Source organism: Adiantum capillus-veneris, chromosome 25 (genome assembly GCF_014529385.1).
Source record: "Adiantum capillus-veneris isolate H3 chromosome 25, ASM1452938v2, whole genome shotgun sequence".
NCBI lineage: Eukaryota > Viridiplantae > Streptophyta > Polypodiopsida > Polypodiales > Pteridaceae > Adiantum > Adiantum capillus-veneris.
In genome coordinates, this window is record NC_140955.1 from 93,009,501 (window position 1) to 93,081,589 (window position 72,089).

The window sequence follows — 72,089 nt, forward strand, 5'->3', positions numbered from 1 at the left end:
ACGATTAGCGAATAAAAATAACTTTGCAAAGGCTCTGCTGATTAGAGAGAGAGAGAGAGAGTTTACACATAGCGATAAATTCAAAATATTTCATAATTTTTTTTGTTAAAATATACAACTATTTTTATGAAACTGTCTGAGAAAGAATTGTTTTAATGATGTTTGAAAGACTGTATAGAAGAAATTGTGCTCGAAATTGTGTGTATATATATATACATATACATATATACATACATATATACATATACATATACATATACATATATATATATATATATATATATATATATATATGTGTGTGTGTGTGTGTGTGTGTGTGTGTGTGTGTGTGTGTGTGTGTGTGTGTGTGTGTACACGTATGTATCTGTACGTGTATATATATATATGTGTGTGTGTGTGTGTGTGTGTGTGTGTGTGTGTACACGTATGTATCTGTACGTGTGTGTGTATATATATATATATATATATATATATGTATTCATGTGTGTGTGTGTGTGTGTGTGTGTGTGTGTGTGTGTGTGTGTGTGTGTGTAAGAATGCATATATCTTCGTGTATATGTGTGTGTGTGTGTGTGTGTGTGTGTGTGTGTGTGTGTGTGTGCATAGTGTCCTCACCCCCACCATCTGCAAGGCACATAACTTAGTGGACACTTCTATGGGCCACAACTGAAGATTGATGTGGAGACTCCTGTTAGGACTAGTCTGCAAAATAGAAGGCAAAGTATGACATACATAAAGCACCTCTACATATGCTTGCACAGGCGTCATGGATTGGACTCTGCATTCGAGCTGCTTGCCATAATTTGACCACTACACACATCACACTACTCATTGTCATTAAGCATTTGAATACAATATACTGCCTTCAAGCTAGATTTTGGCCACTACATTCTCTAAGGGTCACCTGTATGTGTGCTCCTTCTCCCTATACTGAAGTGTCAGGCCCTGTTGATTGTCTTGCCTAAACAAACATTTTGTACATCATAGCTTCCCTCTTAACAGTTTCACAAAATCAGGTCTTCCTTGAGTGGACATTCAATAGCTGTCAGCGATGTTAATAAAAAAGTGACCTGTCTACACACAACACGTAAACATCTGCAATTCAGCACTTTTAAAGAAACAGGCAGCATTTTCTCATTCTTAAACCACTCACGGTTGATTTTTGAGGGCATTGACCCATTTCTGGGTATTGAAGTGAACTACCTTTCAAAACATACACATACGTAGCCAAAAATATGTTAATTTTTGAAATTTGAAGGGCAAGGGTGCCTGTCAAAAAACAACCCTGATACCAATCACTCTCAAAGTAGGCTCTACATCCTGCGCAATCTTTGGAATAAGCCACTGAAAGGATAAAGAAAAAGAGAGACCATCTAAGTAAGCAATGTTGGCTTGTCTTTGTACAAAGTAAGCGGTCTCGACTCTCGACAATCTCTTGGCATATAAGTTAGCTTCTGCAACATAATTCATCCTGCAGAGTCTCACTTGGGAGTAAATCTCACAATCTCAAGTTTCCAAAGTGAAGTCTTGAAAACTCACAAAATCGCATGCTTCTCTTGAAAGCTTTGTGCTCTTTATCGACGATCCGGCAGGTTTGGTTTTGGTTATTGCACCAGAGACCGCCAATTGACAAGCCAGGGAAAACGCAGTCCCCTTGGCTTTCTACCAACTTTTCCCAGTTTCTACAGGTCGTTATATTCAATAGGGATCCGTAGACGCTCGGCTATAGACGATGGTCTCTTGTTCATGGCATCATCCATCATCTCTATGTCATTGAGACCTGCCATGAGCTTCTTATTATTATTCACACCTTGAGCTATGTGCTTTCCTTTTTTCACAGCCTCAGTCCAAGCATTTTGCACGTGGCTAAGGGTACGTGAGTTGTCAGGATCCACCTTGAATTGTATGTCATCCATTTGTGCACACCTAGAAGGCCATAAAATCACCCCTGTTCTTTTGACTTGTGCTTCCGGCGGAGCCATGCTCGGCCGAGTGGTGGCTCCTGTTCTTCTACGCTTTCCAGATGGTTGTCCATCCATCTCCATATCATCTACCTCAACCTTGCGCTTCTGTTTCCTCTCTTCTTTCTGCATGCCCAGACCAAAAGAAAAAAATGACAAAACGAAAATAATAATTAACTCCAGCATCACCGACTATTAAGAAGTGAAAAATTTACCTCAATAGTTCTTCCTGCTGCCATTATGACTTTGTAATCTTCTTCAAAGCGTGACTTTAAAATGTTCCACAGAACTCCTCCAGGTGTTCGTCGCCTCTTGCCGCTTGCAATCATCTGTCCTCCATTAGCTTCAATCGTCTCAACCTGCAAAGTCATAAATGAATTATGGAACTCCTCTTTTCTCGAATACACACTCATCATCTAACTTGTTGCTTAAATTGAAGAAGGCTCTAAGATTAATACCATTTTCAAGGTGCATTTCAGTCGATTTTTATTGTCCTTGACTTGGCTTGGAACACCAAGCTTGCACAACTCATCTTGATTCTAAGCAGCTCGCCCTCACCCTAATGCAAGTCTACAAGTCAATGGACCAAAGTCTGGTCCCCAATTTTGGGCCCCCCATTCTTGCACATTTCTAGGTCATCTTTTTGGTATAAAGGTGACCCTCTACCTATCATTCTCGCAATCATCCAGTTGGATAAGCACTCTCTTGAGCTAGAGTTATTGCTCTTGGGTCACTCTCACTCTTTCGCTCCCGCTAGATAGCCTGTGTCTCTTCTATCAGTGTTCCTCTCCTCAATCCATGGTATTAGAGCTTGGACATGTTTTGGACGCCTGCGGCTTCTTTGAGAGAGTCGTAGGGACTACTACTTGCATTATTAAAAAAAAATTGCAAGGTATCTTGTCTCTGCTTGAAAGGAACCTTGATGCCAAGTTAGTGATGCTTTTGCAGCTCTGCTACGTGACAAAGAATTTAAGGAAGCAAGTTACGACAGTGGGAGTACATGTGAGTTTGGCATATTGTATTGGATTGTCCCTACAGATTTGATCTTGATAGATGCCGAGGAGTGGTGGGCATATGCTTTGGTCTCAGGGAGTTTGCTTGAGTAGCTAGGTCCTGCAGGACCCTGTGCCTTCTTTGGCAAACATGATCCTCAGAGGAAGTGAAACTGTGACAGGAGGGTTGTAAGGTGCAGCGGAAGTGAATGTTGATATTGTTCAAGATGAGTGCTCCGAACTGTGCTGAAGGGTTCCTTTTTACTTACGGAAGAGAGAGCCTTCCGTCCTTTAGAGAGAGAGTGCAATGACCACGAACAAAGCGAATGATACTGTGAATGAAAGTGTTGAGACTGAGAGAAGAAAAAGAGAGAAGAATACGACACCAGTGGTTCTCAAACCCTCGTCCAAGGGCCCCCTCTCTATGGCAAGAGAGGTCTATGCTATAGATTGCACAAATCTTGTACAATGGTCTAGATGCAATGGACTTGTCGACGATGTTGACGACAATGATGACAACGATGAGGACGGGCTGAAAACTGAAAACACTAGGGTTGAAATGCTGAAATCTGCAAAAACGCTGACTTCCTGTTGATCTCCGACATTGTGTCGACGAGGATGGCGATGACGACTCCTCGACGACGATGCGCTAAAAACGCAAATGCTGAAATCTGAAAACAGCGGGCTGAAACTGAAAACACTGACTAACTCGACGGTACGGCGAGGATCTGCTGCAGGTAGGTGAGATCTACGAGGCTAGGGGCTGGATCTGCTGTGGCTAACTTCTGAAAACTAAAAACGCTGATGTGCTTGGCTGATCTGGCGCCGGAATCTGCAAACGCTAGGCTTAATTTGTAAAGTGAAAACGCAAGGCTGATCTATAGCAAACACGTTAGAGGATCTGCTCCCAAAAACGCTATCTGTTGTTGTAGGTTGAAAACGCTAGGCTGCCTTTTCTTGGTCTTGCTGAGAAGAGAACAGTGCAAGTTGCTAGAACTTATTCTGTCTCTTCTACTAAAAAATGCTAGCGCTAGGTTTCTTTTATAGTGCCTTAGCAATTTGCCCTACTCACTTTTCCAACAAAAGTCACTTATTAAATAATAAGTGAAAAATGTGTATTTTGGGAAAAAGAGTTCTATGCTCTATAAAATGCTCATGATGAGTATTGAATGTCATGTTGATGATCATGCTGTGTGCAACCAGAGGATATGCAATTAATCTAAGTGCCTGGACATGCACGGCCTGCACACAGGCTCACAAAGGTGCCAGAACACTTTCTAAGTTTGACCTGAACCCTAAACCTGACATAGCTTTTCCACATGCACATAGGGTTAGATGTGCACGTGACATCCCCTCCTTTTCAAAGTGAGGAACTGGTACCGAGCTGTATGGCGTCGAGGGAGTGCGCCAACAACTCCGAGAATCTTGAGAAAAACTTTTCACCGGCCCACTCTGATGCGTGGGTTGTGCAATACTTGAACTTCATGAAGGTTTGCAATGCTTGCTTCTTTGGGCCGCAACGAAAGCGACACAAAGTGATCTGTGGCGGCTTCAATGCTCCAACTGTGTCTATGGTCGTGGGTCCACTTTCGTCAAGAATCTCCAAGGAGGAAAATTCCTGAAACCATTTCCAACATAAAACCATAATCATACCCATTCCATGTAGAGTAACTGAAGAAATACTATTCTTGCTAAATGACTGTGCAAGCAATGCAGATGAACAAAGTGACAGAGTGCCAAACCGTTCACCAAACACACGCAAAAAGTGGGATCGAAACTTGACTTTTCGGCATAAACCTACCAACTGTGACAAATCACAATGGAAATGCCGATGCTTTATGGAAAATCTTGCTCGTGTTCTTTTTGAGACTTTTTCCTTTTCAAGAGTGATCCGCATACATCCGTGCTCATCCGTGAGTGACTCCTATGCATCGTACAATACGGCATGCCTGTGAAAAGGGAACGAATAAAGACAGTGACGAAAATACCAAAACCCGTCACGAATGAGAAACTCGAACAATGCGTGCTGACTAATCATGCGAACACACAATAATTCCTGAGTGGGTTCTTTGGACCTCGACTCGAGAGCCAAAATCAGTTTTGCGTGACTGATTGTGAAACCGGCCTGGCCTAATCAATCCAAAAAGGGCGGTAGACTTTAAACTTAAACCTTATTTGCTTTCACCCATTTAATTTCTCGTCCACTTTACCTGTACTTTCAAGACACAACAAAGGGGAGAGGGATACAGGCTGCTAGATTGCACCTATATGAGTAGACCGGCACCGGACTGGCCCCTAACTTAGGCGCCCCTTTCGGTATTTCTTTATTGTTTAAAAGAGGGAATAAACGATGTGGTTCCCTACAAGCTGCCCCGCACAAACTTGGCTGAATTTCAACAGTTCCGGCCCGATTGTGGTAGCATAACTGTACTAGGACCCTTCACAGTCAGTATTCCCACGCATTGACTGACTTTCCCAACGCATACGAGCACTTTGCAAAACCTGGCGAGAAACTGCAGCACGCTGAATTCTCTGTTTTCAGCCCCGAAAATGTGCCAGATCACCTGTACAGCGGTCCCCTCGCGTCCCCGAACCTCCTCGGGGTATTAGGGACCGTTTAGGGCCAAAACCCTAAACCTGCAAAAATACACAGCAGGCTGTAATTTACTGTTTCGGGCTCCGTTTCGTGTGCCGGTCGCATCCTTAGCAAGTCCTCGAGCTCCCGCACCTGTAGGGCTACTTGCCCTTTGAATCGGACAAGATTTCTGGCGTGAAACCTCTCCGAATTCATCTGTACCTGTGGGGGATTAGCCGCTAGCTAATCCAGTACCTGTGCAAGAGGCTCTTGCCTCGGCAATCGCGCATGAACGCACACAATTGTACATTGGTCAACTGAAAAGCCCACTAGAGGGGCATAACATACTGCCATAGGGGAGAGAGAGGGCAATGCGTAGCGTGCAGGGCATCACTCCTGGCACCGCACTGTACATAGGAGGGAAAGCAAGCACTCCATAGCTCTTAACCTGTGACAAAATCTGCAAATGAGCCCCTCCTCCCTTCAAATTCAGCGCCACTTCTTCATGTATGAGGAAAGTGCACAGAATGTGCCACTTGGCACATTTACAGCCTATTTCCTGTTTCGGGGTTGCCGCCTAAAAATCTCCCAACCGGTTGCCTAGTTGACTTCACGGTAGAGTAAGAAAATGTTTCCCTTGTCATTCCGGAGGTAATGACGCAAACACATTTTCGGGTCCCAAAATAGCAGTTCCCTAAATTTTAGGAGATGCTGCCATTGTATCTTTCTAGGTCATCTGACCCCCTTTGTACACTGTAGCCACACCCAGAACTGAAATGTAGCCTCTGTAGCAAAGGATTCCACTTTGGCTAGTCAATGACCCCACTTTGGCTAACCATAACCCTTGTCCAACCTTAGTGCTCTCTTGCCCTCAGGCCTCGACTCCCTCTGGACAGTTCCACACTAGCTATGCAATGCACGGCAGTTAGATTTCCCGAGGGTTGTTTCCAAATAGTGAAAGTAAATAAATAATAAGAAAGAAATCAACAAAAAGGATAGATAGTAGTCACACGCTGGTGACGTACCCCCCTCTTGAAATCTCAAACGTCCTCGTTTGCATCTATGTCGTACATGCTTCCAGTCAACACTGATGTATTCAACACCTGTCGACACATGTACGACACATACATGCTCATTGTCAACCCTGGGGTATTCAACACCTCGTCAAAAAATGTATTGCTTGAGTGTGAACCCTGTCCCAATGACATAGTGGTAGCTTCGAACTCTGCCATTGCTTTGAGTCACTAACTTTCCAATGACAAAATGGTAGGCACGCATTTTGCTACTGTCTTATAGTACACGTTGGGCCCAATTACACTTTCGAGCATACCCAAACAGACAGTTTAAGAATGCAGTTACACATGTCCCTTTAATAGAAGCAATTAGTGTATCCTTGACAAACTGACAAGAAATACTCACTTCTATAGCACTAACCAAACTTTTGGACATTCCATAAGAGCAATTGCCAAACTGACAATCTGTATAGCTCTAACATTCATGTAACAGGTATTTCATTTGAGCTCACTTTAAATACCATGTACATCATTTGTTTCAAAAGCCGTTGTCACACTGACAATCCATGTAGCTTTGAAACTCAAGGGGTCAAGGTAGGTTGCAAATCGAAGGCTTCCAGGTAAAGTGATAACACCGTTGGTGACTCTGCAAGTTCACCTTCTTCCATCCACTTAGCATCCATTGGTGGATAGTTTCTGAACTTTAGCAAGTAACGCCTAGCAACCTTGCCTTTCACTTTTCTTTCCTTATGTGCCAAAATCTGTTCCGGGACCAAGATCTCGTCCAGTTCCTCGACTTCCGCTGATCTTGAGCTGGCATATCCTCTGGCACATCACCCACATAGGGTCTGAGAAGACTCACATGAAACGCATTGTGAATCTTCCAACTGTCAGGCAATTTCAGCCTATATGCAACATCACTGATTATGTCGCACACTTGAAAAGGCCCATAGTAACGCATGCTGAGCTTTGGAAACAATCTTTCCTTGCCCTTCATCTTCTTTAACCTTGCCTTTTCAAAGCACAAAAGCACCCAATCACCAAGTGAATATACCACTTCACGACGGTGACGATCAGCTGCTTTCTTTTGCTTTGCCCGAGTCTTTTCTAAGGCCACTTTGACCTTCTTGTACATTTCATCCATGTCCTGAACATACTTACCTGCTTCAAATATCTTGTCCTTTGTATGCAGTATGGGAGGAACTTTCTTGCCACCTTCAACTATCTCAAAGGGTGCCTTGCCAGTTGATGAATGCACTGTATTATTGTATGCATACTCCACCAATGGCAAATACTGCTCCCACTTTCCTTTATGCTCTGACACATAGCACTTCAGCAGATCTAGGACAGTAGAATTTGCCTCTTCTGACTGCCCATCTGTTTGAGGATGAAATGACGAAGAGAATTTGAGCGTTGTGCCCATATTCTCAAACAACCCTCTCGAGAACAAACTTGTCATGCGTGGATCACGGTCGCTAACAATCGATTGTGGCATGCCATGATACTTGAAAATATTGCTCATAAACAAGCGTGACACTGACAGGAATAAAATGAGCCTGTTTGTTGAATCTGCAAATAATGGTCCAAATACCATCGTTTCCTGTCTACGTTCTCGGAAGATCAAAGATAAAATCCATAGCAATACTTTCCCATGGTTTATCTGGATAGGTAGTGGTTGCAATAACCCTGGTGCCTTTTGCCTGTCAAACTTGACCTTCTGGCAAATTACGCATTCTCGCACAAAGGCATCCACATCTCTTCTCAATGTAGGCCAATAGAAGAATGTCTCAACCGCTTTAACTATAGCATCGATACCACGATGCCTTGCATGCGGTGGGACATGACTCTTCCATAACTTTGCGTCGCAATGGCTTTGTGACACACAATCTGCCATGCATCATCATGAACCTGTTTTTAAGAAGATAGTGTTCATGACGTTGTCCATCCATTAGCTGCTCGAAGACCCTTGCAAAATCTTCATCATTTGCATATTGTTCTCTCATATCATCAAGTTCATGATGATAAGGAATTGACACAGCTAAAATTTGTGGCTTCCTTGACAAGGCATCAGCCACAACGTTCTTCTTGCCTTCCACATGCACAATCTGAAAATGGAACATGGACAAAATATTTGCCCATCGCATATGCTTCTCAGATAACTTTGTCTGTGTCAAGAAGTATCGCAAGGTCTGATGGTCCGTTTGGACAACGAAATCTGCACCTAGCAGGTAGTGTTTCCAACTTAAAAGCGCATGAATCACAGCCAGTAACTCTTTCTCATAAACCTGCAGGGTTATCTCTAGCCCTTGCAAAATTATGCTCTCATAGGCTACTACCCTGCCATCTTGCATTAGCACTGCACCAATGCTACTACCACACGCGTCACACTGGACCACAAATGACTTCTTAAGATCTGGCAACACAATGACTGGATATGAAGTCATCTTTTCCTTTAAGAGATTAAAAGTTGAAATCTCTTTCTGTGTCCATCTAAAGGTGACTGCCTTCTTTTGAAGAGCATGTAAAGGTGAAGCAACCTCAGCGAAATTTCAGATAAACCTTCTGTAATAGGAGCATAGTCCCAAGAAACTTCGGACATCGTGCACTGTCTTCAAATCTGGCCATGACTTGATCGCTTCAACTTTTGCAAGATCCATTCTGACACCATCCTTTGAGACAATGTGTCCCAGAAAGTGGATCTCTTCCAGAGAAAACTCACTTTTCTTTGCATTGATGAGCAACCTATGACACCGAGATCAAAGAAGATAAGCATTGTTTGATCCCTGACCTTTCCCCATGCTCTGCAAAGCTCACTTGCATCTGAATTTGGCTTGTCGCCCACCATATCTGGCACTAGACCAGCCATTGGCTTCTTTCCTTTCTTGTCCTCCTTGTCTTCAGAATCAGCTGGCCTTTTCTTTGTAGGACAGTTGTAAGCAATGTGGCCACGCTGCTCACAGATAAAGCATTTGTTCTCTGACCTCAGGACCTTCTTTTGCTCTTCCGACTTGCGAGAAAAACGTCTTTTCCATTTCTTCGCTGGTCTCTTTTCTGATTCAGCCGAAGCTTTGCCTTTCCTTGCGTTGGCTGGCTCCTGAGTCCCTTTTGGAGCCTCATTGGGAACGTGCTTCTTTGCTGAATTTTTCTTGGCTGATCCTTGCTTGACGCCAGTATTGAATTCACAATCTTCTCCCTTGAGCAAACCATTGCCAGTGTTTGCTACCTCGATGAGCTGCGTCAAAGTAGTGACTTTGGTCTTCGTGCAGACTTGCAGTACTTTCTCAATCCTTTGGGTAGGCCACAACAGTATTTTTCAATCTGTTCTGTCAATGGCACAAACCTATAGGAAGTTACTGGAAGTAGAGCTTTCCAAAACTTCCGATTGTAATCATCCAGATTCTTGCAAGTAGCAGCATTAAGCTGGTGCCATTCTGTCATGACATCTGCTTCAAAGTCATCATATAACCATGCTGCAGCAAAAATTTGCTTGAAGTAAATCCATGTGGACGGAGCTTGCCCTTGAAGCAATAAAGTTGTCCACCATTGTCCCGCATTCCCTGTCAAGAAAGTGGCTGCCTTCCGGACCTTTGAAGCCTCTGTAAAGTTTCCCCCTGCATAGGCCTTGTCAAATTGCTGGAGGAATGAGAGAGCCTTCTTCCTGTCATCTAACCCTGTAAAGGTCGTGAAAGTTACACCTTTGCCACCTTCTTTGTATGGAGTTGGCCTCTCCAGCGACGTCAAATTGTCATATGGAAGTGACTGAAACATGGGAAAACTGTTAGGGTTCATATGTGTTCCCTGACCGCAATTAAGTTGAACTGGAAATGCCATATTTGGCTGCTGATTTGTAATTCCAGCCATACCAAAATTTGCCTGTGGCATCCCAAATTGGCCTTGAGTGCTTTGAAACCCTGGTAGCATGCCCGTGACACCATACATGGGGTTAGGCATCATCGTTTGAGCACCCCCGAACACTGTTCCTGGCGTGTAAAACCGATTTCCAGGTGCATGACCAACCATGCTCTGGAATACCGATCCACCTCCAAAATATCCAGGGTGTACTGAAGGTGGTGGGAAGACCTGTTGCATAGCCTGTAGGTTGCTTCCCTGCCCATTAGAACCAGCTATAGGCTGCTGAAAAGTGGCTGGCTGAACTGGTACAGCTTGAAAAACTGGCATCTCAACCACCTGTTCTTGCACCTTAGGCACGGGTTGTGGAGACTGCATGTTCTCCGTCAAGTGTACAGGTGTTTCCATTGACTGTGCAGTATGAATCGCCTGTGTAGTATGAATCACTTGTGCTTGAGCCTTAATAAGCTTTTGAATGTGATCCAGTGACCCAACTTACTGAGACGGAACAGGAGGTTGCAGAAAGGCTAAAAACCTCGGGTTCTACATTACTTGTGTGAACATAGCCACACCAGTAGCCAACTGGGTCCTGAATATATCATCACCTGTCTGTGGTGGTCTTGAGGACTGTCTGTCATGTGTCTGTTGACCCTGTGAAGAGGAAATCTCTTCAGTCACATCATCTGGTCTGTTTTTATGATCCCGTGTGTCTTCAAGCCCAAACTGACCAAGGCTCACTTCTATAGGAAAAAGTGATTTAATCCCGTCGATGGAACCATGAAACCGGTCTCTTCAATCCAAAAAGGGCGGTAGACTTTAAACTTAAACCTTATTTGCTTTCACCCATTTAATTTGTCGTCCACTTTACCTGTACTTTCAAGACACAACAAAGGGGAGAGGGATACAGGCTGCTAGATTGCACCTGTATGAGTAGACCGACACCAGATTGGCCCCTAACTTATGCGCCCCTTTCGGTATTTCTTTATTGTTTAAAAGAGGAAATAAACGTTGTGGTTCCCTACAAGCTGCCCTGCACAAACTTGGCTGAATTTCAACTGTTCTCGCCCGATTTCGGTAGCATAATTGTACTAGGACCCTTCACAGTCAGTATTCCCACGCATTGACTGACTTTCCCGACGCATACGAGCACTTTGCAAACCTGGCGAGAATCTGCAGCACGCTGAATTCTCTGTTTTCAGCCCCGAAAATGCGTCAAATCACCTGTACAACGGTCCCCTTGCGTCCCTGAACCTCTTGGGGGTATTAGGGACCGTTTAGGGCCAAAACCCTAAACCTGCAAAAATACACAGCAGGCTGTAATTTACTGTTTCGGGCTCCGTTTCGCGTGCCGGTCGAATCCGTAGCAAGTCCTCGAGCTCCCGCACCTGTAGGGCTACTTGCCCTTTGAATCGGACGAGATTTCTAGCGTGAAACCTCTCCGAATTCACCTATACCTGCGGGGGATTAGCCGCTAGCTAATCCAGTACCTATGCAAGAAGGCTCTTGCCTCGGCAATCGCGCATGAACCCACACAACTGTACATTGGTCAAATGAAAAGCCCACTAGAGGGGCATAACATACTGCCATAGGGGAGAGAGAGGGCAGTGCATAGCGTGCAGGGCATCACTCCTTGCACCGCACTGTACATAGGAGGGAAAGCAAGCACTCCATAGCTCTTAACCTGTGACAAAATCTGAAAATGAGCCCCTCCTCCCTTCAAATTCAGTGCCACCTTCTCTTGCATGAGGAAAGTGCACCAGAATGTGCCACTTGGCGCATTTACAAGCATTTTCCCGTTTCGGGGTTGCGGTCTAAAAATCTCCCAACCGGTTGCCCAGTTGACTTCACGGCAGAGTAAGAAAATGTTCTCCTTGTCATTCCGGAGGTAATGACGCAAACACATTTTCAAGTCCCAAAATAGCAGTTCCCTAAATTTTAGGAGATGCTGCCATTGTATCTTTCTAGGTCATCCGACCCTCTTTGTACACAGCAACCACACCCAGAACTGAAATGTAGCCTCTGTAACAAAGGATTCCAGTTTGGCTAGTCAATGACCCCACTTGGCTAACCATAGTCCTTGTCCAACTTTAGTGCTCTCTTGCCCTCAGGCCTGGACTCCCTCTAGACAGTTCCACACTAGCTATGCAATGCAGGGCAGTTAGATTTCCCGAGGGGTGTTTCCAAAAAGTGAAAGTAAATAGATAATAAGAAAGAAATCAACAAAAAGGATAGATAGTAGTCACAAGCTGGTGACAGATTGTATCTGCAATGAGGTTATCTTCACTAGAAACACCATCATTCAAATCATCATCCTTGCGAACAATCACATCTCTATCATGCAAAAAATATATGTCGTGCATTGGAAAAGAAAGGACTGAGAGAGTCTCCTTCTCTTGTTTCTTTTCAAGCTCCGTCTACGCATAAAAAATGAGAGGGAAAGAATGAAGACCCTCCTCACCACGAATGATTATGGGAGAGTCACTTTTGGCATGTAGAGTGAGCGTATCGTCTGCCCAATCAATGAGAGGGTTATATTCACGAAACCACCGAATGCCCAAAATCATATCACATCCTAAGAGAGGACACACGACAAATTTTCTGTGGAAGGAAGCTTGTTGAACAGTGAATAACACATCAAGGTACTCTTGTGTAATGAGAGAGTCCCCCCGGCTAACCCCTAGGTGGGTTCTCTCTACAAGAGAGGCACCAATCACATCATGCATACTGTCTGAATCAAACAATATGACAAAACGCTGACCCGGAAGCAAGTGGACTGAAACCGGCCTGTACTTTCAAAAAGGGCGGTAGACTTTACTTCAAACCTTGATTTAGCTTTCACCCATTATTAGTCGTCTATTCTACCTGTACTTTCAAGACACAACACGGGGGAAAGGGATCCAAGCTGCTAGAATGCACCTGTATGAGAAGACCGACACCAGATTGGCCCCTAACTTAGGCGCCCCTTTCGGTATTTCTTTATTGTTTATAAGAGGGAATAAACGTTGTGGTTCCCTACAAGCTGCCCCGCACAAGCTTGGCTGAATCAACTGTTCGGGCCCGATTTCGGCAACATAACTGTACTAGGACCCTTCACAGTCAGTATTCCCACGCATTGAATGACCTTCCCGACGCATACGGGCACTTTGCAAAACCTGGCGAGAATCTGCAGCACGCTGAATTCTCTGTTTTCAGCCCCGAAAATGCGCCAGATCACCTTTACAACGGTCCCCTCGCGTCCCCAAACCTCTTGGGGGTATTAGGGTCCGTTTAGGGCCAAAACCCTAAACCTGCAAAAATACACAGCAGGCTGTAATTTACTGTTTCGGACTCCGTTTCGCATGCCGGTCGCATCCGTAGCAAGTCCTAGAGCTCCCGCACTTGTAGGGCTACTTGCCCTTTGAATCGGACAAGATTTCTGGCGTGAAACCTCTCCGAATTCACCTGTACCTGCGGGGGATTAGCCGCTAGCTAATCCAGTACCTGTGCAAGAGGCTCTTGCCTCGGCAATCGCGCATGAACGCACACAACTGTACATTGGTCAACTGAAAAGCCCACTAGAGGGGCATAACATACTGCCATAGGGGAGAGAGAGGGCAATGCGTAGCGTGCAGGGCATCACTCCTGGCACCGCACTGTACATAGGAGGGAAAGCAAGCACTCCATAGCTCTTAACCTGTGACAAAATCTGCAAATGAGCCCCTCCTCCCTTCAAATTCAGCGCCACTTCTTCATGCATGAGGAAAGTGCACAGAAATGTGCCACTTGGCACATTTACAGCCTATTTCCTGTTTCGGGGTTGCCGCCTAAAAATCTCCCAACCGGTTGCCTAGTTGACTTCACGGTAGAGTAAGAAAATGTTTCCCTTGTCATTCCGGAGGTAATGACGCAAACACATTTTCGGGTCCCAAAATAGCAGTTCCCTAAATTTTAGGAGATGCTGCCATTGTATCTTTCTAGGTCATCTGACCCCCTTTGTACACTGTAGCCACACCCAGAACTGAAATGTAGCCTCTGTAGCAAAGGATTCCACTTTGGCTAGTCAATGACCCCACTTTGGCTAACCATAACCCTTGTCCAACCTTAGTGCTCTCTTGCCCTCAGGCCTCGACTCCCTCTGGACAGTTCCACACTAGCTATGCAATGCACGGCAGTTAGATTTCCCGAGGGGTGTTTCCAAATAGTGAAAGTAAATAAATAATAAGAAAGAAATCAACAAAAAGGATAGATAGTAGTCACACGCTGGTGATGTACCCCCCTCTTGAAATCTCAAACGTCCTCGTTTGCATCTATGTCGTACATGCTTCCAGTCAACACTGATGTATTCAACACCTGTCGACACATGTACGACACATACATGCTCATTGTCAACCCTGGGGTATTCAACACCTCGTCAAAAAATGTATTGCTTGCGTGTGAACCCTGTCCCAATGACATAGTGGTAGCTTCGAACTCTGCCATTGCTTTGAGTCACTAACTTTCCAATGACAAAATGGTAGGCACGCATTTTGCTACTGTCTTATAGTACACGTTGGGCCCAATTACACTTTCGAGCATACCCAAACAGACAGTTTAAGAATGCAGTTACACATGTCCCTTTAATAGAAGCAATTAGTGTATCCTTGACAAACTGACAAGAAATACTCACTTCTATAGCACTAACCAAACTTTTGGACATTCCATAAGAGCAATTGCCAAACTGACAATCTGTATAGCTCTAACATTCATGTAACAGGTATTTCATTTGAGCTCACTTTAAATACCATGTACATCATTTGTTTCAAAAGCCGTTGTCACACTGACAATCCATGTAGCTTTGAAACTCAAGGGGTCAAGGTAGGTTGCAAATCGAAGGCTTCCAGGTAAAGTGATAACACCGTTGGTGACTCTGCAAGTTCACCTTCTTCCATCCACTTAGCATCCATTGGTGGATAGTTTCTGAACTTTAGCAAGTAACGCCTAGCAACCTTGCCTTTCACTTTTCTTTCCTTATGTGCCAAAATCTGTTCCGGGACCAAGATCTCGTCCAGTTCCTCGACTTCCGCTGATCTTGAGCTGGCATATCCTCTGGCACATCACCCACATAGGGTCTGAGAAGACTCACATGAAACGCATTGTGAATCTTCCAACTGTCAGGCAATTTCAGCCTATATGCAACATCACTGATTATGTCGCACACTTGAAAAGGCCCATAGTAACGCATGCTGAGCTTTGGAAACAATCTTTCCTTGCCCTTCATCTTCTTTAACCTTGCCTTTTCAAAGCACAAAAGCACCCAATCACCAAGTGAATATACCACTTCACGACGGTGACGATCAGCTGCTTTCTTTTGCTTTGCCCGAGTCTTTTCTAAGGCCACTTTGACCTTCTTGTACATTTCATCCATGTCCTGAACATACTTACCTGCTTCAAATATCTTGTCCTTTGTATGCAGTATGGGAGGAACTTTCTTGCCACCTTCAACTATCTCAAAGGGTGCCTTGCCAGTTGATGAATGCACTGTATTATTGTATGCATACTCCACCAATGGCAAATACTGCTCCCACTTTCCTTTATGCTCTGACACATAGCACTTCAGCAGATCTAGGACAGTAGAATTTGCCTCTTCTGACTGCCCATCTGTTTGAGGATGAAATGACGAAGAGAATTTGAGCGTTGTGTCCATATTCTCAAACAACCCTCTCGAGAACAAACTTGTCATGCGTGGATCACGGTCGCTAACAATCGATTGTGGCATGCCATGCTACTTGAAAATATTACTCATAAACAAGCGTGCCATCTGATCTAGCTTTATCTTCTTCCTGACAAGAATAAAATGAGCCTGTTTGTTGAATCTGCAAATAATGGTCCAAATACCATCGTTTCCTGTCTACGTTCTCGGAAGATCAAAGATAAAATCCATAGCAATACTTTCCCATGGTTTATCTGGATAGGTAGTGGTTGAAATAACCCTGGTGCCTTTTGCTTGTCAAACTTGACCTTCTGGCAAATTACGCATTCTCGCACAAAGGCATCCACATCTCTTCTCAATGTAGGCCAATAGAAGAATGTCTCAACCGCTTTAACTGTAGCATCGATACCACGATGCCTTGCATGCGGTGGGACATGACTCTCTTCCATAACTTTGCGTCGCAATGGCTTTGTGACACACAATCTGCCATGCATCATCATGAACCCATCTTTGAGAAGTTAGTGTTCATGACGTTGTCCATCCATTAGCTGCTCGAAGACCCTTGCAAAATCTTCATCATTTGCATATTGTTCTCTCATATCATCAAGTTCATGATGATAAGGAATTGACACAGCTGAAATTTATGGCTTCCTTGACAAGGCATCAGCCACAACGTTCTTCTTGCCTTCCACATGCACAATCTGAAAGTGGAACATGGACAAGATATTTGCCCATCACATATGCTTCTCAGATAACTTTGCCTGTGTCAAGAAGTATCGCAAGGTCTGATGGTCCGTTTGGACAACAAAGTCTGCATCTAGCAGGTAGTGTTTCCAACTTAAGAGCGCATGAATCACGGCCTGCAGTTCTTTTTCATAGACTTGCATAGTCTTTTCCGTCCCTTGCAGGATTCTACTCTCATAGGCTACTACCCTGCCATGTTGCATTAGCACTGCACCAATGCTACTACCACACGCGTCACACTGGACCACAAATGACTTCTTAAGATCTGGCAACACAATGACTGGATATGAAGTCATCTTTTCCTTTAAGAGATAAAAAGCTGAAATCTCTGTTTGTGTCCATCTAAAGGTGACTGCCTTCTTTTGAAGAGCATGTAAAGGGGAAGCAATCTCAGCAAAATTTCGGATAAACCTTCTGTAATAGGAGCATAGTCCCAAGAAACTTCGGACATCCTGCACCGTCTTCAAATCTGGCCATGACTTGATCGCTTCAACTTTTGCAGGATCCATTCTAACACCATCCTTTGAGACAATGTGTCCCAGAAAGTAGATCTCTTCCAGAAAAAACTCACTTTTCTTTGCATTGATGAGCAACCTATGACTGCGTAGCTCTTTGAACACAATGGCCAAGTGATGCCTATGCTCCTCTTCATTCTTTGAGTATACTATCATGTCATCAAAGAATGTACCAACAAACTGCTGGTGTGGACGAAAAATTATGTCCATCATCCTATTGAACGTAGCAGGAGCATTTGTGAGACCAAAGGGCATCACTAAAAATTCGTAAAGGCCAAACGTTGTTCTAAAAGCAATCTTGTGCACATCCTCTGATCTAATGCGGATCTGATGGTACCCACTCTTTAGATCTATCCTGCTAAACATAGCTGCTCCTTCTAATTTGTCCAGAATATCATCAATTCTAGGTATAGGGAACCTATTCTTGATGGTATTCTTGTTCAGTGCACGGTAGTCGATGCACATACGCCATGACCCATCCTTTTTCTGCACCCACAACACTGGAGAACAGAATGGGGATGAACTGGGCTGAATCAGCCCCTTTTCTAATAGCTCCTGTACTTGGCCCATTATCTCCTTCTGCTGAGCCGCACTAACCCTCTACGGAGGCTTATTTGGTGGGCTACTGCCTGGCACCAAATCTATCCCATGGTCCTCGGGTCTCTCTGGCGGTAATTGAGACGGTAATGAATCGGAAAAACAATCACTATACTGTTGTAAAAACATTGACCTTTCTCTATCTAGCACAGATAAATTTGATTCATCACAATCTGACACTTCACATGCAAAAACCAAGTCCGCAGAAAGATGCTTTTTCATTACAGAAGTAATAGCAGAAGCTGATACAATGGGAATAGACTCCCCTTTAAGCTTTACATCCAAAATGTGAGTCTTTCCCCTGCTTTGTACAGTGGCATGATGTAAAATTCTTCAGCATCTACATAGGACTGGATATGTAGGCGCAACTTTCCAATGATGGATGTCACACCCTTTGTATGGCCAGGACATGCCAAACCTGTTAAGTATGGAGCCTGATTTACTCTTGTAATTTTCTGTGGTAAAAGCGCAGATTTGTAAGGCCCCCATTATGAGGAGAAGTCATCGTGCGTGAAGGAAAATCACTCACCGGAAACCACAATTTTCACGGACAAGAATCAGGGGCAACTTTAGAGGCCTCGGGGGCGGAGGCCCCTGAGACTTTTTTTTTCGCCGGAATATTATGGCCGGACGGCGGCCAGAAAGTGGTCGGAAAACAACCGGTTGGTTGGTCGGTGCCGGTAGTCAATGGCCGGTGGTCGGAAGTCAATGGCCGGTGGCCGATGGCCGAATTCAAAAGCGGACTTGTCTTCTCAAGGGCGGCCACACATGGGCGGATTGGAGGGTCCGATTTGGACTTATTCGCACTAGGACGGCTACACATGGCTGTCTCTCATAAGAGAGGGCAACCCTTTTGGCCTATAAAAGGAGGCCATTTCTACACACATTTCATAGTGTGAAGTTGATGCAACAAGGTGAGTGTGAGGTGGTGAGAGTGAAGCAAGGCGGGAGCTCTATCAAGGGTTTAATCCGTTTGTAAACTACTTCTTTTGAAGTGCTAAAGCCATTGAGTGGCTGCTTTCCCGTGGACGTAGCCAACATTGGGTGAACCACGTATATCGTGTGTACTCTCTCTCTCTCTCTCTACTCTATAATCTCTTGTGTGTGAAATCTATCTCTCTCCATTAAGTAATCTATTCAAAAATCTATTTAGCTACGTCTTATTTCCTAACAATTGGTATCAGAGCAAGGTTTGCTCGTACCTAAATTATCTCAAGGAAAGGATTCCTTGAATTGAGTGGAAGTTATGGCGGAGGAAGGGAAGCTGAAGATTGAGAAGTTCAACGGCAAAAATTACCAACATTGGAAGATGCAGATTGAAGACTATCTCTACCAGAAGGACCTCTATTTGCCACTAGGCGGTCTTGCGAAGAAACCCGCAACAATGGCAGATGAAGCATGGATTGTCCTTGATCGAAAGGCACTGGGAACAATCCGGTTAAGCTTGGCGTCAACGGTGGCCTTCAATGTTTCGGAGATGAAGACCACGGAGGACTTGATGAAGTCACTTGACGACTTCTACGAGAAACCATCGGCATCCAATAAGGTATTTCTTATGAAGCGCTTGTTCAATCTAAAGATGGCAGAGAATGGTTCAGTTGCAGAATACCTAAATGACTTTAACACAAACATAAGTCAACTTCGATCAGTGAAAATCAATTTCGATGACGAAGTGCGAGCTCTCCTTATACTATCATCTCTACCGGATAGTTGGGACAGCCTTGTGATGGCTGTAAGTAATTCTATCTCTGGCACAAATACTCTTAAGTTTGATGATGTTGTGGGTGTTCTCCTAAGCGAGGAAATGCGAAGGAGAAGCACAGGAGAATCATCAAGTGTTGCACTATCAGTGGAAACAAGAGGAAGGCCTAAGGAGAGGTTCAAAACCAAAAGGGTCGTGATCGCTCAAGGCGGAGCAAGTCACGCACAAAGTCAGTTCTTGAATGTTGGAACTGCGGCAAGAAGGGCCACGTCAAGAAGGATTGCTGGTCCAAGAAGAAGAAGGAGACAGAGTCTCAAGATAACAAGCCAACATCGAAGGCCAATGTGGCAGGTAAAGTAGAGCAAGATGCTCTAATTCTCTCATTAGACAATGTGTCTAATTCCTAAATAGTAGATTCCGGGGCTTCATTCCATGAGACACCACACAAGCAACATTTCCAAGACTACACCAAAGGTAATTTTGGGTATGTATACTTGGGAGATAATGAAGCTTGTGAGATTGTCGGCAAAGGTACAGTTTCTGTCAAAACTGCTAACGGAAATGAATGGAAGCTTAAAGATGTTAGGCATGTTCCTTCTCTTCGCAAAAATTTGATCTCTACAAGACAATTGGACGATGAAGGTCACAACATTGCATTCGGAAACAAACGGTGGAAGATCTCAAAGGGATCTTTGGTGATTGCCAAGGGAGAAAAAGTCGGTACACTTTACTTGTGTACTGTTAGTACGCAACCTTCAGCTTGTGCAGCAACTACAAAAGTTGACAGTGCGGTGTGGCACTACCGACTTGGGCATATGAGTGCCAAAGGAATGCAAGTCCTTCAAACAAAGAAGCTTCTACCAGGTTTGAAAGAAGTGGACTTAGAGTTCTGCGAAGATTGTGTTTATGGTAAACAAAAGAGGGTAAAATTTCAAAAATCAAGAAATAAAAGAAAAAATAAAAAACTTGAGTTGGTTCATTCTGATGTTTGGGGTCCTGCAAGTACACCATCACTTGGTGGCTCATTGTACTATGTAACATTCATAGACGATGCGACTAGAAAAACATGGGTTTATGTCATGAAGAATAAATCCGATGTATTTTCCATATTTCAAAGGTGGAAAGCCTTTGTGGAGAATGAAACAGGTACCAAGGTTAAATGCCTCAGATCCGACAATGGAGACGAATATTGCAGCCAAGTTTTTGAAAGCTTTTGTGCTAGCAATGGCATTCGTAGGCAAAGGACAACCCCAAGGACACCTCAACAAAATGGGATTTCGGAAAGGATGAACAGGACAATCATGGAACGAGCACGAAGCATGCGGCTACATGTAGGCCTACCGCTTGAGCTTTGGGCGGAAGCTGTAAGTACGTCTGTGTACTTAATCAATCGGTCACCCTCAACGGCATTGGATGGGGGAGTTCCAGAAGAGGCATGGACAGGTAAACCGGTGAATTATGCATTTCTCAAAGTGTTTGGGTGTGAGGCTTTCATGCACATAGATAAAAGCCTAAGATCAAAGCTAGATGCAAAGTCCAAAAAGTGTTTCTTCATTGGCTATGGAGAAGGAGACTTTGGGTATCGCCTATGGAATCCTGAAGATGGTAAAATCTTAAGGAGTAGGCATGTAATTTTTAACGAACAAAATATGTACAAAGATTACTTGGAAAGAAAACAAACAAAAGAAACAGGTGATGAGTACATGGAGCTTGAGGACGGTGAAGACTCAAGGACTGCAAACGGTGACAATGTGCAACAACGTCAACCAAATGAGGAGCCTCAACCTATTCCCCGAAGATCTACAAGAGCAAGTAGACCTCCAAAAAGGTTTGTTCCTTCCTTCAACCATCTCTTGATCTCAGATTCTGGAGAGCCGGAATCATACGAAGAAGCTATGCAACATGAATCCAAAGAAAAATGGACGAAGAGCATGCAAGTGGAGATGGACTCACTACATCGCAACCAAACATGGGAGTTGGTTGAGTTGCCTAAAGGTAAGCGGGCACTTCAAAACAAATGGGTGTACAAGCTGAAGGAAGAAGAAGGTGGAAAGAAAAGGTACAAGTCTAGGCTTGTGGTAAAAGGTTTTTCTCAAAAGAAAGGTATTGACTTCAATGAAATATTTTCTCTTGATGTAAAAATGAACTCAATTAGGCTTGTCTTAAGCCTTGTGGCTGCTCATGATCTAAATCTCGAGCAAATGGATGTAAATACGGCATTCCCTCATGGTGACTTAGAGGAGGAAATCTACATGCTTCAACCAAAGGGTTATGAAGTAAAAGGTAAGGAGAAAATGGTTTGCAGATTAAAGAAGAGCTTGTATGGTTTAAACCAAGTATCAAGACAATGGTACTTGAAGTTTGATCGATGAATGTTGGATCATGGATTCACAAGATGCAACTCGGATCACTGCGTCTACACGAAGAATTTGGGAGATGGGAAATTCATTATCCTAATGTTATATGTTGATGACATGTTGATTGCAAGTGCTAACATGCAGGACATCAAAGACCTAAAAGAGGAGCTGTCCAAATCTTTTTCAATGAAAGATTTAGGTGCTGCAAAGAGGATACTTGGTATGAAAATATCAAGGGACAAGACGAAGACGACAATAAAGCTATCTCAAGAAGATTACATCAAGAAGGTACTAGAAAGGTTTGCAATGCAAAATGCAAAACCACTTTCTACACCTTTGGCTGGTCATTTTAAACTAACGAAGGATATGTGTCCAAAGACACAAGAGGAGATAGCCTATATGTCTAAAGTTCCATATGCTGCAGCGGTAGGTTCTCTAATGTATGCTATGGTCCGGACAAGGCCAGACATTGCACATGCAGTGGGAGTTGTGAGTAGGTTCATGGACAACCCAGGTAAAGAGCATTGGCAAGCTGTGAAATGGATACTTAGGTATCTAAAAGGGACAACAACAAATGCTTTGTATTTTGGAGAAACTGATATTTTTCTAGAAGGGTATGGTGATGCAGATATGACAAGTGACAAAGATACTCGAAGGAGCACTACTGGCTATGTGTTCACGGTTGGAGACACAGCAGTAAGCTAGGCTTCAAAGCTGTAGAAAGTGGTTTCACTTTCTACCACGGAAGCAGAGTATGTAGCAATGATGGAGGCAAGCAAAGAAATTCTGTGGCTTCACAGATTCTTAGAAGAGCTTGGATTCAAACAAGACAATTGTGTCTTGTACAGTGATAGCCAAAGCGCTATCCATCTTGCGCAGAACTCAGCCTTTCATTCAAGGACAAAGCACATTGAGGTGAGATATCACTTCATACACACTCTTTTGGAAGAGAGACAGCTAAAGCTAGGAAAGGTGCATACAAGTGAAGATCCTGCAGACATGTTTACAAAGGTGGTCAACAAGGAGAAGTTGAGCTTTTGCTCATCTTCAATCGGCATTCAAGGATAAGAAGCCAGAATGGAAAGCAATCACAGGTTTGGTTTGGAGATCAGTCTCCAAGTGGGAGATTGTTAAGTATGGAGCCTGATTTACCCTTGTAATTTTCTGTGGTAAAAGCGCACATTTGTAAGGCCCCCATTACGAGGAGAAGCCATCGTGCGTGAAGGAAAATCACTCACCGGAAACCAAAATTTTCACGGACAAGAATTAGGGGCAACTTTAGAGACCTCGGGGACGGAAGCCCTCGAGACTTTTTTTTCGCCGGAATATTATGGCCGGACGGCGGCCGGAAAGTGGTCGGAAAACAACCGGTCGGTTGGCCGGTGGCCGATAGTCAATGGCCGATGGCCGGTGGTCGGAAGTCAATGGCCGGTGGCCAGTGGCCGAATTCAAAAGAGGACTTGTCTTCTCAAGGGCGGCCACACATGGACGGATTGGAGGGTCCGATTTGGACTTATTCGCACAAGGACGGCTACACATGGCTATCTCTCATAAGAGAGGGCACCCCTTTTGGCCTATAAAAGGAGGCCATTTCTACACACATTTCATAGTGTGAAGTTGATGCAACAAGGTGAGTGTGAGGTAGTGAGAGTGAAGCAAGGCGGGAGCTCTATCAAGGGTTTAATCCCTTTGTAAACTACTTCTTCTTTTGAAGTGCTAAAGCCATTGAGTGGCTGCTTTCCCGTGGACGTAGCCCACATTGGGTGAACCACGTATATCGTGTGTACTCTCTCTCTCTCTCTCTCTACTCTATAATCTCTTGTGTGTGAAATCTATCTCTCTCCATTAAGTAATCTACTCAAAAATCTATTTAGCTACGTCTTATTTCCCAACAAAACGTGCCTCTGCTGTATACCCCATCTCTTCAGGTCTGATTCCCAACCATGCAGTAGCTTTTGAAAGTCGATGCCTAAATGATGCAGAGAAGAGGTATGACATTTATGAGAAAGAGCTTTTGGCTGTGGTTCATGCTTTGAAGAATTGGAAACATTATCTCCTAGGCAATGAATTCATTGTAAGAACTAATCACCAAAGCTTGAAGTATTTCAACACTCAAAAGCACTTACAGGAAAGGCATGCAAAGTGGGAAAACTTTTTGTCTATGTTTCATTTTCAAATCTTATATACTCCTGGCAAGCACAATGTGTTCGCAAACGGTCTTTCAAGAGTCCCCCGAATTTCAACCATCACAGTGGCTCATCGTGAAGCCTTTCATGGTATGAAAAATACCTATGACAGGGATGCGGATTTTCAAACAATATGGTTGAAGTTGCAAGAAGGAGAGCCTCATCCAAACTACTGCATCAAAGATGGATATCTCATGATGGATAATCGGCTATGCATCACTCTCCCTCTTCGTCAAAAAGTACTTACAGAAAGTCATGAACCACCTTATGCAGGACAAAGAGGACAAGTAGCCACTCTAAGTGCTTTAGAGCGCTTTTTCTATTGGCCACCACTTCGATACACAACTACATCGAAAAATGTCTGGTTTGTCAAAAATCAAAGTTTGAAAGACAAAAGGCTCGAGGATTATTACAACCTTTGCCAGTACCAGATGGTCCTTGGGAGTCTATCACTATGGATTTCATCATAGGAATTCCAAGGACATCACAAGGGAGTGACATATTTGGGTCATTATAGATAGATTCAATAAGCAAGCACGTTTCATTTCTTGCCATAAAACATTGAAGTCTTCACAAGCTGCACGACTTTTTATACAACAAATCTTTAGGTTGCATGGTGTGCCTTGAGAAATTATTTCTGATAGGGACTCCAAGTTTACCAGTAATTTCTGGTGTGCTTTATTTGAGAATTTGGGAACAAACTTAAACTTCTCCTCGTCATTTCATCCACAAACACATGGGCAAACTGAAGTCATGAATCTCACTGTACTTGATATATTGAAAGCTTATGTTAGTGAGCAGAAGTCACAGTGGGAGAAGTATTTACCTCTATTGGAGTTTGCCTATAACAACACCTGACACTCCTCTACAGGGAAGGCTCCTAATGAAATAAGCAAGGAAGAATAATACCTCCACCTATTATCCGTACCAAAGACAAGATTTTTGCCGCTGATGAGTTTGTTTCGAACTTGAAGACAGCTATGAATCAAGTCCGAGCCCAAGAACGACAAAAGAAGCAAGCAGATAAGCGACGAAGGCATTTGGTTTTCAAAGAAGGACAATATGTCTTGATAAGAACAGGTTAAAGCAAAGTTAAGGGAAAACAAGGTCTTTTCCGAAGCTGTCGAAAAGATACTTTGGACCCTTCAAGGTCATCAAGAAAATTAATGAAGCATGCTACAAGCTAGAACTCCCAAGTCATTGGAAGATACATAATTCGTTACATGTAAGGCTATTAAAGCCTTACATGGGACCAATACCAAAGGAGCCTATTACAGAGAATCCCCCAGAAGTTGAGGCACAGAGGAACTCATTCAACCCGAACAAATCCTCTTTCATAAGGATCGAACTACAAGAAGTGGCCTTCTAACACGGAAATTTCTATTGAAGTTTAAAGATTTACCCACAGCCGACGCCAAGTGGGTGGATGAAAATTTCATGCGGGCTTACCCGGAGATTCTTAAACAATATGAGGAAGCTTTTCAGCTGACGACAGCTGAATAAGAGCGGGTGGGCTATCACACCTCAATAGAAGAGAACTTGTATCCTTTTTCTATTAATCTTAAATTTTACAAGTGTGTTTTTCTTTTGTAAAACAAGATAGCTAGAACAGTGCACCGTAGTATGATCACCGATGAGTAGTCACAGGTTAAGGTGGACCCCCACAGTGGATTAGAACATAGATACTGTACACTCCCACCTAGATAACCCAATAGGGTGCCTGTGACTTGTAACTCGTGCATATAAGGATCATACTTGCACATAGAAAGGGTTGATGCCTTGGAGTGTGGGCTAGATCCGCTTGAAAAGACAGTTACAATCAACAAGATGCCATGATCATGAAGGTTGCTCATTATGCATATGTAGGTTGAATGCATTGAATGTTTTATCTCCTCATAGAGATGTTAAATCCATGTTTTGAAGCAAATACGTATTGTACTCAGAAAGAGCTTTCAACTGATACCAATATTAATGTGTGTTTTTATGTCACGTGACACATCCCAACCCTATGTGTCCGTGGACAAGCTACACCAAGCAGGGTTCAGTCAGTTCAGTCAAGTCTAGATTAGCAGTGACTTGGCACTTTTGTGAGTCTATTCGTAGACCGTGCATGCCCAGTCACTTAGCATAGATGCATATCGCTACACACAGCATGATCATCGGAATTCCCATCAGAATCCATTAGCATCAGTTAGGGGATTTTTCCAGTGCATTTAGCCTATTTTCCTATTTATTGGTTATTTTCACTTATTATTTTTAAGTGACTTTCCAACAAAAGTAGGTAGGGCAATTTTGCTAAGTTAATATATAAGCAAACCCAAGTTAGCACTTTCTGGCAGAAGAGGCAGCAGGAGCTTCCCGCTCAACAGGCAACTTCTCAGCACTACCCCCCGCAGCAGTAGACCATCGCCATACTTTCCCATTCCTTGGCGTTTTCCCTTCACAAAAGCCATCGCCATCAACCTCCCGTGTTGGCGATTTCAGCCTCACCCCACAGCCAGCCCTGGCATTTCTACTAATGCTAGAGCATCAGCCTTCTCAGCATTTCCTTCAGCATTCACTAACGCTAGGGGAGGACAGCAAAACATCAACATTTTGCTAGCGTTTTTGCAACAGGTCAGCGTTTTAGTTTTCAGCCTTCATCAACAACCGATCCACGCAGTTTTCAGCCTATGCACAGTAGCAGATCAGCCCCCAAGTTGGTTGCAGATGTTCCCCCATTTTCAGCCATAAAAACGCAGCCAAAACAGTCATTTTCAGCCACCGAAACAGTCCCAGAATTCAGCGATTAGAAGATCTCAGATTTCAGCCATCAAGTCGTCGTCGTCGTCGTCATCGGCATAGTCCCATTGCATCAGTCCATTGCATTCGCATTGTACTCCTTTGTGCAATCGAAGTAGACCACTCTCGCCGACGAGAGTGGGGCCTTCGAAGGAGGGTTTTACAACCTCTCGGGTGTCGTATCTCTTCTCTCTCCTTCTCTCAGTCTCATTCACTTGCACGCACAACATCCACTCACTTTGTTCGTGACCACAACACTCTACAAGACGGAAAGCTCTCCCTTTCCCTAAGAACTAAAAGGAACCTTGAGCAATAAAGATCACTAATCTTGAGAAAATACAACATTCATTCCGCTGCACCTAACATTTTAACAGCTCCAAGATGAAAGCTTCTAGAAGATTCTAGAAGGGAGATTCTAGAAGGAAGGTTCCAAAAGGAGGACAGGTGGCGGGACACTTGTCACAAACTTTCCAAAAGATGAGACACTTGTCAAAAAGCTTTCAAAGGAAGGACAAGTGTGTGGATACTTGTCAAAAAGCTTTCAAAGGAAGAGACAAGTGTGTGGACACTTGTCATGCCAACTTTATCTTTGACTAAACACTTGTCACAGTCCTCTTCAACTTTTCCAACTTCTCTATAAATAAAGCATCCTTCCCTTTCATTTCTCCATCTCCTAGTTGTTGAATTTCCTCTACCATCAGCCCAAGAAACCCCCTTCATTACCATGACAATCTCTCTCTACACTTACTACTCCTTCATCCTCAAGAAGCCCTATCTCTCTCTAGCTTGTTGTTTTTTCCAGGGTAACACACCTGTAAATCTGAAAATTCAGTTGTTACCCTTCAGTTTTCCGCTCTTCTATTCATCCTACAAGCCACCAAGACACTAGATCTCTTCTCTAGCATACGCAGCAACTAAATTTTATCTTTGTACATATGTTTGAGAGTCTACTTATGTTTACTTTTATGCATGTGCACATGGCATCTTGCATGGTCTACGAGTGAGAGTCTACAAACGCGAAGAAAGACAAGCATCCTAGGATCGCGAGCATGAACAAGCGCGCTTGGCGGCCGAGGAAAGAAAGGTAATCTTGGATCGCGAACGCGAAGAAAGAAAAGCAGAATTGGATCGCAAGCGCAAAGAAAGAAAGGCTGACTTGGAGCGTGAGCGCGAGCAAGCGCGCTTGGCAGTCGAAGCGAACAGGGTAGCCTTGGAGCGTGAGCGTGAGCAAGCGCGCTTGGCGGCCAAAGAAGAAAGGCAACTATTGAGCTTGAGCGTGAACAAACACGCAAAGCCCAACGAGCAGCGGCCGAAGATAGACGAGCGGCTTTGGAGTTAGAGCGTGAGGTGCAGAGAGACCAACGCATGCAAGAGTTGGTTCTACAAGTATTCACCTCAAAATCCGAGCAAGCCAAAGATGTTGGTGGTTCATCAAGTGGCGCGAGCCGAGATTCGGACTCCAACAACCCCATTACCGAGAAGTTGACATTCAGTAAGTATAACGGTAAGATGGATGCTAGTGTTATTCATTCTTCGTTGCATCAATTTAATGCTTATTTGCGACAACTAAGAAGACAGGAAATAGAAAGGTTTTAACTACAGCGGTGATGCCATTAATTGGTATCACGCATGGCAAGAGGCACAGTTGACCGCGCACCTAGAGGAAGCCGACGAAGATGTGTCCCTTTCCTTCAATTGGGTTGACTTCCAAGACAAGCTCAAGGCGCAGTTTATGCCTCCTCAATACCTAGCGCGGTTAAAAGAAGATTGGCGCAATCTCAAGCAGAATGGTATGCCGGTCATGTCTTTTTCTAACCGTGTTTTGCAGCTCGGCACCCAATTACACAAATCGGATGATGAGCGCAAAGAGGCTTTCCTTTTTGGGTTGGACAAATATATCAATTTTAATGTAGAAGTCTTCGACCCCGCGGATCTCAACAGATGAAGCACAACAAGGGAAAGCCTAAGGAGAACAAGTTGTCTTAAAGTACCTCTCAAACTTCTCAAAACGGTAAGAATGGTAACTCTTCTAACCAATCTTTCTCTAGTCTCTCAGAAAAGAACTCACAAAATGAATCCAAGGGTAAAGCTAACACAATTGCTAAACCTAAGCTCACCACAGATGAAGAAGGCTAAAGCAACACAAGGAATTTTAGAAGGATACATCACGTCAGAAGAACAAAGCATTTATTCTAAGGAAGGTCAATGTTATCATTGTCACATCAAGGGTCATATAAAGAAAACATGTCCTAAGATTGAATCTAGCGAATCTAAAGAACCCACAGAACCCACATCCTCTGTTACTGCCATCAATGAGAACACAAGTGTGACCCAAGTTTCTCATGATCCTCCCATTGATGAGTCGGTCTCTCATTAAGTGTTATGGTCATGTGAAGGGTCAACGTTTTGTCATAATGTTTGATCCAAGCAGTATGCATGATGTGATAAGTGACTCTCTTGTCGAAAGAGCCCGCTTGGAGGTTAGCAAGACATCTCCTTTCGAGGTGTCGGGCTTCGCTCCCAATATGGACTCTCTCATTACACGAGAGTGCCTTGATGTGTTATTCACGGTTCAACAAGTGTCTTTACCCAGAAAATTTGTAGTATCTCCTCTTTCAGGATGTGATATGCTTTTAGGCATTCGATGGTTTCGTGAGCATAACCCTCTCATTGATTGGGCAGCCAATATTTTTACTTTCAATGCCAAAAGTGACTCTCCCATTGTCATTCATGGGGAGGAAGTTGCTCGTTCTTCATCTCTCATTTCTAATGTGCGAGCGAAGATTGAAAAGAATCAGTAGAAGGAGACTCTCTCAGTCTTGTCTTCTCCAAAGCACGACACAAATGTTTTGCATGATAAAGATGTGATTATTCACAATGATGATGATTTGCAGAAGAAAGATGTGATTGTTCACAAGGATGATGGTTTAGTTGATGCTTTTTCTAGTGAAGCTAACCTCATTGCAAATTCCATCAATCACGAAGAACTGATCTTGGCTCTTGAGTCGAGGTCCAAAGAACCCCCACAGGAAGTATTGTATATGCGCATGATTAGTCAATATGCATTGTTCGAGTGCTTCATTCATGACGGTTTCCTGTATTTTAGTCACCGTCTTTATGTGTTCCCTTTTCATAGGCATGCCATATTGTACGATGAACACAATTCACTCATGAATTGACACGGATGTATGCGGATTTCTATCGGAAAGAACGAAAGTTTGCATGACACGGTCTTAGAAAGAGCACAAGAAAAATTGAGCATCAAGCATCGGCATTTCCATTGTGATTTGCCACAGTCGATTGATTTAGATCAAAAAGACAAGTTTCGATTCCAATTTTTGTGTGTGTTTGACGAACGCTTTGGCACTCCGTCTCTTTGTTCATCTACATTGCATGCACAGTCTTAAAGACTAGAATTTTTCCATTCACTTTACATAAAATGGAAAGTTGGAGCTTTGACGCAACCACAAATAACTGTCTCTTTCGGCGCGGCCCAACAAAGCAAGCGTTGCAAACCTTAATGAAGTTCAAGTATCGCATGGCCCACGCATCAGAGTGGGCCGGCGAAGAGTCCTTCCCAGGATTCCAAACGTTGTTGGCGATCTCCCTCGATGCCATACAGTTCGGTACAAGTACCTCACTTTAAAAAGGAGGGGATGTCACGTGCACACCTAACCTTATGTGCATGTGGACAAGCTACTTCATGACAAGGGTTCAGTTAGCTTAGGAAGTGTTCTGGCACCTTTGTGAATCTGTTCGCAGGCCGTGCATGTCCAGGCACTTAGAATAGTTGCATATCCTCTGGTTGCACACAGCGTGATCATCAGCATTACCATCAGAATCCATCATGAGCATTTTACAGTGCACAAAACCTATTTTCCCTATTTTAGCCATTTTTCACTTACTATTATTAAGTGACTTTGTTGGGAAACTGGGTAGGGCAATTTGGCTAAGGATATATATAAGAAAACTAGCGCTAGCACTTTCTGGCAGAAGAGGCAGCAGGAGTCCAACTCACAGGCACCTTCTCAGCAAGACGAGCAAATCCCTAGCGTTTTCAACCATCAAGAAGCCTAGCGTTTTCAGCAATTGCAAATCCGTCTCGTCGCCATTCTCATCATCGTCAACATCGTCGGCAATTCCATTGCATTTAGACCATTGTACGAGATTTGTGCAATCAATAACATAGACCTGAGACCTCTCTCGCCATAGAGAGTGGGGCCCTTGGAGGAGGGTCTGACAACATTCTGGTATCGTATTCTTCTCTCTCTATCTCTCACTCTCAACACCTTCATTCACAGTGTTTACCACTTTGTTTGTGATCATTTGCACTCTCTCACTAAAGGAACGGTAGGCTCTCCGTTCCGTAAGTAAAAGGAACCCTTGAGCACAGTTCAGAGCACTCATCTTGAGCAAAGTTCAAACATTCACTTCCGCTACACCTTACACTCGCATACCATTTTGCTTGAGATTGCGCCAATCTTCTTTCAACCGCGCTAAGTATTGAGGTGGCATAAACCATGCCTTGAGCTTGTCTAGGAAGTCGGCCCAATTGAAAGAAAGGGGCACGCCTTCTTCAGCTCCCTCTAGGTGCGCGGCCAACTGTGCCTCTTGCCATGCATGATACCAATTAATGGCATCACCGACAAGATACATGGTTGCCGTCAAGACTTTGTTATTTCCTGTTTTCTTAGTTGTCGCAAATTGATGCAACCAAGAATGAATAACATTAGCATCCATCTTACCGTCGTACTTACTGAACGTCAACTTCTCATTGATTGGATTGTTAGAGTCCGCATCTCTACTTGTGCTACCTGACACATCTTTGACCGGCTCGGATTTTGAGGTGAGTACCTGTAGGACCAACTCTTGCATGCATTAGTCTCTCTGTGCCTCGCGCTCTAATTCCAAGGCCGCTTGCTTTCTTCGGCCGCTATGCGTTGAGCTTCACGTGCTTGCTCACGCTCAAGCTCCATATCTGTCCTTCTTTCTTCGGCCGCCAAGCACTTGATCACGCTCGCGATCCAAGGCGACGCGTTGCGCCTCTTGTTCTAGCATCATGTCCATCATCAACTTAACCAAAGCCTCCATAGGATTTGTCGCAACCCGTGGCATAGATGGGGAAGGAGGAGGGTCGAAACAAAAAATCCTCCTGGTGGGAAAAATTCTTCGTCACCACCTCCACTCTCATCACCTTTACGCAAAGTATCCATTCCGCTTCAGGTGATGACCATACACTGAGATCTTGGGTACTTAAGTTCTCGAGGAACTTGAGGTCTTGAGGTTCTTGGGTGCTTGAGGTTCTTGAGTTCTAGAGGTTCTTGATTTTTCACCGATTCTTGAGTTCTTTATCTTGCAATCGGTGTTTGAGAAGGCTTTTCTCTTCCCCGAGCTCGACTCTTCCCTGCGGTCGCACCACCCTTGGCGGCCTTGCCCTCACACCAAAGTTTCTATTTCCCACCTCACGTCGATTGGTCAGTCGCTAAGTGCACGGTCCGCTCTCAATGATGAAAAGAGGAACAAGAGGAGGCTTGACAAGCCCTTCTTTCTTGGGTTACCTGTCACTCTTCAAAAACATGATTAAGAATCGACATGCCCAAGTGGACTTGGATTACATGCGACCACAACGGTTCTTTCGTTGAGTGATACAAAACACTGCCAAAGCTCTGATACCAATGTAAGGTGCAACAGAAGTGAATGTTGATATTGCTCAAGATGAGTGCTCCAAACTGTGCTCAAGGGTTCCTTTTTACTTACGGAAGAGAGAGCCTTCCGTCCTTTAGAGAGAGAGTGCAATGACCACGAACAAAGTGAATGATACTGTGAATGAAAGTGTCGAGACTGAGAGAAGAATACGACACCAGTGGTTCTCAAACCCTCCTCCAAGGGGCCCCCTCTCTATGGCAAGAGAGGTCTATACTATAGATTGCACAAATCTTGTACAATGGTCTAGATGCGATGGACTTGCCGACGGTGTCGGCGACAATGATGACGACGACGAGGATGAGCTAAAAACTGAAAACGCTCGACGAAGATGCGCTGAAAACGCAGATGCTGAAATCTGAAAACAGCGGGCTGAAACTGAAAACGCTGACTGACTCGACGGTACGGCGAGGATCTGTTGCAGGTAGGTGAGATCTGCGAGGCTAGGGGCTGGATCTTTTGTGGCTAAGTGCTGAAAACTGAAAACGCTGATGTGCTTGGCTGATCTGGCGCCGGAATCTACAAACGCTAGGCTTGATCTGTAAAGTGAAAACGCAAGGCTGATTTGTAGCAAAAACGCTCGGGGATCTGCTCCCAAAAATGCTATCTGCTGCTGCTGTTGGCTGAAAACGCTAGGCTGCCTTCTGCCGGTCTTGCTGAGTAGAGAACACTGCAAGTTACTGGAACTTCTTTTGTCTCTTCTGCTAAAAAATGCTAACGCTAGGTTTCTTTTATAGTGCCTTAGCAATTTGCCCTACTCACTTTTCCAACAAAAGTCACTTATTAGTTTAATTGTGAAGGTTCTATGCTCTGTAAAATGCTCATGATGGGTACTGAATGTCATGCTGATGATCATGCTGTGTGCAACCAAAGGATATGCAACTAATCTAAGTGCCTGGACATGCACTGCCCACGCACAGGCTCACAAAGGTGCCACAACACTTTCTAAGCTGACCTGAACCCTAGATCTGAGATAGCTCGTCTACATGCACATAGGGTTAGATGTGCACGTGACAAGGGTAGCCCATCGCATCTGCTTTTCCGAAAGCTACTTCTGTGACAAGAAGTAGCGTAAACTTTGATGATCCATAATGACTATATAATCAGCTCCAAGTAAATAGTGTCGCCACGGAGTAAGAGTATAGACTGCTGCTAATAGCTCTTCTTCATAAATCTGTGCAACCATTTTAGGACATAAAAACATCCTGCTCTCATAAGCAAATACATGGCCTTCTTGCATCAAGATTGCTCCCAAACTACGACCGTAAGCATCACAGTAAATTTCAAATGGCTTTTGCAAGTCTGGTAAGGCTAACACGACTCCAGTAGTCAACTTTTCTTAGAGACTGCACGAACTGCACAAGAGGAACTGCACAAACTGTAGCACGAACTGCACAAGAGGAGTCACAGATTACCCAGATGGATTAAAGTCACTCATTTCTCTTCAGATTTCAGGGGTACTGATGGGCTGACAGCTCTCTGCTATATGACTTTAAGAAAAGAAGATGGGAATTCCTTAAATGAATGTGATTTATGTTCTCTCATGTGTGTAATCTTTAAGTGCTTGATTGAAAGACGAAATGACTGCAACATTTCGGTCTTGATTCACCTGAGGGGTGACGTAAATATGATAGTAACAAGATTTAGTCAATCCCAACATCTGCTAGAGATCGGTGAGATCTGGATGTGATTGTTAAATACGTTACGATGATCATGATTCTCGTCTTCGTGAAAGTACTGGATATGTGTTGTCTTGTAACAAACTTGTTCTACCGCAACACTGGAGAGATTCTCTACTTCAAAACAGTTCACACTTCACAATTAAGTCGACACGGCCCGGCGTAGTTCCGTACTTAGAGATGTTGGCCCCAAAGACTGGCGCCCCTTTCGGTATTTCTTTTTGTATTAATCTGTGTTCAAAGTTGCTTTGGAGAACTTTACAGAAGAATCCACGATTTCTCGAGCAACCGGATTTCTTAAAGATAATGCTATGCAATGGTGGAGTTTAATCGCGACACAACCGCATGCTCCAAGGACCTAGCAACCTTTCAAGACAGTTTTTGCACGTAGTTACATGACTTCAATTTTTGAAGTCCGGATTTTGGCAGTGGGGCAACTTGAAAATGCTTGCCACCGAAACCATGGACGACTATAACAAAAGGTTTCTCGACGTGTACCTTCCGGTGTCCTTCTTTAAGTTCATTTCCTTGGAGGACCAGTGCGAGCGCTACACCATTGGACTACCATCACCATTGTAGGAATATTGTCTCTCCAAGCAAGTCTCTACCATGCAAGAGCTTATGGACCATGTTGCGGTCGGCTACAAGCTCATGAAAGGAAAGTTGGAGTTTACCACAAAAGAACCTCCGACCACTAACCAGAACTCCCGGCAACAACGAACAAATTCTTGGGAATCCCGTGAAAACCAACCTCAACGGCCTCGTCTGACACAACGTCAACGAGACACCTTGTTACAAGAAGGCCGATGCTTCGAATGTTTCCAAACAGGGTATACGTTCAATACATGTCCTAAGCGAGCCTCGACGTCCTCAGTGCAACCTTCTACTCCCACGTCAGATAGATACCGTAGACCTGCTATTGGACTAGTACCTGATATTTACGGTATACGGCTCGAGAATTTTAATGAATTATGCAGAGCTTATGGAAAAGTCAACGGCTTGAAACCCCTTATTTTCTTTGACCTCGGAGCTATGGAGAACTACATCCATCCAGAATTCTTGAAGCAGACGCACTTTGATTATGATGCAGAGGGTGGAGAAATTGAAGCTGAGCTAGCCACGGGGCAAACTCAAAAAGTGGTACCGCTCATTGGTGCACTTCCAGTGACTATACAAGATTATCACGGAAAAGCTGATTTCCACATTATGAAGTTGGGCAATTGCGACGTTCTCTTGGGCATGCCCTGGCACGACAAGAATGATGCAACACTCTACGTCCGGAACCGAACCATTACCGTGATGCAGAAGGGCAAGCCAGTTGTCCTCAAAGTTCAATTGTCCGAACAAAGCCCTGAATGACCTCACTAGTTGTTTTCTAGTTAGATACTTTTGAGCATTGTTTGAGAAAGTATTGTTTGAAATTTAATTGAAATGGATGCTATCTGTTTTAAACCTGTTTTGGTGCCGATTTGAATTGTTTGACTCTGGTTTTAAATACTTGTAAGGTGCAGCGGAAGTGAATGTTGAACTTTGCTCAAGATGAGTGCTCCGAGTTGTGCTCAAGGGTTCCTTTTACCTACAGAAGGGAGAGCCTTCCGTCTTCTTAATGAGAGAGTGCAAGTGATCACAAACAAAGTGAATAGACATTGTGCGTGAAGGTGCATGAGACTGAGAGATAGAGAGAGAAGAGAATACCGACACCAAAGATGTTGTAAAACCCTCCTCCGAAGGCCCCACTCTCGATGGCGAGAGTGGTCTACTATTGATTGCACAATCTGGTACAAGTATAAGTGGAAGCTAATTGATGCAAGACTACTAGCTATGTCGAGGCCGACGGTGGTGACGACGAGAACGAGACTATGGCTGAAAACTGAATGCTTCAACACTGACTATGGCTGGATTCTACTGCTTCAAAAACGTTGTTGTACTGCTGTCCAAAAACGCTAAGGTTGGCTGATTTCTGCTGCTTTCAAACTCTGTTGTACTATTGTCCAAAACGCTAAACAAGCTGCTGTAAATCGCCCTAAAAAAGCTGTCTATGGTGCAGTAAAAACGCTGGATAGGCTGGCTGAAAAACGCTATACAGCAAGTGCAAAGACACGTTGTATTGCAAGGTCCTTCAAGCGCTGAGTAGGCTGCTGAAAACGCCAATGCAGGGGGCTGAAACCACCAATGAAGGGGGCTGAAAATGCTGATGCTGTTGGAGAGAAAACGCCAGCTATGGTGGGGAGGTCTTGCTTGAGAAAGAGAGGGGGAACCTGCTGCACTTGTGCTTGTGTTCTCCTTGCTCTTCTGCCAAATGGTGCTAGCCCTGGTTTCCTTATATATTATCTTACCCAATTTGCCCTACTCAATTCGCAACAAAAGTCACTTAAAATAATAAGTGAAAAATGTCAAAAATAGGGAAAATAGGTTTAATGCAATGGAAAATGCCCCTGATGGATTCTGATGGTAATGTTGATGATCATGTTGTGTGCAACCAGAGGATATGCATCTACCTAAGTGCCTAGGCATGCATGGTCTGCGAACAGACTCACAAAAGTGCCAGAACACTTCCTAAGCTAGATTGACTGGACTGACTGAACCTTGTCATGTTGTAGCTTGTCCACGGACACTTAGAGTTGGATGTGTCACGTGACAATACTAGTTTCAATGATTGGTGGTTTTACTCCTGGGTGGAGAAGTGAGAAATAATGGTTTGATATTGCTTGAACCTCGGAACGACGCAGGCCGATGCCTGGAGAGCGTTTCGTTGTATGCTAGAAAACCTTGGAACGACGCAGGCTGATGCCTAGAGAGCGTTTCGTTGTATGCTAGAAAACCTAGGAACAACGCAGGCCGATGCCTGGGGAGCGTTTGGTTGTATGCTTGAACCTCCAAGCGACGCAGACTGCGGTTTGGGGAGCGTTTGCTTGTACAATCTTCTGAGCTCATGGCCATACCTTTTTAGGTTATTTGCGAAGGGAGTGACGAGGTAGTCGTTGAGTAGCTTCATACCGCAAACCGTTTCTCTCAAGGGAGTGCTCAGCGGCGCTGTTTGTTATGTGTTGTAACATGCATATGTAAGCATTTGTGTTGCATTGTGATGTGACAGCTATTGAATATTACTAACTAGATGAGATTGCCTGGGTATGTAATTTTAGTGCATCAAGACACCCGTGGAAGATCAATGCGGTTTGGGTGTGATGGCTAATTATACTATGCCAGCATATCAGTAGTTCCGACCTGGACGAAAGGAGAAGCCAACTCCTTGATCAAGAGAGTCGACAAGAGAAGCCAACTCCTTGTGATCAAAAGAGCCGAGAGGAGAAGCTAACTCCTTAACAAAAAGAGCAAACTGATTGTCCCTCGGAATGTCCCTAGGAATGACCTTTGGAAATTTTTGAGCTAACTTGAGTTGTTTTGCAAATATGTTGTAATCGCGGACGATTACTTTCTTTCAAGAAGGGGGGATGTCACAAACTGCTGACGTGTCAAAGCCCTGAAGAATGGAGCCAACTTGCAGATCCTGGCCAAGGGGCCTAAACACTAAGAAGAACAAGTAACAGAAGAAGAAGTCCTACCAACTTATGGGGACCCCGTCCGATGGGGCCCCAGTGACATAAAGGAAGTAAAATAAAGCAAGACCCACACATACTCACGCAAAAACTGATGACGTGGCAATTGTACGGACGCTCCGCGTTTTGCACTGACTACTGACGTGGCAATTGTACAGAATTCCGCAAAACGCATTGGCAGCTTTTTTGGCATTGCTTTTGAACCAGAAGCTTTTGAGTTTTGAAGGCTTTTCACTGTAACTGCTTTTTAGGCCAAGGGCCTTTAAATATGAGGTTAGGGCTCATTCTTTGGCATGCTTCCTGGAGAAGGTGCAGAGACTGAAGTATCGGCTTGTACTGTGTTGATGCAATATAAAGAAATACCGAAAGGGGCACCAAGGTTTGGGCCAATACTCTCTAGGGTGGAATTCCGCCACTCCGTGTGGCGTGTCGTCTCTCTCTCTCAGTTCAGTTATTATTGAAATGCTAAAAGTCTGTTCAGTCTGTTCTTTTCTATTGGCACGTGGTGCCCGTCTTGTGACACTTTATGCCTGTCAAACTTGACCTTCTGGCATACCAAGCATCTGAATACAAAATCGTCCACATCCTTCTTGACTCTCGGCCAAAAGAAGTATCGCTCCACACCTTTCAAGGTGGTATCAGCCACGGTGACCCGTAAATGGTGGACAGTGGCATTCGGTTAGAACCTTTTCCCTAAACAACTATGTAACGCATAACATCGTTTTCTTCATCAAGTAGCCATCCCGAATGGAATATCCCACTACTACCTCCCCATTCCATATTCGACCGAATACATTTGAAAAGTATGGATCTGTGGCGTACTGATCGACCATGTCCTCAAAGCTTCTATGATGAATCGCGGAAATAGCCAAGACTAACGGCTTCCGGGACAAAGCATCTGCCACAAAGTTCTTTTGTCCCTGCACATGGACAATTTGGAAGTGAATCTGTGACAAGATATCAGCCTACCGCATCTGCCTTTCCGATAGCTGCTTCTGTGACAAGAAGTAGCGTAAACTCTAATGGTTAGTAAAGACCGTAAAATCGGCTTTGAGTAGGTAATGTTGCCACTGAGTAAGAGCATGGATAACCGCCAAAAGCTCTTTTTCATATATCTATGCTCTCAAGAGCATCACAATATACTTCGAATGACTTTTGCAAATCCGGCAAAGTCAAAACTGGTCCCGTAGTCAATTTCTCTTTCAATGTCTGAAAGGCAGTCACCTTTGTGGGTCCCCATGAGAAAGGGACTCCTTTCTATGTCAAGATATGCAAAGGGGAAGCAACCTCTGCAAACTTTCTAATGAGCCGCCGATAGTAAGAACATAAGCCCAAGAAGCTTCTAACTTCATGGACATTCTTCAAATCAAGCCAATCACGTGTAGTCTCAATCTTTGGCCGGGTCCACCTGTACTCCTGCTGCTGAGATGATGTGTCCCGGAAAGTGTATCTCCGATAAGAAAAATTCACTCTTGGCATTGATCACCAACTTGTGATCTCGCAATGCCTGAAAGACCTATAGCAGATGTTGTCTATGTTTTGCCTCATCCTTGGAGAAGACTATAATGTCATCAAAGAAAGTGCCAACAAAAGATTTGTACTCTCTGAAAATCATGTCCATCATTCGGTTAAAAGTGGCTGGAGCATTGGTAAGGCCAAAAGGTATCACCAAAAATTTGTATAAACTAAAGCTCGTCCGAAAAGCTATCTTGTAGACATCTCCTGGCGTGATTCGGATCTGATGATATCCACTCTTCAAATCGATCCTACTGAAACAAGAGGATCCCTGTAGTAGTCGATCAAGAATATCATCGATCCTTGAAATCGGAAATCTGTTCTTGATGGTGATTATATTTGAGACCTCTATAATCAATGCACATTCTCCAAGATCCGTCTTTCTTTAAGACCAACAACACCGGAGAGCAGTAGGGTGAAGTACTCGGCTGGATAAAACCCTTTTCCAAGAGGTCTTTCACTTGGTTCATAATCTCTTCATTCTGGGCTCGGCTCACTCAGTAAGGTGGTCGGTTCGGTGGAGTGCTTCGGACTTCCAAGTATTAGATCAATGGTATAATCCTCAGGACGAGATAGTGGCAAGTTGCTTGGCAGGCCCCCAGAAAAGCATTTGGCATGAGTATGGAGAAAATCTTGGCGTTCTTTTTTAAGGTCAAAACAGATTCGACCTTCAATCATCATTCAGTTCTCTTGAGAAAATCGAGTAAAGAAACTAAGTTTCATCAAGTACAATCTCTGTGCCCTTCATTTGTCAAAGCCGCTTTCTCAACCCGATAGTCAACCACGGCATGGTTCTTGTGGTACCAAGGGATTTCAAGGAGGAGGTCACAACCTCCCAAGGGCATTACGTAGAAGTCCTCGTGCCCTAAACACCCCTAACATTGCAAACGAAATTTGCCAATGATCGGTGTAATGGAAACATCCCATCTGGGTGCCGCTAGAACTACCTCGGCCTGTGGCCTTAGCCTATCGGGCGTAATGCCAAATCGAGCCACCACTTCAAGTGAAAAGAAGTTGGCCCCATCAAAGAAAATGAGGGCTTCTTTGTCTCTCACTTTGCCCTAAGTGTGGCAAAGTTTTGTACTTTCGTTCATCTGATTCGGTTCGGTCCCACACAATGTGGTACCAGTTCTATTTTCATCGGCCTTTTCTGCCACATTCCTCTGCTACTCTAGAACTCTCTGGCTTGTCTTCAGTCTGTTCTTGTTGTGCCTTTTTGGGGCACTTTGCGGAGATGTGTCCAAATTCCCCGCAACCAAAACACTTCCCCTCTTTGAGATAGATAGCCCTTTCTCTAAGAGTCTATCGGGGACAAATATCTTTCTTTTCTTCGTCCTGAGAACTATTTCTCTTTCTACTTTCATTGTGAGACGTGGCTGTCGTACGGATTTGCGATTCTGATGTGGCGCTTGTACAGATTTCTGCAAATTGCACTCGCTGTCCTAGCGCTAGCTTTTGGGACCCAGATGCTTTCAAATAAGCTTGGGAGCATTGCTGAGACAAGGACCCTTGGACATTGTCCTTTGTGAAGCAATAATAATAAAGAAATATCAAAAGGGGCGCCAGTCTTTGGGGCCAATCTCTTTGAGCGCGGAACTTCGCCATGCCATGACCTCTCTCTCAATTTTGTTCAATTCTTTCAGTTTTTGCGCGTGTTGTGATAGATTCCCGACTTGGAGTATCCAAGTCCGTTACAATTGTGCTTTGCGATCATCAATCAAGAAAGAAATATTGAAAGGGGCGTCGGTCCTTGGGCCAGTGAACCTGGAAGAGGAACTCCGCCGCGTCGTGTCATCTCTTTTCTCACTCTCCCTGTATTCAGTTCATTTTGTTGCAGTTTTTGTTTGTGTGTTGCCGTTGATTTCTCGCAGGTGTCCAAGCCTATAACAACGCATCAGAAGAGGCAATGGTGCACTACAAAGTGGGTATCATGGCTGCATCAAGGTGGGGTCTAACCTTACATACTTGCAAGAGCTAAGGGGCTCTTGCTTGATGCATGCCCTTTGTCCACTACTGGCTAGAACTCTCCAAATGTTGCTCTTACACAGCTGGCAGTATCTCTAGCTAAGAATCCTTCTTGCTCCTCTTCTGTCCTGTGTCAAAGGACTGCCTAACTCCCTTCTCATGAGCCTTGATTTGCATACCCCCAGATAAACCCATCAATTTAAATTATCCCTGAAAGTACATTAAAAACAAGCTTGTTTCTAATGTGCACATGGTGCACATATCTTGCTATAGTCAGCCGATGGTAGCCGGAAGTAGGGCTTCTACGTGGTTTGAACTACATGAGGACATGTCACGAGACCAGGGTTTATTTTATACATGAGGGTGTGCATCAAAAATTTCCAACACACTAGCACTTTAACCAAATGCTTCCCTATTGAAAAACTAAAGCATTCTGCACATGCCACTTTGATAGCCACATTTCGATGAGGCAAGATCCACACCGCGATATCAAAGACTATAACTGCTCTTGTTACTTACTAATAGACCACATACACATATTTCTATGTTTTCTTTGTAGTTTTCGCCTAGATTTCAAGTTAAAATGCAAGCAGCCTCCATGCAAGTACAAGGGCCCTTATATTGCAGTTATGTGTTGATGTGCTGACATGTTGTGGCAAATATTAAAAAGTAACATCCAAGGGTGCTTCTTCAAATGATACTTTCAACTACGTGCACAATGTCAAAAAATAAAAAAAATCGTAAAGCTAGCACTTGTTCAAAGTAAGCATTTCCAAACTGTACCTCGTTCACTAGATCACCAACGACGTCCATTCCCAGTCTCTCGACAGCAGCTTCGATCAGGTAATGCTTAGGCTCCTTCAGAAAACGAGACGTCCGCGCAATGAAACTGCTTAAAAGCCAACAAAAGCAAAAGTGAATATCAGAAAGAATTAATTGTGATAGAGAGGAAATCATCAAACTTATAAACACAAAGCATACACTCTAGGATTCATTTCTTGGGCTTTCTTGCTCTTGCTCTTCCTCTTCTTGCCTTTCCTCTTAGGACCCTTCTTGGCCTTATTCGACCTCTTAGAACTCTGGATGGCAGCATCAAGGTTGGTGGCTGTGAACTGGAAGCTGAAACCTGAGCAAAGATGCAGAAACCGTCAAAGTTCAGCGTTCTTCTCAACAACAAAGCAGTTAAAATTTCTCTCTCTCTCTCTCTCTCTCTCTCTCTCTCTCTCTCTCTCTCTCTCTCTCTCTCTCATATTTGGGTCTTGTTGCCCACAAAGAGAGGAAACGGGAAAGCACACCTGGATGGAAACTGCCGGTAGCAGAGTCAATCTCGCCATCTTCAAGAGGCTCTAGGGGAGAACGCTGCAGAATAGGTTGGGCTGCAGGGGCAGGCTGCAGTTGACCATTGGCTTCGTCGAAGTCAGGCAAGTCGTCGTCGTACTCCCAAAGAGGCTCCAAGGACTCCATGGCCACAGCACCACGCGCCAAAACGAAGCTGAAGTTAATTTCAAATTACCAACACACAATGACGAACAGAGTAAGCCCAGAACACAAAAAGCATGCGAATATTTAAAATGGCCTGCTTTTTACATTACTGAAAAACAGAGACACCTAGTCATGCTTGGTTTGGAAATTTGTATTTTATGTAAGAATGACAAGATTATGGACCTTGTGTATCAAGGATGAGGGGGCGGGTTCGTAGGGGTGGCTGCCCTGATAGCCGATGTAATTATGGTCCTGGATATTGTCATGGCTTAACATGAGCTTGGCAAGACCTTGTAATTTTTTGGGCTGTTCAATATAATTCACTCACAATTGTGAGTTTTTCTATTAAAAAATATTTATTTTTTATAAAGAATGAGCATTTCTTTGCATATAATTTTCAAGGTGTAATAAAATAAGACGTATTCCAAGATCAGCCTAAAAAGTTTTCACAACAACACCTGCTAAACCCTGCTATGCTCATTTTTATATGATGCACTAGTCCATTACATGCATCAAGGTGGTGCACTTACCTGATGAGTTATGTGTTTGCTTGAACATGTTTGTAACATGAAAATCTCACCTTGGAGGAGCTACAAAAAAAAGAAAAGCAAACCGTATGTTAAACTTTTCATACTATGGAAGTTTTGCAAAAATATCGAACCTTATAGTGCAGAAACTAAGTGAGTGCCATACAAAAGCTTTTACAGAGTCCGCATACATAGTATGTGTTGGTCTCTCAGGTGCAAGGAAAAGCAAGAAGAAGAGGGAGTTTTAGGTTTGGCTTTTAGACGTTGTATTTAGAGCTATAGTTGGCTTTAGTGCACGCATGCAATGTCCATGTGGCTTATTTAGGTGAAGTTTTATAAAAAATGGTGATTTATGGAAATTTTTGGCTAGCCTCACAATATTTGACTACTAAATTCTACTTATCATGATCATTAATTAATCTCGTCACAGTTCTTGAGACACACACTTTTAAGTGTTTCCTTATGGAGTTTTTGGTCGCATAAAAAGATCTAAAAATTCCAAAACTATCATAAACATCATATAAGATATAGTACGGCCGGCCGCTCTCTCTCTCTCTCTCTCTCTCTCTCTCGTGTGCACAGGGGCTTCTCTCAATTTTGGAGTTTAGCCTTCATGTCACAGATTTCGACACCTGTAAAGGGTTCCCCCTTCCACCATATTATGTTAGTTTAAATGTGAAAGCAACCTAGTTTGTCCTACTCAAAGCTTTTTTCTTGGCTTTTCTTAAGAGAACGAGTAGGTATAAACCCGTTTCCTTTTAATGGGAATCACTAGGAGATTCTCATTAAAAGAAATATGTTCAAGTGAGCAAAGTCAAGGAGAAGGAGAGCTCGAGCCAAGTAGTGGGTAAGGGGCGTGTCCCAGGCGGTGTTTTCTAGGGGAGGTTGCAAGGACACGTGGCTGGCATAGGTGGGAGGAGGTCGAGCTGGGACAATGGCAACAGGTGGCAAGGTTGTGTGTCGACAACCTAAGTACGAGCACCAAAATCCTCTTTTTCTTATATGAATGGTCTTGCCCAAACGGCACAAACGTCTTCTGGACCAAATGGCTCAGGTCACAGTATCCTCTGTGACTGTGAGCTCGTGATCTTGATTTTGAGCTACCGCATGTGGCGAAATATAGGATTTTAACTAGTCTTGAGAGAAAATGGAATGGGATCTGCAGAGATTCCATTAAATGGTTGAGATTGGAGTCAGTAGCACGTAGTAGTAGTTCTTGGGAATAAAGGTAACTATCTCAACAAAATTTAAGAATGCTAGCTTGGAGAAGGATATGGATTTCTTGCACTTTGCACTTCACACAATGAGAGAGAGAGAGAGAGAGAGAGAGAGAGAGAGAGAGAGAGAGAGAGTGTGTGTGTGTGTGTGTGTGTGGGAGAGTATATCCTGCAAGCAGATCCCCCTCCTTACTTGGGTCGACCCCCTCTTCTAGCTCTAGATGAAAGCTCATTGGCCTTTCCAAGCCTAGCCAATCACAAGCTCGGTGCATATCAAGCAACAAGGGTAGCCCTGGGACAAGTGTCCCCCTTGTTAGGTTTAATGGCCATGTGGTCGACCGCTTATCACTAACCGCTACTAACCCTAAGTGTACAACTATACACTTGTGTGAGCCACTAACACTAAGTATAATTGTTGGAATTAGGGTTGCAAAGAAACGCACACAGCTCAAGGCACACAATAGAGAGTGTGTTACTTAGTATGCAATGGAAAGATAGATAGCCCTAGAGTGATGGGCGTATATACAATGTTTGGGGGGGGAAAACCTCCTAAAGAGGGAAAAAATGCCCCAGCGTCACTACCACATGTATATGGTAATTGTTTGGAATTAGGGTTGCAGAGAAACGCACACAGCTTGGAGAAGACGAAGGAAGCTCAAGGAACACAATAGAGAGTGTGTTACTTAGTATGTAATGGAAAGATAGATAGCCCTAGAGTGATGGGCATATATCCAATGCTCGGGGGGAAAAAACATCCTAAAGAGGAAAAAAATGCCCCGGCGGTCCTAGTGTGTTCACACACATCACTACCACATGTATATGGTAACAAATCCCCCCTGGAGTGATGCGGTGAACGAGAGCTGGCACATGAGTAAAGGGAAGTTCCATGCCCTGAGGACATGATCAGTCCACAAAGGGGAGTAAGCCCAAAGCTTTGCGGAAAGCTTCAAGCTTCTCACGAGACAATGCCTTTGTGAAAAGATCTGCAAGGTTGTCCTGTGATGGAACATAAGCCAAGCTGATCTCTCCTGGTGAGAGCCTCTCTCTGACATAGTGGTAATGCACCTCAATGTGCTTTGTGCGAGCATGAAAAACTGGGTTCCTGGCAACTGCCAATGTGCTCTGACTATCATTGTAGATAGTGTTGGCAGTGTCTTGTCCAACACCCAAATCAGCCATAAGGCGTCTGAGCCATACACACTCAAACGTAGCTACGAAGACTACCCTATACTAAGCCTCACAACTCGAAGTGGCCACAGTAGGTTGCTTCTTGCTCAACCATGATATACATAAACTGCCAAGCATGAAACAAAAACCACTTTTGGACACTCGTGTGTCAAAACAACCAACCCAATCTGAGTCCGAAAAAGCATGTAAGTCTGGCGGCAATGATCCCCCCTTGGGATAAAACAAGCCAAGATGTAAAGTGCCACTAAGGTAGTGGAAAATCCTCTTGACAGCCTGCCAATGCTTAGACCTTGGGCTATGCATAAATCTGCTGACCTGTGAGACTGCAAATTGAATATCTGGCCTCGTGTTGCATACATAAATTAGGCAGCCAACAGCAGTTTGGTAAAGAGTGACATCAGCAGTATCGCCAGCATCATGTAGACTCAACTTCAAACCTGTTTCCATGGGAGTGGCAATAGGTTTGCAATCCTCAAGTCCAAACTTACATAGCAACGTCTCTATGTAACTTTTTTGACACAAGGCAATACCACCATCACACTGCTTAAACTGTATACCCAAGTAATGATGCAACAGCCCCAAATCTTTCATCTTGAAAGTAGCATTCAAATCAGCCTTAAATTCAGCAATATGTCTCTCATTTGGTCCAGTGTTCAGCAAATCATCGACATAAAGAACCACAATGAGAAGTACATCACCCTCACTCTTTACATACAATGTGCTTTCTGTTGGACTGTTACGAAAGTCTCGTTTAACCAAATGAGTGTCAGCTTTCTCATACCAAGCACGAGGAGATTGCTTCAACCCATACAAAGCCTTCTTACATTTGCACACTTTGTCCTCTTGTCCTTTTATGACAAAACCGCGAGGCTGCGTTACATAAACTTCCTCAAATATGTCACCATTCAAGAAAGCAGTAACAATGTCTGATTGATGTACATCCCAACCAAAATGAGCTGCCAATGCACATAGAAAATGCACAGTAGTCATACGACAAGTGGGAGCAAAAGTCTCTTCATAATCTATGCCTTTTTGTTGTGCATAACTCTTTGCAGCAAGTCGAGCCTTATGGCAATCGATCTCACCATCCGGCTTGCATTTCAACTCGTAAACCCACTTCATACCAATGGCCTTTTTGCTAGGAGGCAAATCACATAAAGCCCATGTGTCATTTTCTATAAGTGCATCATATTCTGATTGCACGGCAGCCATCCAATTTTCTGAATTCTGTGCTTCATCAAAAGACAGAGGTTCCTCAACATCATGTAAGCTAGACACAACCAAAGCATAACAATCTGATGCATAAGATGCATGGCGAGAGCCTGAACGAGTACGACTAGAAAAAGGTGCATCCAATTTACTGTCACGCGAAGTGTGCACCAACCATTTTGGCATACCTCTAGCCTGCTCATTTTCAGCCCTTTCCTCATCAAGTACATCATGTACATATGCATCAGTAATAGGCTGATCTGTAACATTTTCACAAACCCCCATAGGCTGTACATTTGCCTCATTGGAACTTACATTCGTATTTCCACTTCTGAAAAGAGGCAACAAAGTGTCATAAATGTCCTGTGAGCTTACATTACTGTCTCTAGTACATGACAGCAAGGGCTGAACAGAATCTTCCACAAACACTACATCCCGTGAAACCAGAATACGCTTTTTTTGTGGATGATATAACCTATAACATTTGCTTTCAGCACTATAACCAACAAAAATACATTTGACAGCCTTATCATCCAATTTTTTGCACTGTGTTTGTGGCACCAAAGCATATGCCAAACAACCAAAAACACGCATGTGCTCAATAGAAGGCTTTCCATCATGCCATGCTTCATATGGAGTAATAGACTGCAAAGCTTTCGTAGGACACCTGTTAAGTACATAAGTGGCACACATGATGGCCTCAAGTCAAAAAGAATGCGGCAAAGCTTGACTTTTGACCATACATCGTGCCATTTCCGTCAATGACCTGTTTTTCCTCTTAGCAACACCATTTTGCTCATGTGTATGAGGCATTGTACATTGGTGTTTTATCCCATGACTAGCCAGAAATGCATTAAATTCATGAGACATATACTCCCCCCCTCGATTGGAACGGAGGGTGCCCATAATACATTTCGAGACATTTTCAGCCATAGCCAGAAATTGTTTGAAGCACATAAAAACTTTGGACTTCGCTTTAAGCGAAAATACCCATGCATGTGTGGAGTAATCATCAATGAAAGTCACGAAGTACAGGTAATTGCCCAAGGACGAAGTTTGCATGGGCCCACAAACATCAATATGCACAAGCTGCAACCTGCATGTGGCCCGAACTGAACTATCCTTTGGAAACTTAGAACACTACATCTTACCTAAAATACAGCCTTCACAAACATGTTTGACAGGTGCTTCAAGAGGCGGCAAATAAGCAACCATATCAAATTTCTGCAAATGCAACAAACTAGAAAAATTCAGATGACCAAAATATGCATGCCAAAGTTTTGCATCTGAAATAGCCCTTGAATCTGCAACAGCATTTGCAAAATTTTATCCACACTTGTCATACAAAGTGAGCTTATACAGCCCACGGCACAAAAGGCCAGATGCAACAATTTCATCACCAAAACTGAGATCATGAACTGTACATCTGTCATCCACAAATTTGACTACAAGTCCAAGTCTAGCAAGTGCGGATACAGACAAGAGATTCTTCTTGATCCCAGGTACATAAAGTGCATCAACAAGTGTGAAGGAACTACCATTTGCAACAGTAAGCACAATCTTTCCAGCTCCCTGAACCGGATAAGAGGCATTGTTGGCATAAGTGACTGAATTCCAAAGAGGGACAGACTCGAGAGAGGTAAACAATTCACGATGTGAGGTAATGTGCTTTGTAGCACCACTGTAAAAAAAAACAGGTAGTTGGAGCATCCCTTATGAGGCCTCGCAATAGGACATGTATAGAGTGGTATAGGTGCTTTTGACGCCGAGTTGGCGATCTATGGTCAATTTGATAATTTATGCGCCTCAGTTGGTCTCTATACAGTGTGCTGTTGAGAGGCATTGCCCTCTTTTATGCTTTGTGAGTGACATACATAGTCATTTTGTCTCGTATTTTGGTTGACACAGTCCCAAATACAAAGGAGACTCTGTCAAAATTTTCACAGAATCTTTTGGTAGTTTTGTCACCATGTCTACTAGCAAAGACCGTGACATTTATGACATAGAGAAGTTTGATGGCACTAATTTTCAGCTTTGGAAGAACCAAATGCATGATGTGCTTGTCCGAAAGAAGCAAAAGTTGCCTATTGCCTATGCGGCTAGAACTGAAGATATACACATGACTCAATTTCAGTGGGAGGAGTTTGATGAGCTATGCAGGTCTATGATTAAACTGCACCTTGGTGAGTCGGTGTACTTTTCAGTGTTAGAATGCGAGACTGCTCATGCTTTATGGCAGAAATTATGCGACACTTACGAAAAGGATACAGCTAGCAATAAGGTTTTCCTGATGGGAAAACTTTTCAACCGTTGTATGAAGGAGTCAGCTAGCATTGCCAACCACATCAATGATTTTGATTCTCTTTTTGCCCAAATTCGTGCACAACGCATGACCATTGATGATGAGATGAAAGCAATCTTTTTGCTTTGTTCATTGCCACCCTCTTGGGATATCTTTTGCACAGTTGTTAGTAACTCTGCTCCCAACGCTACGCTAAAGTACGATGATGTTACTAGTGCACTTTTGTCAGAGGAGATGCGTCGGAAGACCATGACTAGCTCGCACCGTGGCGAAGCTCATTATGTGCAAAGGGATGATAAGCAACGTAAGGGCCATTCTTCGCAACACGAGTCCAAGAAAGAGGGCAATAGAGATGCATCAAAGGATAGATCAAAGTCTCGTGCTCGCTGCAATGTTCAATGCCATTATTGTGATAAGTTTGGTCACATAAAGAAGAATTGTTATGCTTGGAAGCGTGACAAAGAGAAGGGCAAAGGTAAAGGCAAAGATCATGATGATAAAGAGGAGAAACCAAAGAGTTTGGTTAAGATTGAAGAACTGAACATAGTTCAGGATGACAATGATGCGCAAGACATAAATTGTTCACTGAAAATAATGATGTCTTTTATGATGCACAGGAAACTCTATCTTTGCAGAGTTCTATGCCAGCTGAACTCCTTGTTAGTGGTGAAGTATCCCATACATGGATTCTTGATCCGGGTGCTTTGTCACATGTCACACCTCATAGGCATTGGTTTACTACATACGAGGAAACCATTGGCTCTGTTACACTCAGTGATAGTTACTCTTGTGACATTGTTGGCGTAGGTGATATTGCCATGGTTATGGCAAATGGGGTGAAGTTCACCCTTAATGTGCGTCATGTTCCAGCCTCGACATGCCGTCTGATTTCGGTTGGACATCTTGATGACTTGGGCTACAAAGTCACTTTTCATCAGCAGTCTTAGCGTGTTGCAAAGATTCATCTTATTATAGCCCATGGCTCTAAAGTTGGCTCACTTTATCCTCTTTATGTATATGATAAAAACAGTGTTCTTTCTGTAACTGAGCTACCAACCGTTGCTTTGTGGCATAGCCGGTTAGGACATATGTCAAAGAAGGGAACGGAGACACTCTCTCATTTTGGCTACTTACCGCCTTTTGTCAAAAAAATTTCCCCTTTTTGTGAGCATTGTCAATATGGAAAGCAAACACGGACATGTCGTACACATTCTTTTGACAAAGAAAGAAATCCTTTAGAGCTTGTGCACAGTGATTTATGTGGGCCTATGCCTTCTAAATCCCATGGTTGTGCGTCCTATTATGTTACATACATTGACGATGCAACATGTCATATTTGGGTTTATGCCATGAAGTCTAAAGATGAGACATTTTCTTGCTTCAAGAAGTTCTTATCTAATGTTGAAACTCAGTCTGAACATAAGTTGAAAGCTTTGCGCTCAGACAATGGTGGAGAATATGTCTCCAAAGAGTTTACAGACTTCTGTTCAAGTAGGGGAATTAAGCATGAGTTTATAGCTCCTTATACCCCTGTACGAAATGGTGTTGCGGAACGAATGAATAGAACCATCCAAGAGCGAATTATGTCTATGTATCACATGCTAATTTACCGCAAGCGTTTTGGGCTGAAGCATTATACACAGTCGTGTACTTGATCAATAGATCACCACATGCTTCATTACAGTTTCGTATACCTTTGGAGTTATGGTCAAGACATAAATTGTCTTATGAAAAACTATGCACTTTTGGCTGTGAAGCTTATGCACGTGTACCCAAGGAGTTGCGTGCTAAGCTAGATCCTAAGTCCAAGAAATGCATCTTCATTGGCTATGGTGTAGATGATCAATTTGGCTATCGTTTATGGGATTCGAAAAGTCGACCAGTGATCCATAGCAGTGATGTTGTCTTTAATGAGTCTAAGATGCATAGACAACCAGTGAAAGAGGTTGAATTCCAAAAAGTGACGTTTTTCGATGTATCACCTCCTGTCCAGACAGCTCCCGAGCCAATTACTACACAGGCTAGTACGAGTTCTGATCAGTCGCCGCAGAGATCTCAAAGAGTCTCACATCCGTCAGAACTTTTTGTTCCAAGGGTGGATTTTGTTTTGCTGACAGATAGTGATGAGCCTTCTTGTTACAAAGAGGCTATGCTAGCAAACGATAAGGTTCAGTGGGAACATGCTATGAAGAGGGAGATATCTATTATTGCAAAGAACACAACATGGAAACTTGTTCCATTGCCAAAAGTTAGGAAAGCATTGCCTTGTAAATGGGTTTACAAGAAGAAAATTGACAATTACAAAGCTCGTTTAGTGGCCAAAAGTTTCAAGCAAGAATATGGTATCGATTTCCTGGAAATCTTTTCTCCAGTGGTCAAGATGACCACACTAAGAATGTTGCTTGCTTTGGTTGCCACTAAAGATATGGACCTTGATTAAATGGATGTCATTACAGCTTTCTTACATGGTGATCTCGAGGAAGAGATTTTTATGCAGCAACTTGAAGGGTTTGTGCTAAAGGGCAAGGAACATTTGGTCTGTAAGCTTCTGAAAAGTCTCTACGGCTTGAAGCAATCATCCAGACAGTGGTATCAAAAGTTTGATGCATTAATACTTTCCCTAGGCTATAAGTGCAGTAATCAGGATCCATGTCTTTACGTGAAAAGACAACCAAATGGAGAGCTTATTATGCTTATCCTTTTTGTAGATGACATGCTTATTGCTAGTCATTCAAAGAAGGACATTGCTGACTTGAAAACCAAGCTGAAAAGTCAATTTGACATGAAAGATCTGGGTGAAGCCAACACATACCCAGCAGATTTATGTCTACCCTGGTAAAAAGAATTGGGATGTTGTTAAGTCGATTCTCAAATACTTGAGTGGCACTGCAGATAGGCAGTTATGCTATGGTAATGGAGAGTCATCCATTCCGGGATTTGTAGAAAGTGATTATGCAGGATGTGTTGACAATCGTAAATCAACAACAGGTTGGATTACACATTTTTTGGTTTTGCTATTTCTTGGAGATCCGTTCTTCAAGATTGTACATCCATTTCTACCACAGAGGCAGAGTATGTTGCATTGAGTGAGGCATGCAAAGAGGCTATCAGTAGACAATCGTGCCAATGTGTGTCCAATCATGATAGTGCGGTAGTTCATAGGCTCCATAGGGTCCTGTGACTTAAAGATATGTACAATCATGGACAAACTCCAAGTATCAGGTAGGCCCTTGCACATGGCACGATTGAACATACTGTTAGAAGCTCTGCAAGCAAATCATCGACATGTATAAACTGTTGTGCTACCACGCCATCGTGATCATATACTCTCCTATTCTTCATCTTGTCAATGAATTTCTTTACCATCTTGGCAATAAAGAAAGCACATGTGTGTAGGCATGGCTCTTGCGGATTTAGAAGAGGTGGCTGTCTCAGGACTATGTAGAGATATGATGCATACTGACCCCATACCTCCGTAGAAGCGATGATCGGTGGGGGGAGTGCTCATGAAGGAGTTGCCATGCCTTGCCTGAATCTCGGATCAAAGACAACTAATATATATCTTGCTCTAGCCGACCTAGAAATGCCCTCTTTCTTCTGTCGTACCAAACATCGAGAAGCAATATGTGACTGCCACTGAATAATGACTCCTAGAATTACCTCCCTCTGAAGTCGGACTCTAATCTCTCTGCACTCCTCATCATACCATCTAGTTTGGGGTGTAATCCCAAAATGTTTTCACTGCCCAGGCTCAGTGTATGGGTATGCCTTTGCTACTGCGTCACGTAGTGTCTCTGTCAATATACAAGTGAGCTCCCCTAAAGGTTTCCCTATATCTTTTGTGCATAAGCATTTGTAGATATCAACTATGTAGACATAATCAATCTTTAAAGTAAAAATGTATTGGGTATGCATAGGTGTCTATGCCAATTGAGATGTGTTGAACTGGAATGAGATGGTAAATGTGAGGAGAGCATGATCTACTGCTATCCCAATAGGCATGGACCTAGCTGTAAAGTCCTGAATAGAGGGTATGAAATTGGGTTGAGCCAAAACATAATCCATTGTGCTCGCCCCATGTCTATGAGGAAAAAAAGTGAACCCACTCATGCTGGAAATCGGCTCATTATCTTTCTTTTATTGTGCACAAAATTTAAGAAGTATGCATGCTTAGGATCATGTTTGTGGTGACGACGTCTCCCAAACACCAAGTAGAACTTGTCACTCTACTTTGGAAGTATGATATGGACTAAGAGCAAACATGCTTGCGGCAGCTAAGTCTCATGAGCACCAAATGGATTAGTCATCCATTCTGGAATGATGTCGTAAGGTAAGAAGGGATCCTCTACCCGCTAAGAAACATGGACTAATGACTAGGGTTTTATCTTCTCTACCTCATAGTCGAGGATGACTATGATTTCAAGAGAGAGGTAATGTCATAAAATATAATATCTAACTTTACCAAACGATTTTCTCATATTAAATTGATCATTTAATATGGGAAGATAAAAGGGGAACAAGAGTTATGATATAAATATGTGCTTCTAGACCTATCTCAATAGGGGACCAAAAGGAGAAATGTTGCATCTTAATAGGGGTCCAAAAGGAGACGGTTTACCAAAGAGCAATGTGCAATAAGTGCTTCTAGATTTACCTCAACAAGGGACCAAGAGGAGAGATGGTTACATCTCAATAGGGGTCAAAAAGGAGGTAGTGTATAAAGAGAAATGTGCATCTAATGGAGCTTAAAAGACCTTAGGGTTAGCTTCATTAAAGACCTCCAAAAGTTAGTTTTAAAAAGTCCTTTGACCTTAGGCAAGCTAGGGCTTTGGATGGCATATACTTAAGAAAAACTGGATTTTGGCAATTCTTTTGATGTATAAGGGTAAATTAGCATTGATTCATACCCATGCACTTCACAAATGCGGTATTAGCCACTAACGGGCAAGATACACCAGTAAATCATCGACATACTGATCGGGTATAATGGAATTACTGTATGTAAAGGGGATGGGTCTGATAGGCCTCTATTGTGTTTGACACTTGGTTTTTGTTGGGCTGCTAGAGTATTAATGATGTCGCATTTTGAATTATGCGTATTGTACACTATGGTCTGTGTCATCCTGCATGCCTTATTGGTGGTCTTTTGATAACAATACCGTAACTGAATAGACTAGATCTAATGGGTTTCTTCACATAAGGCATGGCTTCATCACACTTTTACAGTTTCAGTTCCTCTTACACGATCTATTCTAGTGGATTTATTTGGCTTGGTATGCTTAGCCGAGTCTTTTTTGCCTAATCCAAACAAGAGACAAACTATTTAATATGTAACATAATGCTTTTTTGAAGATGTGGGACGCGTGTCTAACCTCACTATCCTATCTTATTGCAGTATTAGCGAGAACCACGATTAAATTGTCAATCCATGGGATGAAGCTGACTCGATTAGCACATAGAGTCTACAAGAGGGTGCCAATCTCTCGAAAAACAACTAACAACTCGCATCTAACTCATGCTACACTCAAGTGACAGAAATCACTAAAAGCAAATCGCTTATCGGCAAACAAATCACATCCGTTGCAGCATCAAACGACATGCAAACATAACAAAACTTCTAGGACATGTTTATAAGACCTAAGCACACATGTTTATGGTCTCAAACCCCACTTTAGGTCAAGTGCCAAAATTGCGATTATTAACAGCAGTGGATTTTTGACCTAGCCGTTTTCGATCCAGAATGCATCTAAATGATTAGCAATGATGCCCTAATACCCCGCCTATGCTTAGTTTTTGATTTGAAAGTGTGAACTCCTAGTTATGATGAAATTAGGCTGCGGGTTGGCGATGCCAAAAGCTACAAATTACCGTGATGTGCTTACGTCAATGCGTAGAGCTCTTACCTACGGTTGCAATGCAACAAACGCAACTGCAATGTGACAACCAGGGAGGGAGTAGGAAGCGCGAGAAAGAGAGGAGTGAGTGCCGTTAGCTCACACTGTGTATTTTATTCCAAAACCTCCTAATAACTTACAAAAATTGGCTTTTATACCTTAGCCAAGGTTTTTGGTGGTCAAGACTAATAATCTGGGAGTTCTTCCAAAGATGAGTAATGACAAGTTGATACAATCTGGAAGCTTGTAGCCCCGGCTCATCAATTACAAGGTTTATCCAAAAAAATAGGAGTTACAATATTCTCAATTTATCAAAATAATAAGTGGTTTTACAATGGGAACTCCGAAAAATGGTCTCCGTGGTATCTGTGTTAGCTCGCTGCTAACATTTCCCCCTCCTCGCGTGTGTCGTCCCTTGACACAGCTTTATGGGCTGAAGTAGTCTTCGGGCTGGCGGCTGGCGAGGCGATCTTTAAGCGCTGTTAGAGCCTTTTGATATCTGATTTTCCGTTTCTTATCTGGCACTTGCAAGAACTGCATAGTTACTTTGTTTTCTAGCTTGACTGCTGAGTAGCCTACAAACCTTGAGGTCAGGTTGCTAATCACTGGTGCAAATATCTTCGTTCTCCAAGTGAAGAATCCCGTGTAGAACGCTTCCCCGAATGCCAGCATATTGTGAGAAGGTAGAAACATGCACCTGGCGTAGAAGCCATAGAGGACTTCTTCGGAAGGCTGGCCACTGAGATCATACCACAACCCTTTGTTACCCTCGAGGAACGACATCCAAGGGGCTCCTGCTTGCTCTGGCTCATTGAACACTTCGATGTAGGTGAGTAGCATTCGGCAGATTTTATATAACATAGCACATGACAAATTTGGTAGATTTTTAAAGAATGACATGGTGCCCTTTAGGGTTTTCACCATGTATTCTTCAGTCGTTTGTCCCTTTTCTGGAGTAGGCAATCTGAGATAATTTAGCCAAGTTGGCCGCTTCTTTAATAGTGCCTCATGTGCTATCCAGGTTCTTACTCTTGGCACATGACAGAAGGTAGGATCCTTTTGCAGGGCCGCAGGTGCTCTTGTGAACATAATCAAGTACCTGGGATTCTTGTTCAACCAACTCAACTTCCACTTTGGGTGGTCTTTATCTGCAGCCTCGACTTGCATGTCGGTGTAAAGCCTTTCTTTTACTTGCAACAACTCAACTTTAATCAGAGAGTAGGGCAGGGATTGTTGGTGCCATTGCGCATTTATTTGATTGGGAGTGAGTTGTGTGACATTGACAAAATGAAGTACTCTCAACTCCCAATCCACTGTTGCCTTCCACTGCTCCTCTACCTCTTGTGTAACTTTTTCCTTCAGTTCATCTTCTTCAGCCTTTGAGAGTTGGACCATAGGCACTGTGTCTGCTTCTGTAATTGATACTTGAAATTCTTCCTCGCCGCTGAGCTCTACTGTTGAATGTGTCTCGATGTCAGCAAATGGTAATGAGGGGATTTCTATCTGAGGTTGCTCCGAAGTGCCTGCCTCTTCTTGCATTTCTGTTCCTCCCTCTCCTCTTAGTAGCTAGTTGACTCGTTTGAGTTCAGCTATCTCCTTCAGTAGCTCGTCTTCTCTTTGGACCCGCATCAAGGCCAGATCTCTGCGCTGAGACTGCTCTAATTTCAGCTCCAGCTTGAGGTCTTTATTTTCTTTTCTAATGCCTTGTAGACCTCGTCTGTTCCCTTGATCGAGGTGAAGAGTGGATTTTCTCGTATTTGCCACAAGAATATCACATGATCATTGATTCTTTGTTTTGAGTATTGTAGGGAAGCATTTGCCACATATAATTGTACCTGGATCTTTTGAGCTGATAGGGTTGTAGTTAGAAGTTCATTTGTAACTTCCGCCAGCTGATCATCCTTGGCTTTGCATGCATCTGACAGTTTGGTAAGCAGCTCACCCAGTTCTTCCATTTCTTTCTATTGCTTATCTCTTGCGAGCTGATGTTGTTCAACTTCCGTCTCAACTCCTGCACTTGCCTCTGTAGATCAATGATGACATTAAGTCTGTCGTCTAGCTTCCCTTAGAGTGCGTCAATCACCATCTCTAACTCTTTGACCCATGTGCTACGGCCAAGTGCTACTGAGCGAAGTCTTTCTGTCATCTCCTGCATTTGCTTAGCATAGTCATTCACTTGCAGGATGACTTCATCATTCGCTTGCCAATCTTCGCTTTGTGTTATTTGTCTTGATGTTTTTGCAGATTCTTTTACCTATGGCTACGTCATGGATGCTGGTTGCTGTTGTTGCCCTTGTGGCTGCTGATCTGTCTCCGTTGAGGTAGAGGGTTGTATCTCAGCCTTATCTTGCTGTTGAAGGGGATCGGGGAGCACCACAAACGGAGAGTGCGAGAGAGAGAAGGAGACACACACACACGATGTGGGTGGGGAGACAGTGAAGTGGCAGCTCCCCCTATACAGTATACTCACTATAAGTATAGGGTAACAGTGGGCGGGCGCCCATGACCTGGGCGATCGGTCAAGGCACATAGGCCTTAACCCCAACAACCTCCCACTTAAAGGCCAATGTGCCTTTAAGCAAGATCTACTAGTGTACAACTAATAGAAGGTGAGATATTCTCTCAACCTATGCCCACTGACTCTCCATGAGCTAGTGCATCCGGCTCTACTGATAGACAAACATCCCGCTGTGCGGAAGCCACACAGAGCTAGCTCCAAGCTCTGCAAAGAGTCTACAAGAGTTCATGCACTCCTGCAAGTATCGGTCCAATACCTGCAAACCTCCCCTATGCTCTATGCCGAGATCAGTCATAGAACAACTAATCAACCCTGCTGCAAATGCTCCCATTGCAGCTGCTATGTCGGGCCTCGAGATCAGCATCTCGTACATGAGGACACTGAACGTTGATGCAACCCTGGCAACCTCTGCCACCTCCAACTCAGAAGTCAACTCATGGCAATCCTGTCCCCTATCATAGAGACCATGGCACTCTGACTCCAAGCTCTGGAGTGACTCCTCGTGCCCACCACATATCACATGTGTACCAAGAGTATCCATCTGTTCTGAATCTGCATTAAGCTCTGGCATAAGCATATCAAGAAATGACTCCACAATAGTCGACATCTCAGCATCCATGTGAGTCATCTCTGTCATCACCTCTAATGACTCATCCTGCTGTGACTCACTAGAGCTGTCCCGCTCTACATGTGCATCCGTAGATGCAACCTGCACAACAAGGTCACTGCTCTGCACTCCATGCAAAGCATCCTGCAACCCACAAGCAAAAGAGACTCACCTGCTCTCTCGCTCTCTACCTGGCTGCATGATCACAAAGACAACACCGTCTCTCCCGTGATCCACATGCAATGGGTAACCTGTACCACTCCTGGCACCTCTCGCAATCACTAGCGAACCCAAATGCATCACAAAATCTCGCTCTCGTAGCGAAATCTTACATCCACAATCTCTAAGCTGACCAATCGAGATCAAACTCAATGTCAAATCTGGTACATAGCGTACATGTCGTAACAAGTAAGATGCACCAATCGGTAATGACAGTCTCACATCTCCTGCACCTGCTATCGCATGCACCGATCCATCGGTCAAACGTACACTGCCAAGCATCCCGCTAGAATAGCTACAAAACCATTCACGATGTGGAGTGACATGAAACATAGCATCTGCGTCTAGCAACCACTGCAAAGGGAGTGCACTATCCACATGTATAGCATCTTGTGCATAGCTCAAGGTAAAAGTGACATCCCCGTCACTAGTATACTTCGACACTACATCTGCCTCAACTGTCAAAGCAACTGAGTCCATGGCATCACTACATACATCTCTTAGACTGCCATGTCTCCTACGATGTCGCATACGACAAAAACAGCGCCGTCTAACGTGTCTAGAGTGACCACAATACCAACATGTCACCTGTCGGCATGCTTGTGAATGTACATGTCTCACACGAGTCCGTGATGACTCACATCTATCATACATATCATGTAATCTGCGCCAAAGTTCTCTCAAAGTAGTCTCATACATAACAAGAGCATATACAGATTTCGCAAGGTGCAAAGAGAGTGTAGATAGTGTCATCTCCTCTAGCTCCTGCCACTGATCGTCAGACATGTTTGAAGGTCTACCTGCATCACCACTCAATGGTCGATGCAACCCTCGCTGTGTCAATGCATCAAGCATACACTCTCTCCATGCTGCAAAGTCTGACCCATCAAACATGCACATTTCGGAGAGATCATAATCTGAGCGATCACCTGTCTCTGCCATGAGCACAATGTAGCAAACTATAAAAACCACCTCACGAACAACACTTGGAAACTGTCTACAAATATGGCCAGAAACACAATGTAAAACATGTGAGACACACTCCAAAATAGAGCTCCCGCAATATCAATACAAGCCTCGCCTGCTCTAGTATCACACTGCAATCTGTGAGCTAATCACCAAGCCCACACTATGCAGTATTGATGCATACACACGCACAAGTCTCCCACCTGCAGAGAACACCGCACGCAAATGCTGAGTGCAACCCGCAATCTCTACCTAGATCACATAAATGATACGCATAAAACTCCTAGGAAAATTTCGCCAGAGTTTCGACGCACAATGGCTATCAACACAAAATAACCATTGTCCTACAAGCTCAATACAATGAGCAATCAATGCGCATCAAACTACACTCAGCATATATGCATAAGCTCTGCAAAACTATGGCAAACAATGCTCGAGACCACAAGACTCTCCCACCCGAGAGCAAACCACTGTCTCAAGCAAAGAAAGATACACAACTCCGCACTCTTGCGAGAGTGGATACAAAAACCCAAAACTGTGTCCAAACTGACAAAACTTGTCAAAGTGAGAGTAAACACTCGATCACAAACTATGGAGAGAATCTGGGAAAAATCCGACAGAATTTCCCCTGAAAACTGAGCAAAAAACTCAAGTACAATCTCTACCATAAACCATAACACTACTCAATGCCAATGAGTAGAAATGCCAAAATGGCTCCACAATTTCACATACAATGGCAATCCGCACTCAACGTACATCAACGGAGTGACCGCGCATAAGCAAGCGCCAAAAGATTTGCAATCCGGAAACTTGATCAATGCGAAAACAATGCTCTCAAGAGAGCTCACCTGCACTTGAAAGTGCTCGCCAAAATGCATGTATAATGGGCATCAACCATGCGCCATAACCATATGCAAACCATCCGCAAAGACCACGAATCCAAGCACAAAATCACTACCAAAGTATCCTGTGAAAACCAGTGAGAGAAGCTCCACCTGTGTGGTCCAAAAAACTGCGTCTCTCAAGAGACCGCCTCGGTGGTGTGTAAACGCCTCCGTACTTCGTTGCCCAAGTCTACCAAAAAACCCTCAAATCACAAGCTTAACACAAGCTACAATTGCATCTTCAGCTCAGAATTTATGCACTCAATTTCAAGCATCTCCCGTGCTTCCAAAAGTGCATCAAACTCGCACACAATGCGACAAGAGAAAATCTGGAATTTCTGTATACAGTCAGTCTGAGCTGAATATCAGCAAAACGATGAGAAATTTGCAAAAAGTTTCTTCTGCAAAGTTGAAGACCACGTCGAAACGGATGGGTTCTTAGAAAAGATTTCTCAGATCTGCATTCTACAAGGAGAAAAACGAATTTGAAAACATTGTTGCTGCGCACACAGTTTTAGGGCAGCACCTTCACTTACACACAATCTTCCACACTCCTTTCTGAGCTTCCACAAGAGCATACATCACTCTCAACTGAGCTCACAAGCTCCCATTGCATTCTCACAAAGCTTTCAAGCTTTCTTAATCTCTCTACCGTCGAGAGCGAGCGAGCTATCGCCTCGAAGCATCCAAAGCCGTCGTGCTCTCCGCGGTCACCATAGCTCTGATACCAATAGAAGGGGATCGGGGAGCACCACAGACGGGGAGTGCGAGAGAGAGAAGGAGACACATACACGATGTGGGTGGGGAGACTTTGAAGTGGCAGCTCCCCCTATACAGTATACTCACTATAAGTATAGGGTAACAGTGGGCGGGCGCCCATGACCTGGGCGACCGATCAAGGCACATAGGCCTTAACCCCAACAACTGTGTTGAGGTAGAGGGTGTTTCCTCGGCCTCTTGTTCTCGTGTGTGCTCAAATATTGCAGAGTCCTCTTCTGGTGCAGGACTGGCTGTCTTTTCTGTCTCTGGCTCTTTCTCTATTTGCTTCTCTTGATTAAAGACAGCTATTGGTTGTGTTGTTTCCGCTTTTTCTTGCTATTCAGATTCTTGTGTAGATTCAACTGTTTTTTCCTGTTCAGGCTCTTCTTCTTTTGTTGGCTCATTTGTTGTGGTTCTAAGTGGTGATGGTGGTGGGCTCGGCATTGGTTGATCTTGGTGTTCAGAGAGAGGAGAAGAGATGCGGGGAGAACATCACCTTGGGCATGTTGTGCTTCTCCTTGTGCAGTGGTTTCCTCTGCTCTCTTTTGTTGTTCTGCCGCCTCTTTTGCTTTTCTCGCCTCTTCTTCTTCTTCTTTCAGCTTTAGAGCTTCTGCTTCTTGGTACATCCGTTCCAGTACTTCAGTGGGTTCTTCAGCCTGCTTCTTGGTGTGATGCTTGGTTCTTGGTCCTTTAAGCCCACTAGGTACCCACTTTTTCGAGTCCTTTCCTTGTGCTTGGCGGTTGCGTTGGTATGCGTGTTTCTCTCTTTCAAACTCGGCTTGCTTTTGAACAGGCTCTTCTTGGTGTGCTGCCACGACTTTTCTCTTCATTTCCTCCCGTCGTGCTCTTTTTTCTTCATTATCAGAGCTCTCACTGTTGTGCCGTTCCGGCGAGCTCTCAGTCGATTCTTCATCAGATTTGTAGGATCTCTTGGCCGATCTTGTAGCTGGAGGAGATGGTTGAGCTAACACTATCCAAGTGTTTTAATTTGGGGTACGTGGTAGGTTGTCGGCCATGCCGATGGCATGGTATGCAATCCTTGTCAACACCTCTAGTGCACCCAGGTATGTGATCTTTCCTTCTTTCTTTATTCCTTTCAAAGTGGTCAAGACATATTGAGCATGGTCAACCGGTTGCCTGGTTGTTGACTTGAGGACTTGCATGAAGGTGGTGGCAACCGCATGGTTTGGTGTTGTATACCTTAGCGATCTCTTAGCAAGGAAATGGAAGTGTTGGTGGTATAACCTGGCTGGCTCTTTAACCTGTTTGTGAATAAGGTCTGCAAAGGTGGCCGCGGCGGTTTCTTTTGTGAAAGTTCCGGCCGTCTTCCTATCCCTTGCCCTCATTGTAATTCCTTCTATGGGCAGTCTAAGTGCTTCTACCACTATTTCCTTGGTGATCACTACTTCAACTTTGGTCCCTTGTGGGTCAGAAATCTGCGCAGTTTCATCTTCCTTGATCATGGACAAAAGCTCGTAAGCTTTTAGGAAGTCCACTCCGCACGGCTCTTGTTCATAAAAATCTATGAGTCCTAACCGTCGGTTGGCATCTTTTGTTTTGGGCTTTGCAGCGACATCATACACTTCTTTCGGTAGGAGTTGCAACTCTACTTGATGTCCCTCCTCACTCTTGAATCTACCAGTGAACACTGTGGTGTGATGCTCCTCAAGCCGTTCTTTGAGAGATAGGTTGCCTTGGCGGTTTTGACTGAATCAGGGTCCAGTTGGTATGCTGGTAGTTCTTGCAACTTTTCTTTCTAATTGAGCTTCTTCTTGGCCCTCTTTGTTGCTTGCATGGCTCCTGTTCAGTGAATAGAGTGTCAAAGTTAGCAGATTTGACGGATTTTTCTCTGAAATGTTCTTTAGTCTGAAATACCGACAATTTTGGTCCAATTTGCTTCAAATCAATTTTTGAACAAGCATAGAATGCATAAAAACATGCAAGGAACAAAATTGTAAAGTCCAAACAAAAATTTGCAACCAAAGAAAATATCGTGATTATTTACAGCTGAGTAATTTCTCCAACTTTTTGCAAACTTGGCATCACAGGCTTGAAGTATATACCAAATACATGCTATGAGTGAAATATGGACTCATTTGGATGCATAGGATGAGAATGGTATGAGCTTTTGGCTTTAGGTCTCTGAAACAATAGATATAATGGAAATTTGAGATTTTGAGCTCCAAATTGGTTCAAACTTGGCTAGTGGGCTTAACACATCATGTACTTTGGATGTATGATGGCAAAATATCAAAATTCCCCCATTTTGGCTAGAAAGTAAATAATTGAGATTATTAACTTTTCTACCAAAATCAATATTTTTTTGGTACAAATTGGTTATAAGCATTGTATAGGCCTTGTGTATTTGATATGAGGTGATTTGGATCAAGAATTGTGGTCCATAACTCAAAAATTGACTTGCAACGACTTCTTTGTGTTTTTTGGGCAATTTTCCAAGTTTTAAGTGCTCATTTTGGCTACTTGACTTTTGGCATGTAATAGGTGTGTACACATGATAGGTGAGGTGATGATATAATTTCCAAGCAAAAATAATACAAAAGTAAATAATCATGATTATTTACAACAATCATAATTTTCTTGCAAAACTTAAAAATTTTGACCTACACACATTCTATACACCTAAAACAAGTCCTAAATTGACCTACACACATTCTATACACCTAAAACAAGTCCTAAATTGAATTTGGTCAAATTTGGTCTTGTTGGCATCACTTTGTGCTTTCTCGACTTTGAAATCACCGATTTCTGTGATTACACTACCTATTGAGTTGGTTTGTCACTTGTGAGGCTTTGGACTTGTCCACAACATAGTCGTGAAGCAATTCATCCAATTCTGGCTCATTTGGAGTCAGTTTGACCTCGTATGTCGAATTTGACGCTTTGTAGCCTTCAAACCATTTTTTGCTTTTTGAGGGCTTTGCTTTGTTGATTTCACACAACCAATCATATACATTGTATATAAACCTCATAGGCAAGCTATCTATGGAGTTAGAACCAAATTCTGGCATCTGCCAAAAACCTAGCTTTTCTACTGGGGACCCCCTCGACCCCTGTTGAATGGTCAACTGATGATATAGAAAGATTCTATTATGTTAGGGCACGCTACAATTCAAATCCCATTTGATTTGGTCGAGCTGACAGGCCGCTATGGTCAATTTTTGGTCGTAGGTCTTCGTGCACTGCTCGGATTCTAGGGTTTTTTCTATGGGTTTAGACTAGCTACTGGCCGTACAAAATGGATTATTGATGAGTAAAGAACTTACCCCTCATGTCTCGTGTGAGACGGCACTGAAAACGGGCAATTGTAGACTTCGGAAAGTATGCACGAAAGAGGTTGAAAAGCTCTCTCTGCAAAGGTGACAAGTGGAAATGAGGTTGTTTTAGCCTACCTGGGATATCTATACCCGGACTTCCCCAACCATTTTTCCCTAGATTCCCCTGTTAGTCCTACTAGGCCGTGAAATCTATGTTAAACTCAAAAATTTCCCCGATCAAATTCTTGTAGCTCATTCTAGAAGAATTTTGCAAAAGTAGGTATGGCCCCTAATTTACGCTTCCCGCTTCCATCTTTTGATTTCATTGAAAATTTTTGTGCTTGTCTACCTTGTCTTTTCGATCACCACCATGTCTTTCGTTTTTCCATCTGAGCTCCTTTGCTATTTATTATTAAAATTTGACATGTTTATTGAAAAAATAAAAGAAAATAACAAAATGTGCTAAAAAAGCAAAGTGAAAATCCAATAATGAAGAAAAACCATTGAAAACACAACTTTATTATTTTTTTGTTGGATTTCTCCATTTTTAAGTCTCCTTATCAAGAAAAATGATGAAAAATAACCAAAAAGGACTATTTTTTGACAGTATAGACACTATTTACACTCATCGGAAAGATATTATCAGTGAAAAATACCTTGATGATGAATTGTAAGGGCATTATTAGGTAATTTTGCAAAAAATCACACGTTAACATCGAACTTTTTCCTCCCTCTTCAAATATTGTCTTTAATTACTTAGTGCCCTTCCACCACTCCTAGATGGCGTACTCCGGGACGATTGTGTGCAGGGTTGAACAATCGTGTCTTATGCATAGCCGTGGTTGGCTCTACCATGCTTTGAAGATTAATGCAATTCAAACCACTATGTTGTGCAAGAGCTAGGTCTTGAGTAATTAACTCAAGGGTTTCTGATGTCGAGGCTTTCTAATGCTATCTTCCAAAGAGAAAATCTTGTAGTTTGTGTGCTCTCTGTTTGATTGTACCATCAGGATGCTTCAACACGATGATTTCCTGAGCTGTTGGTAGCATTTTTTACTATTGTCGAGCTTTTTCTCGCCATTGGTAGGCTGGTTTGCTTGGTGTGGAATGGTGTGGTGGAGTCTTATGAGACTTAACTCTTCATTGCTTGATTGGTTTTACGGTATGTGGAGAAGATAAGTGCTCCTTTTTCTGCCAAATCCATTTCAAGTTAGGTTCCTTGCTCGGAGATGCTCATTTCTGTGTTTTAACCTTTGGAACCTTCTTTGGTTTTGTCGGTGATGTTTTGGGCATCCAGATTTGAATCGGCTTGTTCTTAAGCTTTGCTTTTGGTACCCAGATTTGCATGACTTTTTGCATGCTACTTGTAGCATTTGCTTGTCGAGAGGATGGAGAAGATTGATTACTTTGTGGTTTGGTCTGCTGATTGGTTCCTTTCCATTCCTCCTTGCTTGGTGCAATTGGAACAATGAGTTGCCCGCCTTTAGGTGATAGCTTGAGCTGATTTGTATCCCAATCTGGTATTGCTTTGTATGTCCGCATCCAGGGAATTCCAAGAATCATCGTCTCATTCATGTGTTCATCTAGTAAGCATACAAACTGATGAGGACATGAACATCCATGTACTATCACGTTCAAGTTGGCTACTCCCAATGTTGGGGCTAGGTTCTTGTTGTATCCTTTGATTGTCACTATTCCTGCTATCAAAGACTGACTTGTTGGTTTCTTGTACGTGGAATAACTGACTGCATTTACTCTAGCTCCTGTGTCGACCAAAGCATTTGTGCTATGATTGTTGAGTTGTACTTTGATGCGCAGGTCCATTCCGTCTAACCATTCATCATCCGTTGAACTGCATCTTTAGGCAATTCCCATTGCCGGTCATTTATTTCCAGAGTGTTGATGGGAATCGGAATCTATTGATTCGTGAGAGCAGCTTTTCGTTTGAGTATCCGAAGCTGAGCTTCCTCTTGGGCTTCATCAATTACCTGCTCTCGTTTAATCCTCCTTTGCTTGGCTGCATGTATTCTTTCTAGCAATTCATTGGCTAGCGGCAAATTGTATTTCTTTAAACGGCATCCACTAATCTAATTAGCCATTGGTTCACCATCTAGGGTGGACAATTTTACTGCTCCACTTATAGATACATCTTCAATGATAAACGGTCCGTTTCTCTTTTATTTAAACTTGGGAATGTGTTGCTTAAGGGAATAGATTAAAACTAAGTCCCCTTTCTTGAAGATTTTTGTTATAAGATGGGAATTAAAAAACTATTTTTGTTTCCGCTTTTGTGCATAGATGTGAGCTACAACAATTAGTCTTTGCTTATCTAGCTTTTCTAAATCTTCAAGTCTTTTCTTACAATTCATGTCGAGTCCACTCAAGATTTTTAGCTACCCTTAATGTCGGCAATAGACATTCTATTGGTAGTATGGCATCAAGACCATAAACAAGGTTAAAGGATGTAGCATTTAAAGCTGTTTTGAATGAAACTCGATAAGCCCATAGAGCTGCATGGAGATTCATTTCCCAGTCTATCCTTCCTGAACTAACCACTTTAGTCAGTACCGAGCTAAGAATTTTATTCGTATGCTCAGCTTGCTCGACTTAGGTATTGGTTTTTCTCCTCAGGATTGATTCATAAAAGCAATATTCCATTTCGATTTCTTTTGTATAGCCTACCAGCTAGTAATTAATACATAGCCGATTGCTCGATTAATCCAATTGTAATAGGAAGTGGTATTTGTGAATCCACTTGAGCTATTGTCATCAATGATACCATGTTTTCCGAACAAATAGGCATTTGGTAGATCATCTTCTACCCCTTTAGGTGATTCTCCTGAAATAATCCTTGACAAATAATCTGCTCTTTGATGTGTAGTGCCCTTTTTTACAACCACAGTGAAATCAAATTCCATAAGAATGATGAACCACCTCACATTTCTTCATGTGCTGCATGGCTTATTGACCAAATACAACAAAGCTTGGTGGTCTACAAAGAACACAAACTTGTTGGATAATAGATAATGTCTATACTTTTTAACGGCATAGATCATTCCTAACCCTTCTCTTTCAATGGTAGTGTAATTCTTTTCTGCCATGTTCAGGCTAGCATAAGAAATAGGAAAGTCAATTTTTTGTCTCCTGGTTGGGCTAGTATACAATCTATGGCAAAATTCGAAGCATCTACATGTATGTGGAATATCTTATTCCAATCTGGTGCTTTCAATATTGGGGCTGAGGTTAGAGCTTGCTTAAGCTTCATGAAGGATTCTTCACATGCCTCGGTCCATTCAAAGTGTGTAATCAAGCTATACATGGGTTTTGCAATTCTAGCCTACACGTAAATGAACCGTCTGTAATATCCACAATGCCCCATGAAGGCTTGAACCCCTTTGACTGTTGTTGGTCTAGGCAAACTTAGTAAAAGCTATTCTTCTTTCTCTGTTAGGTCGTTTGCAATGTAGGCAGGCCTAGGTTCTTCCCCTGGTTCAGCCAAGTCTATCTTTTTCGCGTTCTCGGGCCCTTTGTAGGACTTGCCTTGTTTTCGTAGTTCCCTAACAGGTTGTTTGACTATGATTTTTTGATCTTGGAGAGTATACTTTTTGTTATGGGAGGGAACACTCATTACATCCTTACCATTCTCTTCCGTGGTTTCCATTTCGATCGTATATATCTCCTTTAGAGATTTTTTCAACTCTTGATATTTCTTTTTCCGCTCAATTCGTGTTATGATTGGCCCCTTGTCCTGTTTGTTTGGCTTCGTTTGAGTATCCTTCCTTGTTTTTGACATTTTTGGTTTTTTTTTAAACGGATATCTGCCAGTGATTTTGTCCTTGACACAATCATGTGCCTCTATCTGCATCAAGAATTGTGTTTTCTACTGGAGACTAAAGGCATAGGTCGCGTTTTCACGTGTCTGGTGTTTCTTTTTCGTCTATACCATTTTTGTCTTCTTGATTTCTCATTAGGAAAGTCAAAAAACTTTTCCTCCCCTCCTTTCAAGAGTAGGTTAGCTCTCACATGTTCTTTTTCTGACCTCGAATCTTCTAAGGTAGCTGAGTGTTCATCTAACTCGTCTGTTGCATCATAGTAGAGGTCTGAAAAGACTTGTTGATCTTTCATCAAGTCCTTGGGTTCCTCAATTTCATCTTCAATGTTGAGGATTGAAATCATTTGGATGGGAATTATGTCGTAGCCATCCTCATTGCAGAATTGAGTAGACATAGACGTATTCACACATACATCCATTGTCGCTAAAATTTGAGTCCACTCAAATGGCTCAAACAAATGCTCTTGAAAGGGTTCAGGTACATATGCTTCGTCTGTGCAATCCCTTTCTAGAATACATTCTTCTCGTTTTAAACTCCCATTTTTAGAAGCTCCACACATCCAAATAGGAGTGTCTTTGTTTAACGAGGATGGAAGCTTAGTTTTAGCCGAAGAGACTGTATCAAACTCTTGTATGGGTGTTTTCAAGACATCTCTATAAGTGTTATCTTTTAGATTTACCCTTGTTATAGATCCCACTTGCTTTAAGTATAGATAATTGTTTTCCCAATTTTGGATAAGCTATACCTGTCGCATGAAAGATCTTCCCAATATGATTTCATAATTGAGTCTTTTCCCAAAGTCTACTATAGCAAAAGTGTGTTGATATTCAATTCCACAGGAATTGACTATCACTTTTTCAAGTAGCCCTAATGGTCTCTCAATGTGTCCGTCAGCCAATTGCAATTTCATTTGAGTTTGTCTAATGGCTGGTGGTTTCCAGAATTCCCATACTGCTTTTGTGGCTATGGCTATGCCTGTCCCACTATCCAGTATTGCCATGGTTTCGATGTCATTATATTTCACTGGAAGGGTGGTGCTTCCTTCTTCCCCTTTGTAATATTCTCCGACTTTGTTGTTCAATAGAAGAGATCGAATCTCTTTGTTGTCCATTTTGTTTTCCAATTTTCTCAAATTTATTGAGCTTAGCCTCGTTATCCCCACCTTCTCTTGGGTTTTCTGTAGATCATTCCATAAATATGGTTTGAGTTTTAACAGTTCTCCCAAGGTAAGAGTGCATTGGATGGGTATAGACATGATTGAATGAATGTTGTCTCCTTCTACGATCTGTTCAGCTCTTTTTACTTGAGTGGTCTTACACACTATGGATTCATCTTTGTTATCTCCCAAGTAAGAGGGCAATGTTTTCAAGGTCAATGGTTTCGACATTCCTGAAGCTTCAGATTCCCCATACAAGGATTGTACATCCATGTTCATATCAGGAGGTAGGTTGTCCAACCAAACTTCCTCTATAGGAGTTGACTTTAAAGTTAGGCTCCCATCATTGATCTCTCTAACTTTTTTCCATAAGTGTCTTGGCCAGTCTTCCTCTACGAAAGGAATTCCGTCTAAGGCATCTTCGTTGTCCGGCACTATAAGTTCTAGTTCTTTTGTTTCAAGGTGGAGTTCTACCACCACATCGAATTTTCCTTAGTGTCTCTTACCACAAGCTCCTCAGGTTTTGCAATACTTTCAAGCTTGGGTTTTTGTTCTTCCAGCATTTCTTGCGTGATTCTTACCAAATTTTGATAAGCTTTCAGCTTAGCTGCTTCCATGTCTAAAGAAGGATAGTTTTTTCATTTGTTTTCCATGTTTTGGCCTGCCTTAAGTATTGCTTAGTAGGCTTCCAAGGCTGCATTAATAGGCTCAAAAATTTTATCAACCAAAATGGATCCTCGAGATTTCACGGTTGTTTCCTTGATTTCACTTCCAGTTACTTTTACCTTTTCTTGGAATAGCTTTTTTGCTTTCTCCCCTCAATTTCAGCCCGTTGTTTTTGTTTTCTCATCTCATATCTTTTGCTTCTACTTCTTTTGATTCTTTGAGAGGAAACTTTTGTATTTTCCTAATCATCAGAGGAGTTGTGTTTCTTTTTCTTAGCCTGGGCTGTAGTGATTACCTTGATTGGAACAATCGGTTCACTCTCAGATGAGCTACTAGGTATCACTTGGACTACGTTTACTACTGTTTTACCCTTGTTTAAAGAATTTTTAGGCTAATCTTTCGTAAAGTGTCCTCCCTTATTGCAACATTATATGCAATAGGCTTCAACTGGCTTGAGGTTTTTGTCAGGCTCTGGGCATTCATTCTTCCAATGATCATCTACACCACAGTTGTGACAGTTTCTCATTCTTGGCTTAATCAGGGGTCTTACCATGGGAGGTCTGACACCTGGATTAGCTACTTAATACATTGGTGCAAGCTCTGGCGGAGCATAAGTCACTGATTCTTCCATCGGTGGTGGATGTGAATTATACCAATCTCCTTCTACCACTACTGTAGATGGACTAGGCTCTGCATAGGGTGTAACAGGCACTAATGCTTGTTCATCTATGACTCCTTCGGAGTGCATGTACTTTACAGACACTGCATTATGTCCTAGATACGGAGGTTGTTGACCCAACACAGGTTGAGGTCTTCATACCCATTAATGGTCTTTGAGCTTGGGCCATATTAGGCTGATATCTGTACATGGGTTGTCCTTGTGGCCTCATAGGCACGTACTGAACATTTCCATCATACTTTGGTCGAAAGTAGCACTCATGGATCTCATGGTTGGTCCATTTACCCTCAATTGCACACCATTTTTGTGGCCTAATTGGTTGTCTCTATTGAGGTATCCCTTGTCCTGGTCCCCTCCCAGGTGCTTTTCGCATGTTGTTCATCCTTTTGAGCATATCTTCTATGGCTGAAAGTGGTGCTGTAGCAGCCGTTCCCAATTGTGCTGGTTTAGTGGATGCTATTTTCTCGATTTGGTTATCCTTAGGGATATCTTCTTCCTTGAAAATATCACAATTGTCTCCTAAGTCAATAGCATCTGACACACACACTCTTCTAGGGTCGTATGCTTCTTGCTATAGAGTATAGCATGAAGTTCTTTGTTTAGCAGTCCCTCTAGAAACAAAGATACGAGTTGTTCTTCTGCAGGTATCTCTAGCCCTGGCATCTGGCAATGTATGGTTTCATTCGAGTTGCACAATCCCTAACAGATGGAGCAGATCCTTTCACCTCAAGTGTTTTCACCACTTCGAGCTCTTCACAATCCATATGCAACACTGCAAGAAAAGAAATCCCCTGACTTGGAACCTCCGGATTCTCTAGTGACCAAGGAGAGGGGGTGTGGGCATGATTCAGATGCTGAAAAATTTGTTCCTCTATCCCAATGAGTCCCTCATTAATGATGGAGTCTCTCACTATCCAATCTTAGAACATAAAGGGGTTGAAGAATCATAAGAAGAGTACCCTATTTTGGGAGGAAATAAAAAAGGAAAAGGCGGTCAACTGCTGGGCCATCCAAGAACGCCACTTGGATGCTCATATAGCAAGAGAAAGCAGGCTCTAGGAAATTGTATTCTATGGAGAAGGAAGTAACGGTTTTAGTGGTGTCCTCAATATTGCGGACAGGGAATTGGAGCCGAAGCTGATTCTGAACCACCCCTCCTGCAGAATCCTGGGGACTGGAACCAGATGGGAAGGGCATCCCTTCACCATTGTGAATGTGTATGGACCTTGCAATGCAAAATATAGAGCTAAATTATGGATGCATCTTAGAGATACTCCTATCGAAGGAGAGTGGTTGTTGGTTGGCGACTTCAATATGGTAGAAAGGAGCAAGGACATAACAAGATCCTC

General features: G+C 43.2%; 1 protein-coding gene across 1 annotated transcript; it reads right to left on the reverse strand.

Moving 5' to 3' along the window:
• Positions 1 to 1,224: 1,224 nt before the first annotated feature.
• Positions 1,225 to 42,891, reverse strand: LOC147425297 (uncharacterized). Its single transcript, XM_086499779.1, has 5 exons — positions 42,655 to 42,891; positions 42,341 to 42,485; positions 42,143 to 42,248; positions 2,177 to 2,320; positions 1,225 to 2,087 (listed from the first exon to the last, which is right to left on the reverse strand). Exons 1-5 carry the CDS (start codon positions 42,821 to 42,823, stop codon positions 1,683 to 1,685), a joined length of 969 nt encoding a protein of 322 aa, XP_086355905.1. The 5' UTR covers positions 42,824 to 42,891; the 3' UTR covers positions 1,225 to 1,682.
• Positions 42,892 to 72,089: the final 29,198 nt, after the last annotated feature.

Coding starts and splice junctions, on each gene's coding strand:
- LOC147425297 (XM_086499779.1), bottom strand. CDS start 42,823: ATGGAGTCCTTGGAGCCTCTTTGGGAGTACGACGACGACTTGCCTGAC. Junction 42,486..42,654: donor TACCGGCAGTTTCCATCCAG/GTGTGCTTTCCC, acceptor ATCTTTGCTCAG/GTTTCAGCTTCCAGTTCACA. Junction 2,321..42,142: donor TTGGTGATCTAGTGAACGAG/GTACAGTTTGGA, acceptor ATGACTTTGCAG/GTTGAGACGATTGAAGCTAA.